Here is a 72,089-nt window from a genome sequence, read left to right on the forward strand (position 1 = left end):
GCTTATTTTACCTGCAACCCAGACTGGAGAGTGCTAACCAGGGTGCTGTGAAAGAACAGGAGCCATCCCATGCGTACCATTGCAGACTAGTTCCAAATGGTCACTAATATGCTGGTTTCAACAAGAACACTTCGTAGGGAGGCACATACACTTGGATATTATGGGCAAGCAGCCGCTCATAAACCTCTAATCGCAAAGAAAATACAATCCAGTGCTCATGATGGTGTAAAGAGCGCAGTAAAGCAATGGCGGCGAGTCTTATGGATTGACGAAACACGACTTACAATTTTCAGAGCAGGTGGATGTGTTTGGCGATTGCCAGGAAAACATCTGAAGCCAGAGCGTATAATACCTACAGTAAAGCATGGAGGTGATGATATGTAGTGCTGTGGGGCTGGTTTGGCATGCGTCCACCAGTTGTAATGTCTGGTCACATTAACTGAGAAGTACAGAGATGTTCTCGATAACTTCGTTCCCTACACTGTGGCAGTTCTACGGAAACAATGAATGTTTTTATCAAGATTAATAGCACCTGTCATGTTTCCAGTGCAAAGATGGACTGGTATACAGAAAATTTGGTAACCCATATGGACTGGCCAGCTCACAGTCCAGATATTAATCCCACTGAACCTCTGGGACAAATTGGTCAACTTGTGAGTTCTAGGCAGACCTGACCTTCAGTGTCAGTTGGTCATTGTTCTTAAGGAGGAATGGCCAAACATACCACCTTCTGTTGTCCAGGAATTTGTGGACATTTTGCCAAGAAGGGTGTCTACAGTAATCACTGCATGTGGTGGACCTACAAAGTATAGACATCAATAAAATCTTGTTGATCTATCTGCTGTCAGTGTCCAATCACTTTTGTCCACATTGTGTAGTTTACAACAAACAGAAATAAAGTACCACTTTTAAGACATGAAATTGAAATAGGACACCAAGAGTGGGAATTGGAATTTTAATTCATGTTAATATCACCTACATCTGTCACACTGTGGTATACACACTGAAGAGCAGGCGCATTTGTATCACAAATTATTATTCCAACTGGATCTGTAACAAATTCCCAAAATACTCGCTCCCAGCATTTCTGAATCAACTGCAGAATTGGTTCAACATGCTCCATTCACAATTACACTCAAATCATAAGTTAAAAATGCAATGAGCAGATGAGTTTTTAAAATAAACCCAATAGCCCAGAATAAGTGAGCAGCTGTGTTTTAATCTGGTGTTCTGTAGGACTCAGATGAGTCCAGCCTTGCTTGCCTCCATTTATCAACTTCTTTTTACAAATCCTCCTGCCCAGTCACTTACATCAAACTCTCAGCAGAGGCACATCTAATCATGGTGGTATTTAGCATAGAACATGTGATCCCAGATGTCCGCCAACAGCTGCCATTGTTATAGGAAATTGCCAATCTGGTAAAATAATTTCCTTGCCTTGAGGTTCAAAGGTAACAGAGAACCTATGCAAGCATTACTACCTAAAAGTCCTCCACGGACCATAATGCTTCACTAACCAGAGAAGTGACCGTGGTCGTGGGCTGCATTATTTTATCTAGAATCCCTATCAGCACTGGATTCCTTGAAGCGTCAAACCCTGCCTTTTAACATCCTAGATGCCAAACAGCATTACCTTTGGCTTAGCATGCACCTGTAACAGTTACTAGTAACAGCCACCTGTAACAGCACATGAGTTTGCATTTAATGGATGAGTAACGAGGCCCCCGGGCAGCCACAGATCTGCCGCTCTGCCTGTAATGAGAGCATAAAACCTGGCCTGGGAAGCCTGTGGATTATCTAAAATAAATACAAATATTGCATTTCTTCGGCCTGTTCAGGGAGTGGGTTTGGAATGTAAAGACAGTTCTTTGAATGAGTAGGTGTTAAAGGACTAAGGCTTGTAGTAGTTGTTCTTCTGGTTTCAGCATTCTCTTCGCAGCGATAACGGTGTTCTTCATCAGCATAGCGACTGTCATAGGACCCACACCTCCAGGGACCGGCGTTATGTAACTCGCCTTCTTTCTCACTTCTAGGGAAGAGAATATGGATTATATTATAACCACCACCCACATCTTCATATCCACCCCACAAACACATATTTGTTGCCTAGTCCAGTACCATGCCCCAGAGAGGATCTCTTTGTAGTATGTGTATAAAAAGAAAAATATTGGGCAGATGTATTAACCCTGGAGAAGTGATAAAGCAGTGATAATTGCAAGGTGATAATGCACCAGCCAATCAGCTCCAATGTATAAATTTACATACTGGAGCTGATTGGCTGGTGCGTTATCACCTTGCACTTACCAGTGCTTTATCACTTCTTCAGGCTCAATACATCTGCACCAATGTCCGTAATCCTCACTCACCATCAAAGTCCACATCCCCAACAAGCTTAGGCTTTCCAGTGATTGGGTCCTGTACGCGATTTATTCCGACATCAATGACAGCAGCACCTTCCTTGATCATGTCCGCGGTGATGAGATTTGGAATTCCTATGCGGAAAGAGACCGTTATTACATTTGTAAGAGTCAGAATGCAGGTACACTGGGTAACCAATAATTGGCATGACAACAAATAGGGAAATTATACCAGTTTTAAATGTAGGTGATGTCACACTGTAATAAGGAAACCCACAGGAGCTGGTCATAGATGTCAAACCTAGTTGTGTCGTAATTTACCTGCAGCCGCAACGACAATGTCAGCAATTCTAGTGTGCATCTTCAGCTGTTCCTTAGGAGTGTACCGGTGTGATATTGTAACAGTGGCATCACCTGCAAAGTAACACACGCTTATACTGTATTCTGTACAGAAAACAGACTTCAACATTAGACTACGCCATTTTATATCTACATTTAAAAGTTTTTACATTTGTAATACTACAGAAAAGCTGTGCCAGAGAACACATGAAATGCACTCACCTCCGGGGCGCTCATGTTTACCATCTGTATGAAGAAGCATTGCAATGGGCATTCCCACATTTTTGGACCTTCCAGCTACCACTACATTTTTTCCTAGAGTGGGGATTCCTGTGTAAATGGAAAAATACAGGTCACCCAGATGTCTCTACAGCACAACTCGTGCAGATACCTTATTTCACACTCATGAAACCCAAAGTGAAACACACCATAAAAATATTGAAGTGTAGACCTTCCATTCATATTCTTGTTTATGAGCTGGGTGCTTGGCCAGAGCATGTACTGGCTGCACAATATTTAAGACATTACACCCGTGTTCCTTTAAGGGGTGTTGTGGTGGTCTTACCTGTTCTTTTGATAATCTCCCACACCCCCCAGGGAGTGGCAGGCAACATGGAGTACTGGTCTAGACACATTCTGCCCACATTCACTACATGGAAACCATCTACGTCTTTATCTGGGATTACCGCGTTGCACACTTCCCTTTCATCAAGATGCTCTAGAAAAAAAGAATAAAATGAAAATCAACACTGATTCCAGAATACCTTAAAGTGAACACAGCAGACACAAGTATCCCATCCCAGCAATACATCTGTAAAAGCTGCACTACTCCAGGAATGCCCCAGGGGTCAGGTTAAGGGAGGGACTTAATCATACCCATCAATACAGCATGCTACACCTTCACCTTATACAGTACACAGTAATCTGTAACCATATTCATACTCTATGCTTACGTCACCAGTTCTCAGGTATTACGTAATGTTTTGGCAGTAATGTACTGTGGGTAATATATCCACATATTGCATAATCATGTTCATATAATCATAGCCATAGTATGTGCAGTAACTAAACATATACAGTTGCTTTGAGACAGTCAATTAAAATAGAACTAAACAGTGCAGCATGCTACAGTTATGTAAGGTGACCCGTCTCCTCACCGCACCCTGATTTGGTACTAGCCTGTTAATATTCTATACAGCCAGTTACACGCTGCTCACTGTTCTGCATTCCATGTCACTGAATCCATAAATAGCATTTCTTAGCTATTTTCATATCAATTTACACAGCAAACTATGGGGTATATTTAATTATAGTCGGAACTGCCGTCTTGTCGGAAAGGCGGCAGTTTCCGACTTTTTTAGGTTGAATCGAGATTCAACCTGTTTAATGGGACTGCCGGTTTTCTGACAGGTTGGCAATTCCGGCTTGTCGTATTCACAACCAAATCAGACAGGTTTTAGCCCCGTTACCGACAATGTCAATCCGACTTTAAAAAAAGTCGGATTGACATTGTTGAGAACGGTCCAAAACCGGTCTGATTCGGCTGCTAATTGAATACTGCATTGTCGGATACTTTCCGTCGGAAAGGATCAGACGTTCATTGAACAGACCTCCATATAGTTTGTCATAACCTTACATGAATTGTGGAAAGTTAGTTTGCAAACAAGGTTATAACAGACCAGAGTAAAGGCACAATTATGCGGTAAGGAAATATGGCGAGGATTTATTAAAGCGTGAAGAAAGTGTAAGATCAAGAACCAATCTTATAACTGTCATTTTTCAAAATGAAAAGAGCTGAAAGGTCATTTGAACCTGAGTACCAAGTAACACCTCCTGACCAATTACAGCACAGCCAGCCATTTTGTGTGGGAAAGCAAATCTAATGAACACAGAACATCCATACTATATAAATATTAGTATATCTTCACAAGTCACAGTTGCATTCTCTTAAGTATAGGTAGCCTACAAAATGGCTGTAACCAATGCCCTTAAACATCTGGTAGCTGACAATTTCCTATAAGCAAATACTGGAAAGCCAGCCAGTGCCTAAGTACACACTACTGTAGTATAAGTTAAACTTACCTGGGAGAGGAAGCTGCACCAACAAGCCGTCCACATGGCAGTCATCATTGAGCTTGCCAATCAGATCCAGTAGCTCATCCTGAGTGATGGATGAGGGTTTCAGAATGGTTTCACTGCTGATTCCTAAAGACAGAGCAGGACTTACTAAACAGCTGAAAGACAAATCCATGTAGCAATCTCCTGCAAATATACCCGTGATCACGGTCACCAATGACCGTTTACGCAGTGGAACTCCAATTTGGCTGGAAGTATATTGCCTGGAGATGAGCAATTCTGAGGTTTTAACGTATTAACATGTTATCCGCCAGCTTAGTCAGATACTGGATTGATTTCTCCTTTCAAGTTGTACCTGCCTCCAATGCTTTGTGTAGGCAAAACATTTTTCAAGACTCTGACGGAGGTAATTGATAAGTCTCTGCATGCTTACACGCAACATGCTGGCCCTCTGAAAGACAAGGCTGGCAGGGACAACAAGTCATCCAGTGTCTGCCCTCCTGTAATATTTTTAGGCCATAGGTATACAGCACATACTGTCAGTGGGAGGGAGCAGTGTTTGACACAGAAGATATGATGTGTCCCACTGGGCCTCACGGAAACCAGACCAGTCATCTTTTGAGATGAGGCATAACATTTTATAAATGCAGTTTTTCACACGTATCTTAACACTGTGCAAGTCTCCAAATATAGGCATTCAAATTAAGTACCAAAAAAATATATCATGCAATTTAAGTATTCCTTTTTTTCAGCTCTGTCTTATACCCCTTTTCGACCTGAGTACCGGGTCCGATCCAGGATGTTTAACCTGGCTACCACCCGTGTCAGCCCTGCCATTTCCACTGCACTTCGACTCGGATTATTCCCGGGTCGTATCTGTTTCCACTTAACCCGGGTAAGCTCTGTAAAAGCTATTGATGTCACTTGTTACTCGGGTCTGAAAACACGGGTAATGACCGTTTCCACTGCACAATTACCGGGTCATTACCGTGTTACCATGTTCAACCCAGGTAGCTACCCAGATAGGATTCCAGGGTCACTCGACCCATGTTGAGCCGTTTCCACTTACTAAAAACCTGTGTTGATGCGCGCCCCCGTGCAAAAATACGGGTACATTTAGCTAGTGGAAAAGGGGTATTACTGTTAATGTAGCGTACAGATTAACAAGTGATAAACAGTGCAAATTGTGACACTAATACTTGGCTAAATATAATGAAGCCTACACTTATAACAGCTGTTTCCAATGCCTTTGGCCAACAAACTGTAGATTCAGAGGGACAGCAATTTATATTAAGTGGTTACATATATTTCTACTTTTTTATTTTATTAATTTAAGGCAAGTTAAGTTTTAGGTTTACTAAGCTAAAACTATTTGATCCAGGATTCATAAACTGCATGTAGCATGCATGAGATTTAGACGGAAAATGTGGGCCTCTTGCTTTGATGCCAATGAATGGACTGACTTCCCAGTGAGGCATACATACCCACATCCGCAGCGGCCCTGGTCTTGTTCAGTACATATGAATGGCTGGCAGGATCGTCACCAACCAAGACCACGCTGAGATGAGGCCTCTTGTTGCCAGCTGCCACCCACTGCTCCACATCGTGCCGGGCCTCCTGACGGATTTGTCTAGCCAGCTTCCTCCCAGATATGATGACTGCTTCATTTCTTAAATAAAACAAAAGACAACTGGTCACCCAGACATGTAATTATACCAAGGTCATGAGACTAATGGGCCCTACACACATAGCGACCCGCCGCCGAGCTGCCCGATGGCTGATACGGCAGACGGGCGACCTGGCGGCGAGGCGAGTGAAGTTTCTTCATTCCCCCCCATCACCCGGCTCCTAGCACTGCATGCTAATATGGACGAGATTGTCCATATTGGCCTGCATGTTTCAACGAGCCGGCACCAGCGATGACCGAGTGCAGGGCGGTGCATCGTTCATTGCTGGTCCCTACACTCTGAACGATATGAACGGTATCTCATTCATATCTTTCACTGGTATCGACCAGTGTGTAGGGCCCATAAAGGCTTTGCCATGTACGAGGTTTCCTTATTATTGAAGATCACGGAAGACCAAAGAATTGTGTGTTTATGGCTAAACAGAGCTCTAGAATAAATAAATAAAAGTTTGATTGTATGACCATGTTACACAAATGCATTACTACACTGAATGTGGGAGCTCACATTCTATAGCTATCACAACTTTAACTGCAACTAATACTACAGATATGTCCTCATACAGCTTTACTGCAGCCATAACAAAAAGCCTCTTCTTGGCAAGACAGGTCCCACAAAACTGCTAGTGTAACTTAGATGAAAAGCAATGTGGCTAGGACGCACCAAAGACTGTTTATTAATTTGATACGCAACACTTAGTGTGTAGCCAATTAGCCCCAAATATGCAAAACCAAACCCCCAATAAATGCCGACTACTGGGGCTAGTTGGATGGCCCCCCCGGCAAATCTGTTATACACTGTAAATTACAGTAGATAACTGTTCATTCTATAACCCTGCACCTGACCTCTTTCCTGCATGGGGAGTCACAGTCTGCTCTGTATCTCAGCACTGAGATACAGATCAGAGTGCGCTAGAAGCACTTTAGCAGAGCGCAACAACCCAGACAGGAAAGAGGCACTGCACGGATTGTGTCACATGCAGGGTGCTAGAATTAACAATAAACACCTGTATATCTGTGTGCGACCGAGTCTTTGAATCTGCATATGAACTGCTATGACGCAGCAGCCATTGCTTTTTTCCATACAAAGTTCTTTGGACTTCATATACAGACTCCGTCGCACCCACATTGCATTTGCATCTAAAACGCATTTTCAGCAAAAGAGACAAAACACTTGCGGCGTTGCTTGGGACCTGTCAGCTCACTTGTAACAGGTATCTCCAGCTGAATGGTGTATTGAGGCTTAATGTAGGACGCATCTGTACATATGTATATTAGTGTTATCACTACTTGGTATCTTAGAATATAGATAAGACATACTAAAGGGGGGGAAACACAGGGAGATTTCTCTCGGAGATGTGTGCTGAGCGATCTATCACAGAACACTCAGCGCGATGTGTGCTGAGCAAGGGGGGGACGCTCACATCACCCAGCAGTGAAGTGAGCAATCTAACAAGATTTGGCATGTATAATAAATCTAGAGCCGGCGATAGCAACGCATGGGACCGCGCATCACTGTCGCCAGTACCCTACACACGGAGCAATGTGTGCTTAATTTCTTAGCAATCTCCTCAATTGCTTAGAAATTAAGTCAAAATCGCTACGTGGGTACCCCCCTTTAGTCTGGAAAACAATTGTGAAAGATAAAGTAAAACGAAGATGATGCTTGGAACACCACTATAAAATTATTTACTCACAACATAAAAAAACAACTGACTTTCATTTGTAACAATAACCAATGCAGAAACCTGCAACTGGACCAAGCTTACAAGCCATAGCGTAGGGATATGAGCTTGTGATTGGCCTCTTCACACCTGCCCTCCAGTTTCCAGAGAAGTCGGATGAGCCCAGAAAAAGAATGGTTGTATACATGTATATCAGACCTCTGTGTTCCCACCTGAGCGACTGGCATGATGGTAAGACATTAAATAGGAGGCATTGCAGTACTAAAGTCCTACATTTAGTATAAATGATAGCATAGAAAAAAAAAAGGATTTTAAAGTGCCATTTATAGCAAACATTTGCCATTAAGTTTGAGTTATCAAATGTCATTTCATATTACATGTTTCCCCCACACCAGCCCATTCTAGGAATCGGCCTTTACAACCAGACTAATTTTAGGAGTAGATAATGTTACTGCTGTTTGGGATATTGATCCTGACCAAGGCAGCGTGCGCTCGCTAGTAATTTTCCTGATGGAATGCAGTATCTGCCACACCAGCGCACTAATTTTATTGTATCAAGTGATTTATCTGCAATATACAATAAGAGGGACATTAAGACTCATGTTTGCGTTGCATAGAAAAAACCTACTAGAACAAGGTGACTCACTTGTATTAGTCTCAATATAGAAATAAGGCTCTGTGTAAATACTGCAATGCAACAACCAGCCAGCTCAAGCATCTCCAAGCTCAACAGTTTGTATAAACACTGAATCAGTACCAACTGGCTGCGTACTCAGAGGGCCACACATACATTCCATAGAGGAGGGTAGCTCGGGGTGTAACTAACCCAAGCCTTCCTAGACTAGGCCTCTATTCCTATTTAACCAGAATTAGCGATGGCACTATAGCAAGCCTGCCAGGTACACAAAACAGTACATCAACAGTGTCAGCGAGACAGCCACGTTCCACATGCCAATCATACCGTATAAAGCAGATAGGTGCACAACTAGCTGGGTCTAGGATGCTACTAAATATAATCTCACTATTATGAGTCTCAAACTAAATAGGTTGACAATAAAAGCATTTCAAATACCAGTTGAATACCTCATCTTAAACACAAGATATGAGCCTTCTGACAGCTGAAGCCTATTTGTCTTCAATCCCAAGGAACTAGTAGCTGAATATGAAGCAGTGATCTCCGATAATTTAAGGCATCACCTAACGGGTGCACAAACTACTGGTGATACCCCCAAGCACCTTTGCTCCACAGCACCTTACATACATCCTATATGGGGTGAAATTGTGCGTCTACAATGAGAGGACGCAAAAGACTCATGGAATAGCAATGCATAGGTTGTGCACCTCTGGTGTTAAGCTATATTTTATGTAACACCCCCTTTAAAGCTGTACAAGGGCACAACAATACATTTACCCAAGCACAGAACAATGAAACCTTGATAAAGCACATTTCTGTATTATTCCTGAAACCAGTGTACGCAGTGTCTGATACAGGTATTCTCGTAGTGGGTGAACATGTCTGAAAACAGGCAACATTTCCCTAGTAGCGGCTGATCCAGTGTCTGATGAACTGTTCATATTAGACATATAAGTCCACTGTAGCAGCCTGCATGTTGTGTGATCATTAACACTGCCGACTCCTGTTACAGCTGTCAAATACTTCTTCCCTCCATATGGACACCCTCTGGACAGTGAAGGGGTTTTCAAGCTCACATTTAGGATTTCACATCCGAGAACAAATGAGCCTTTCTTTATATGGATCCTGATAGCTTTTAAAGAACAACCATACTGTGGCCTATACATAGAGGACTGATAAGCTGGCATGGCCATCACTGGGTGTACTGGATACATGCGGATCATTCTAGTTACACCCAGCAGTTCCCTCACATTAAATGCTTTAATATCAGAGTCTCTCGTCAATGCTTTGTCATCTACAGACACTCCTGTTAACACGATTTTACTCTATAATATGAATGCATACTAATATTATGGACATAATGCAGCTTGCTGCTATACTTTTATTTGCCTTCATGGGTATGACGCTCACAAAGCAACTTGGGGGAGTATGGGGGAGGGTGTTTAGAGACACTGTATACACAGAGTGTAGAGTGTTACCTGCTCACCACACAACAGACACAAACAAATTGTTATTGTGAGTGCTTGTCTACCAGTATACAGAATGTACATCTAAAAACTTGGCCTATCAACATGTATTCACACCAAAACAAACTATAAAATAAGACGTATCTGCTAGGAATAACAAAATCCGGCAGCGTTTATAGCAGAGTACTAAATAGAAGATCTTACAGGAAGAAAAAGGTGATCTCTGAATGTGCATGTAAGAAACAGTATAAAGTGTAGGTAAGCAGTGTAATAGGGACAGAGATCGCACTCATGACACGAGGCTGAAGTTAGCTTCTTATTCGGCCAGCTTCTTATTCACTTCTTATTCAAGCTCCAGCTTCTTATTCACTTCTTATTCGAACTCCAGCTTCTTATTCAGATCATTCAGTTTCGCAAGGGTTAATGAGTCTTCTGTCACAAATTTGACACCTGAAAATCAACAGAGTAGGGTCCCTTGCATGTGACCCACTTGTATTTTGCCTGGCCCAACGCTGTTTTGGGCATGAAATACACTGGCAAAGTGGGCACACACACCATATTTTCCATTTTGAATAAGTAGCTGTAGTTTTGCAAGGGTTAACCAGTCTTGGGCCACAAATTTGACACCTGAAATCAACAGAGGGTGGTCAGTTACATATGACCCACTTGTATTTTGCTTGGCCCAATGCTGTTTTGGGCATGAAATACACTGGCAAAGTGGGCGCAAACACCATGTTTTGCTATTTTGAATAAGTAGCTGTAGTTTTGCAAGGGTTAACTAGTCTTGGGCCACAAATTTGACCCCTGAAATCAACAGAGAGTGGTCACTTACATATCACCCACTTGTATTTTGCTTGGCCCAACGCTGTTTTGGGCATGAAATACACTGGCAAAGTGGGCACACACACCATGTTTTGCTATTTTGAATAAGTAGCTGTAGTTTTGCAAGGGTTAACCAGTCTTGGGCCACAAATTTGACACCTGAAATCAACAGACGGTGGTCACTTACATATGACCCACTTGTATTTTGCTTGGCCCAACGCTGTTTTGGGCATGAAATACACTGGCAAAGTGGGCACAGACACCATATTTTCCATTTTGAATAAGTAGCTGTAGTTTTGCAAGGGTTAACCAGTCTTGGGCCACAAATTTGACACCTGAAATCAACAGAGGGTGGTCACTTACATATCACCCACTTGTATTTTGCTTGGCCCAACGCTGTTTTGGGCATGAAATACACTGGCAAAGTGGGCACACACACCATGTTTTGCTATTTTGAATAAGTAGCTGTAGTTTTGCAAGGGTTAACCAGTCTTGGGCCACAAATTTGACACCTGAAATCAACAGACGGTGGTCACTTACATATGACCCACTTGTATTTTGCTTGGCCCAACGCTGTTTTGGGCATGAAATACACTGGCAAAGTGGGCACACACACCATATTTTCCATTTTGAATAAGTAGCTGTAGTTTTGCAAGGGTTAACCAGTCTTGGGCCACAAATTTGACACCTGAAATCAACAGAGGGTGGTCAGTTACATATGACCCACTTGTATTTTGCTTGGCCCAACGCTGTTTTGGGCATGAAATACACTGGCAAAGTGGGCGCAAACACCATGTTTTGCTATTTTGAATAAGTAGCTGTAGTTTTGCAAGGGTTAACCAGTCTTGGGCCACAAATTTGCACCTGAAATCAACAGAGGGTGGTCAGTTACATATGACCCACTTGTATTTTGCTTGGCCCAACGCTGTTTTGGGCATGAAATACGCTGGCAAAGTGGGCGCAAACACCATGTTTTGCTATTTTGAATAAGTAGCTGTAGTTTTGCAAGGGTTAACTAGTCTTGGGCCACAAATTTGACCCCTGAAATCAACAGAGAGTGGTCACTTGCATGTGACCCACTTGTATTTTGCTTGGCCCAACGCTGTTTTGGGCATGAAATACACTGGCAAAGTGGGCACACACACCATGTTTTGCTATTTTGAATAAGTAGCTGTAGTTTTGCAAGGGTTAACCAGTCTTGGGCCACAAATTTGACACCTGAAATCAACAGACGGTGGTCACTTACATATGACCCACTTGTATTTTGCTTGGCCCAACGCTGTTTTGGGCATGAAATACACTGGCAAAGTGGGCACAGACACCATATTTTCCATTTTGAATAAGTAGCTGTAGTTTTGCAAGGGTTAACTAGTCTTGGGCCACAAATTTGACACCTGAAATCAACAGAGGGTGGTTACTTACATAGCACCCACTTGTATTTTGCCTGGCCCAACGCTGTTTTGGGCATGAAATACACTGGCAAAGTGGGCACACACCATATTTTGCCATTTTGAATAAGTAGCTGTAGTTTTGCAAGGGTTAAATAGTCTTGGGCCACAAATTTGACACCTGGAATCAGGAGCCTATCAATACAGTCTCTGCGTATAAAGCTTTTCTTAAATTCTGCAATGTAGTCTCTGCGGGCCTAGGGGGTAATTCAGACTGCATCACTGCAGCAGCGATCGCAGTCTGAATTACTTTGTGGAGTGCGCCCTGCGCGTGCGCAATCCGGGAGCCCAGTGAGATTCTATCAGCATCTCAGGGCTTCGATCGCCTCTGCCTGATTGACAGGCAGAGGCGGTCATGTGGTGGGAAGGGGCATGCCACCGGCTTTAGAACCACGGTCCGGACAACGGAGGCTTGTCTGGACCGTTGGGGGGTGGCCCGAGGCAGCTGAGTGGTGTTACACACAGACTCTGCGACCCGGGATGTGGCGAGTAGCGGACTGCCAGCGTGCAGGAGCTTCGTTTGCAGGGAGTTACTCATCAGGTACAAAATCATCGACACCGTGCAATGGTTTTGTACCTGTGCGAGGGGGATGGGGGGGGCTAGGGCCAGTCATGCAGGGCGGACCAGCCCTGTGCTGGGCATCCACCCGCATGTCAGAGTACATGATTGTAGATGTGCTACATTTAGCACATCTGTGATTAGATCTTGTCTGGGGACTGTTTCCTCAGACATTCAGTGAATGATGCTGCCCTGTGGCAAATTCGCGCATGCACCTACGCAGTGGCGGAACAAGACCATTGTGGGCCGAGGTGCAACAAAATGCGTTGCCCCAGCCCGCCCAAGATCCAAAACGTGTGTCAAAAAATAGGGCATGGTCTCATTGAAAAGGGGTGTGGGCACACAATAGTACCACCAATTCAAATTATGCCACACAGTAGTGCAACCTTATTACATTACACCGATTTACATTACATTACACTGAACAGTAGTACTCCTTATATACATTACGCTACACAGTACTGCTCCTGAAACACGTTATGCCACACAGTATTGCTTCTTATACGCATTACGCCACATAGTAGAGCTCCTTCTACACGTTACGCCACACAGTAGTTCTTATACACATTACAACACACAGTAGTGCCTCTTATACATGTTACGCCACACAGTAGTATCTTAATATACGTTATACCACACAGTAGTGCTCCTGATACACGTTACTCCACCCAGTACTGTTCCTTATACATGTTACGCAACACAGTAGAGCTCCTTATACACGTTACAACACACTGTAATGGTCCTTATACACTTTACGCCACACAATAGTGCTCCTTATACACGTTACGCCACACAGTGGTGCTTCTTATAGACGTTACACCACACAGTAATACCCCTTATACAGGTTACGCCATACAGTAGAGCTCCTTATACACATTACGCCACACAGTAGAGCTCCTTTTACACGTAACGCCAATATAGTAGGCACTACGGTAAAGTTTTAGGGTTAGGCTGCTGGGGGGGGGGGGGGGGGGTGAGGCACTGGGGTGGTGGCTAGGGTTAGGCTGTGGGGAGGGGTAAAGGTTAAGGTTAGCTACTAGGGAAAGGTTTAGGGATTAGGGATAATAAGATTTTACTTACCGATAAATCTATTTCTCGGAGTCCGTAGTGGATGCTGGGGTTCCTGAAAGGACCATGGGGAATAGCGGCTCCGCAGGAGACAGGGCACAAAAAGTAAAGCTTTTCCGATCAGGTGGTGTGCACTGGCTCCTCCCCCTATGACCCTCCTCCAGACTCCAGTTAGGTACTGTGCCCGGACGAGCGTACACAATAAGGGAGGATTTTGAATCCCGGGTAAGACTCATACCAGCCACACCAATCACACCGTACAACTTGTGATCTAAACCCAGTTAACAGTATGATAACAGCGGAGCCTCTGAAAGATGGCTTCCTTTAACAATAACCCGAATTAGTTAACAATAACTATGTACAACTTATGCAGATAATCCGCACTTGGGATGGGCGCCCAGCATCCACTACGGACTCCGAGAAATAGATTTATCGGTAAGTAAAATCTTATTTTCTCTATCGTCCTAGTGGATGCTGGGGTTCCTGAAAGGACCATGGGGATTATACCAAAGCTCCCAAACGGGCGGGAGAGTGCGGATGACTCTGCAGCACCGAATGAGAGAACTCCAGGTCCTCCTTAGCCAGAGTATCAAATTTGTAAAATTTTACAAACGTGTTCTCCCCTGACCACGTAGCTGCTCGGCAAAGTTGTAATGCCGAGACCCCTCGGGCAGCCGCCCAAGATGAGCCCACCTTCCTTGTGGAGTGGGCCTTTACAGATTTAGGCTGTGGCAAGCCTGCCACAGAATGTGCAAGTTGGATTGTGCTACAGATCCAACGAGCAATCGTCTGCTTAGACGCAGGAGCACCCATCTTGTTGGGTGCATACAATATAAACAACGAGTCAGATTTTCTGACTCCAGCTGTCCTTGCAATATATATTTTTAATGCTCTGACAACGTCCAGTAACTTGGAGTCCTCCAAGTCACTTGTAGCCGCAGGCACTACAATAGGCTGGTTCAGATGAAATGCTGACACCACCTTTGGGAGAAAATGCGGACGAGTTCGCAGTTCTGCCCTGTCCGAATGGAAAATCAGATATGGGCTTTTGTAAGATAAAGCTGCCAATTCTGACACTCTCCTGGCAGAAGCCAGGGCTAGAAGCATGGTCACTTTCCATGTGAGATATTTCAAATCCACCTTTTTTAGTGGTTCAAACCAATGAGATTTTAGGAAGTCCAAAACCACATTTAGATCCCACGGTGCCACTGGAGGCACCACAGGAGGCTGTATATGCAGCACTCCCTTAACAAAAGTCTGGACTTCAGGGACTGAAGCCAATTCTTTTTGAAAGAAAATCGACAGGGCCGAAATTTGAACCTTAATAGATCCCAATTTGAGACCCATTGACAATCCTGATTGCAGGAAATGTAGGAATCGACCCAGTTGAAATTCCTCCGTCGGAGCACTCCGATCTTCGCACCACGCAACATATTTTCGCCAAATTCGGTGATAATGTTGCACGGTTACTTCCTTCCTTGCTTTAATCAAAGTAGGAATGACTTCTTCCGGCATGCCTCTTTCCTTTAGGATCCGGCGTTCAACCGCCATGCCGTCAAACGCAGCCGCGGTAAGTCTTGAAACAGACAGGGACCCTGCTGAAGCAAGTCCCTCCTTAGAGGTAGAGGCCACGGATCTTCCGTGATCATCTCTTGAAGTTCCGGGTACCAAGTCCTCCTTGGCCAATCCGGAACCACTAGTATCGTTCTTACGCCTCTTTGCCGTATAATTCTCAATACTTTTGGTATGAGAGGCAGAGGAGGAAACACATACACCGACTGGTACACCCAAGGCGTTACCAGCGCGTCCACAGCTATTGCCTGCGGATCTCTTGACCTGGCGCAATACCTGTCCAGTTTTTTGTTGAGGCGAGACGCCATCATGTCCACCATTGGTCTTTCCCAACGGGTTACCAGCATGTGGAAGACTTCTGGATGAAGTCCCCACTCTCCCGGGTGAAGATCGTGTCTGCTGAGGAAGTCTGCTTCCCAGTTGTCCACTCCCGGGATGAACACTGCTGACAGTGCTATCACATGATTCTCTGCCCAGCGAAGAATCCTTGCAGCTTCTGCCATTGCCCTCCTGCTTCTTGTGCCGCCCTGTCTGTTCACATGGGCGACTGCCGTGATGTTGTCCGACTGGATCAATACCGGTTTTCCCTGAAGCAGAGGTTCTGCCTGGTTTAGAGCATTGTATATTGCTCTTAGTTCCAGAATGTTTATGTGAAGAGACGTTTCCAGGCTCGTCCATACTCCCTGGAAGTTTCTTCCTTGTGTGACTGCTCCCCAGCCTCTCAGGCTGGCGTCCGTGGTCACCAGGATCCAATCCTGTATGCCGAATCTGCGGCCCTCCAATAGATGAGCACTCTGCAACCACCACAGAAGAGACACCCTTGTCCTTGGAGACAGGGTTATCCGTAGGTGCATCTGAAGATGCGACCCTGACCATTTGTCCAACAGATCCCTTTGGAAAATTCTTGCGTGGAATCTGCCGAATGGAATCGCTTCGTAAGAAGCCACCATTTTTCCCAGGACTCTTGTGCATTGATGTACAGACACCTTTCCTGGTTTTAGGAGGTTCCTGACAAGCTCGGATAACTCCTTTGCTTTTTCCTCCGGGAGAAAAACCTTTTTCTGAACCGTGTCCAGAATCATCCCTAGGAACAGCAGACGAGTTGTCGGCATTAACTGGGATTTTGGAATATTCAGAATCCACCCGTGCTGTTTTAGCACTTCTTGAGACAGTGCTAATCCCATCTCTAGCTGTTCTCTGGACCTCGCCCTTATTAGGAGATCGTCCAAGTATGGGATAATTAATACGCCTTTTCTTCGAAGAAGAATCATCATCTCGGCCATTACCTTTGTAAAGATCCGAGGTGCCGTGGACAATCCGAACGGCAGCGTCTGAAACTGATAGTGACAGTTTTGTACAACGAACCTGAGGTACCCCTGGTGTGAGGGGTAAATTGGAACGTGGAGATACGCATCCTTGATGTCCAAGGATACCATAAAGTTCCCCTCTTCCAGGTTCGCTATCACTGCTCTGAGTGACTCCATTTTGAACTTGAACTTCTTTATGTACAGGTTCAAGGACTTCAGATTTAGAATAGGCCTTACCGAGCCATCCGGCTTCGGTACCACAAAAAGAGTGGAATAATACCCCTTCCCTTGTTGCAGAAGAGGTACCTTGACTATCACCTGCTGAGAGTACAGCTTGTGAATGGCTTCCAACACCGTCTCCCTTTCGGAGGGGGACGTTGGTAAAGCAGACCTCAGGAAACGGCGAGGTGGATCTGTCTCTAATTCCAACCTGTATCCCTGAGATATTATCTGCAGGATCCAGGGATCTACTTGCGAGTGAGCCCACTGCGCGCTGTAATTTTTGAGACGACCGCCCACCGTCCCCGAGTCCGCTTGAGAAGCCCCAGCGTCATGCTGAGGCTTTTGTAGAAGCCGGGGAGGGCTTCTGATCCTGGGAAGGAGCTGCGTGTTGCTGTCTCTTCCCTCGACCTTTGCCTCGTGGCAAATATGAATAGCCCTTTGCTCTCTTATTTTTAAAGGAACGAAAGGGCTGCGGTTGAAAAGTCGGTGCCTTTTTCTGTTGGGGAGTGACTTGAGGTAGAAAGGTGGATTTCCCGGCTGTAGCCGTGGCCACCAAATCTGATAGACCGATTCCAAATAACTCCTCCCCCTTATACGGCAAAACTTCCATATGCCGTTTTGAATCCGCATCGCCTGTCCACTGTCGCGTCCATAAAGCTCTTCTGGCCGAAATGGACATAGCACTTACCCGTGATGCCAGTGTGCATATATCCCTCTGTGCATCACGCATATAAAGAAATGCATCCTTTATTTGTTCTAACGACAGTAGAATATTGTCCCTGTCCAGGGTATCAATATTTTCAATCAGGGATTCTGACCAAACTACCCCCGCACTGCCCATCCAGGCAGTTGCTACAGCTGGTCGTAGTATAACACCTGCATGTGTGTATATACTTTTTTGGATATTTTCCATCCTCCTATCTGATGGATCTTTAAGTGCGGCCGTCTCAGGAGAGGGTAACGCCACTTGTTTAGATAAGCGTGTTAGCGCCTTGTCCACCCTAGGAGGTGTTTCCCAGCGCTCCCTAACCTCTGGCGGGAAAGGGTATAATGCCAATAATTTCTTTGAAATTATCAGCTTTTTATCAGGGGCAACCCACGCTTCATTACACACGTCATTTAGTTCTTCTGATTCAGGAAAAACTATAGGTAGTTTTTTCATACCCCACATAATACCCTGTTTAGTGGTACCTGTAGTATCAGCTAAATGTAACGCCTCCTTCATTGCCAAAATCATATAACGTGTGGCCCTACTGGAAAATACGGTTGATTCGTCACCGTCACCACTGGAGTCATCGCCTGTGTCTGGGTCTGTGTCGACCGACTGAGGCAAAGGGCGTTTCACAGCCCCTGACGGTGTTTGAGTCGCCTGGACAGGCACTAATTGATTGTCCGGCCGTCTCATGTCGTCAAACGACTGCTTTAGCGTGTTGACACTATCCCGTAGTTCCATAAATAAAGGCATCCATTCTGGTGTCGACCCCCTAGGAGGTGACATCCCCATATTTGGCAATTGCTCCGCCTCCACACCAATATCGTCCTCATACATGTCGACACACACGTACCGACACACAGCAGACACACAGGGAATGCTCCTAATGAAGACAGGACCCACTAGCCCTTTGGGGAGACAGAGGGAGAGTTTGCCAGCACACACCAAAAGCGCTATATATATATCAGGGATAGCCTTATAATAAGTGCTCCCCTATAGCTGCTTTGTTATATAAAAATATCGCCATAAATTTGCCCCCCCTCTCTGTTTTACCCTGTTTCTGTAGTGCAGTGCAGGGGAGAGACCTGGGAGCCGTCCTGACCAGCGGAGCTGTGAGAGGAAATGGCGCCGTGTGCTGAGGAGATAGGCCCCGCCCCTTTTCCGGCGGGCTCGTCTCCCGCTATTTTGAGAAATCAGGCAGGGGTTAAATATCTCCATATAGCCTCTAGGGCTATATGTGAGGTATTTTTAGCCTTTTTAGGTACTCATTTTGCCTCCCAGGGCGCCCCCCTCCCAGCGCCCTGCACCCTCAGTGACTGCCGTGTGAAGTGTGCTGAGAGGAAAATGGCGCACAGCTGCAGTGCTGTGCGCTACCTTTAGAAGACTGCAGGAGTCTTCAGCCGCCGATTCTGGACCTCTTCTGTCTTCAGCATCTGCAAGGGGGCCGGCGGCGCGGCTCCGGTGACCATCCAGGCTGTACCTGTGATCGTCCCTCTGGAGCTTGATGTCCAGTAGCCAAGAAGCCAATCCATCCTGCACGCAGGTGAGTTGACTCCTTCTCCCCTCAGTCCCTCGCTGCAGTGATCCTGTTGCCAGCAGGAATCACTGTAACATAAAAAACCTAGCTAAACTTTCTCTAAGCAGCTCTTTAGGAGAGCCACCTAGATTGCACCCTTCTCGGCCGGGCACAAAAATCTAACTGGAGTCTGGAGGAGGGTCATAGGGGGAGGAGCCAGTGCACACCACCTGATCGGAAAAGCTTTACTTTTTGTGCCCTGTCTCCTGCGGAGCCGCTATTCCCCATGGTCCTTTCAGGAACCCCAGCATCCACTAGGACGATAGAGAAAATGGGGAAAATACTCACCAGAACACTGCTGAGACATCGCCAATGCAATGTGATCCAGAAAAAGGCACTGCTGTCACCGGTATAAAGTACGAAACTGCTATATCACAAGGGACTGTTTGTTGACAGTTCTTTATGTCGACATAATGAATATCAATATGATAACTGTCGGCCAATTGTATCCAACTCCCACAAAAACTCAGAAGACTTCTCACTGTATAGAGATGGGACAATTCCTTTGTACAAGGATACACAAGGCCCATGGAGACAGATGTCCACACTATGCATCATGCAGCCAGCAGCAGCACATGCACCCTGGGTGACAACACATGACCCTGTGCCTGGCTGTCTTAGTGGGGTCACTCTATGCTGTGCTGCATGTTATATGTCACTGCACAGTCACCATTACTATTTGCAGAGAGACCAACTTACTGTAACAACCCCGCCCACCACCTCCCAATCTCCGCCCCCTCATTGTAGGCTCCGCCTCTTCGAGGTCCGCGATTCTGAGTTTGCAGGATGAAATGTACAATTAGAAAAATGTATAATAAAATAAAAATAAATAAACACACAGCTGCCTGACCGCCTTACAAGGAATGCTGCTGCACTACCTCAGAAACTCTACAGTTTAGCCGCATGGTCACGTGATGCTCCGGTAGCAAAAAGAAATAGCTGGGCTGCCCGTGAATGAGAGGGGAAGATGGCCCCTTCTCCTTCTCCAGACTCCTCCACTGCATCCTCCTCCCCCTCTGGCCAGACTGCAGCTCTGCACACCAGCTCAGCCTCATTCTGTTAAGGGGAAGCGGCGGCTTGCAGCGCGCCGGCAGGTGGCATGTAATGAGTCAGTCTCACTCATTGTAGTGCCTCCGGCTGTGGGCCCCTTCATCGTGGAGGGGCCCTGCCGGTTGCACCGCTGCAAGTTCCACCCCTGAACCTACGATAATAGCCCACCAGACCAAAGAATATCCTGAGTTGCGACATACATTTTAGCTTAGGCCATGTGAAGACTGCTTCCACCTTGCCAGGTTGAGGTTTAACTTACCCTTGGCATACAATATACCCCAGATACTTTGCCTCCACAGATATGATGGCACACTTCTCCAGGTTAGCTGTGAACCCTTGTGCCTGTAGAGACTGTAACACTGCATCCACCTTTGGAAGGTGCGACTGGAACAAACCCACTGTGGTAGAGCAGGCTGTTGTTGCTTTGGCAGCTTCCATCAGAGGAATTTGCCAGTACCCCTTCAGTAAATCTAGCGTAGTTAGATACTGGCTTATTGCTAAGTTCATCAACCCGGGGCATAGGATAGGAATCAAACCGAGGAACTTTATGTAACTTTCTGAAGTCATTACAGAATCTCAAAGCTCCAAAAAGCTTGGGCTCTAAAAAAAATGGGATTATTCCATTCACTGTTTGACTACTCTATGACCCCCAAGCGCCGCATCACTTCCAGTTCCCGTTTTACTGCTGCCTGTTGGGCCTCAGATATACAATATTGCCTTTGTTTTATCACCCCCCTGGGTGGAGTAACATTGTCATGCTGTATGATTTGAGTTTTCCCCAGGAGGGCAGAGAACACAACCTGGTACTGTGCTACTAAGTTTACCACTTCTTGTTTCTGGCTAGGACTCAAAGTTACTTCAGTAGGCACCTGACATTCTGGGGTTTTCATGGCCACTAAAGAGGGTTGACTGGCACTTTCCAAGGCTTCAACAAATTCACATGGTAGACTTTTACCTCTTTACTTCTACCTTCCTGCCGTACCTAGACACAAGTATCAGTACCTTGTTGCCCCTATTGAGAGTCCGGTTGACAGCAGTAACGCCATGACTGCGTTTTTGATCCTGTTGAGCTCTTGCCATATGCTTGGTCAGAAGTGGCGCAATTTGCCTTAGACAGCCATATAATTGGGACACAAACTGAACGATGTTAGGCTCTTGGGACGGGATCAGTACTAAATCCCGCAGGATGGGATCCCGGCGGTCGAAATACTGACGCCGGAATTTCGACCACACAATCCCGACAGGGGTGGCGAGCAGAACGCAGCCCATTGTGGGCTCGCTTTGCTCGCCACGCTGCAGGCACGGTGCTTTGCTATGCTCAGCACACTTTTATATTCTCCCTCTATGGGTGTCGTGGACACCCACGGAGGCAGAATATGTCGGGATTGTGCCGGTCGGGGTTCCGGCGTCGGTATTTCAACCGCCGGGATTCCGTCCGGCGGGATCTTAACCGCATCCCCTTGGGACAATTGCTGCTCCCACCCATCTTTTAATAGATCTAGTATCCCTCTGCGTTGTCTACCATAGAGGAGTTTGAAGGGTCTAAACCCCATACAGTCTCTATATAAAGTCTCTATATAAATAAAGAATAATAATAATAATAATAATAATAATAATAATAATAATAAAAGAGGCTTGGGGTACCTCTCAAACTGCCAACAATAGCTAAGGTAAGAGTAGGTCTTAATCTCGCTTCTCCTGTGACACTGCCCTTTTCATCATCTGCATAAGGGTTCTGTTAAAGCATTCAACCAAGCCGTCTGTCTGCGGGTGGTAAACCGAAATGGTAATTCTATCCACCTTTAACAGGCGACACAGGTATTTAATTAATTTAGACACAAAAGGGGTACCTTAGTCGGTCAGGACCTCTATTGGTATTCCTAGACGGGTATACAGCATCAAGAACTCCTGGACAATAGTGCTAGATTTCATGTTACATAGTGGTATGGCCTCCGGGTACCCGGTGGAGTAGTCCACCGTCACCAATATATACTGATGCCCATGATCCGATTTTTCTACTGGCCCTATCAGATCTATAAAAATTGGCTCAATAGGCATGGAAATTATAGTCAGGAAAACCAAGGTCGCCCTAAATTCTGTCTGGGGTGCATTCTTTTAGTACACTGGGCATTCCTGACAATATTCTTTTACTGCAGCATGAATGCCTGGCCAGGAGAAACATAGCTGGATACGCTGGAGAGTTTTCCTCTCCCCTAAATGGCCACCCCATAAATGCATGTGAGCCGCCCTCAGTACCAGCTGCTCGTGTTTTCGGGGAATCAGCAACTGGTCTACCCTTTTACCTTGCAAATAAGTTACAGGGTAAAAAAAATAGTTTTTCACATAAAGTAAGGTACACCTTCAGGTGGTAAAGCAGAGTTTACCTTACCATTTACCACTACCACATTTTAAAAAGTATTAGACAAGTTGCCATCGTTATGTTGATCTCGCCTAAAGTCCTGCAAAGACACTCTTTCGCAAATGGGGGACTAATGTGTCTCAATCTCACTGGCAAGAGAGGGGTTTACAGTCATACAACCTTGGCTTCCAGTAGATCTTGGCCCCTGCGACAGCTTAACCTTTGTCTGTCTGCCAATGTCATGCCAGGTAACAAACTCCTGCAAACAGTGGGAAGTCCTGGCCCAGGATTAGTGGATAAAGAGGTTTGGAAGCTACTGTGACTACCATTTTTACTGGTCTTACTTTAATCACCACCGGCAGGTGCACTCATGGGCATTCTTCTATGTCACCAAGTATACATAGCATCTTTACCAGAAGCACAACCTGGCCAGACCCGGGAAGAACCAGGTTAGCAGAGATGATAGACAATTCATTGCCAGTATCAACCAAGGCCCAGATATCCCAGCCTTCAATCTGTACCATCAGATGAAATGGTAGTTTCAGCTGGGGAAATAATTCCAGTCGCCATACTGAATACAGGTTGTACTGTTTTCCCTGAGCTGCAATCCACTAGCTCACCCTGCTTTAGGAAGTACCGCTGTGCATAACTGGGCTCTCTGCACTCAAAACATATGACTGGAGATGGGCTGTTTGATTTAACAATGGGAATCTGGGTATTGGGCTTAGGTACTGGCTGTAACCCTTGCTTGGCTTTATTAAAATTTCCCAGGGTCAGGTACCTCTCAATCACCACTGCTAGCTCCTCAATTGTCTGGGGTCAGCCTGCAAAGGCCCAGTGTTTTACACTACGGTCTGATACCCGTATAGCCTGGTCTAGAGCCATCACTTCCACTGCCCACTAAGAAGAATTTTTATCTGTAACCAGGTTTTACTCAGTTTGGCCAATTATGCCAGTTTGACCACTGGAGGCTCAGATGGGTTCAGCTGCAACTCATAATATTCTTGGGCTTTGCTGGGACCCGTCACCCCAATCCTGCTGAGTATAGCTTCCTTCAAGCAAGGATAAGAGCTGACTTCAGACAACTTTAACGCAACATAGGCTCTCTATGACTCCCCTGTGCGATAAGGAGCTAATCTAACCCTTGATTTCTGGTATCAAATATGTCGCCTAAGACTAGTTAACCCTTGCAAAAATACAGCTAAATATTCAAAATGGTAAATTATAATATGGTGGTTGTGCCTACTTTCCCAGCGTATTTCATTCACAAATCAATGTTGGGCCAAGCAGAATACAAGTGGGTGATATGTAAGTGACCACATTCTGTTGATTGCAGGTCTCACAATTGTGTCCCAAGACTAGTTAACTCTTGCAAAACTATAGCTACTTATTCAAAATGGTAAAATATGGTGTGTGTGCCCACTTTGCCAGTGTATTTCATGCCCAAAACAGCGTTGGGCCAGGCAAAATACAAGTGGGTCACATGCAAGTGACCACTCTCTGTTGATTTTAGGGGTCAAATTTGTGGCCCAAGACTAGTTAACCCTTGCAAAACTACAGCTACTTATTCAAAATGGCAATTTATAAAATGGTGTTTGTGCCCACTTTGCCAGTGTATTTCATGCCCAAAACAGCGTTAAGCCAAGCAAAATACAAGTGGGTCATATGTAAGTGACCACCCTCTGTTGATTTCAGGTGTCAAATTTGTGGCCCAAGACTAGTTAACCCTTGCAAAACTACAGCTACTTATTCAAAATGGCAATTTATAAAATGGTGTTTGTGCCCACTTTGCCAGTGTATTTCATGCCCAAAACAGCGATGGGCCAAGCAAAATACAAGTGGGTCATATGTAAGTGACCACCCTCTGTTGATTTCAGGTGTCAAATTTGTGGCCCAAGACTAGTTAACCCTTGCAAAACTACAGCTACTTATTCAAAATGGAAAATATGGTGTGTGTGCCCACTTTGCCAGTGTATTTCATGCCCAAAACAGCGTTGGGCCAGGCAAAATACAAGTGGGTCATATGTAACTGACCACCCTCTGTTGATTTCAGGGGTCAAATTTGTGGCCCAAGACTAGTTAACCCTTGCAAAACTACAGCTACTTATTCAAAATAGCAAAATATGGTGTGTGTGCCCACTTTGCCAGTGTATTTCATGCCCAAAACAGCGTTGGGCCAGGCAAAATACAAGTGGGTGCTATGTAAGTAACCACCCTCTGTTGATTTCAGGTGTCAAATTTGTGGCCCAAGACTAGTTAACCCTTGCAAAACTACAGCTACTTATTCAAAATGGAAAATATGGTGTCTGTGCCCACTTTGCCAGTGTATTTCATGCCCAAAACAGCGTTGGGCCAGGCAAAATACAAGTGGGTCACATGCAAGTGACCACTCTCTGTTGATTTCAGGGGTCAAATTTGTGGCCCAAGACTAGTTAACCCTTGCAAAACTACAGCTACTTATTCAAAATAGCAAAACATGGTGTTTGCGCCCACTTTGCCAGTGTATTTCATGCCCAAAACAGCGTTGGGCCAAGCAAAATACAAGTGGGTCACATGCAAGTGACCACCCTCTGTTGATTTCAGGTGTCAAATTTGTGGCCCAAGACTGGTTAACCCTTGCAAAACTACAGCTACTTATTCAAAATAGCAAAATATGGTGTGTGTGCCCACTTTGCCAGTGTATTTCATGCCCAAAACAGCGTTGGGCCAGGCAAAATACAAGTGGGTCACATGCAAGTGACCACTCTCTGTTGATTTCAGGTGTCAAATTTGTGGCCCAAGACTAGTTAACCCTTGCAAAACTACAGCTACTTATTGAAAATGGCAAAATATGGTGTGTGTGCCCACTTTGCCAGTGTATTTCATGCCCAAAACAGCGTTGGGCCAGGCAAAATACAAGTGGGTCACATGCAAGTGGCCACTCTCTGTTGATTTCAGGTGTCAATTTTGTGGCCCAAGACTGGTTAACCCTTGCAAAACTACAGCTACTTATTCAAAATGGAAAATATGGTGTGTGTGCCCACTTTGCCAGTGTATTTCATGCCCAAAACAGCGTTGGGCCAGGCAAAATACAAGTGGGTCATATGTAACTGACCACCCTCTGTTGATTTCAGGGGTCAAATTTGTGGCCCAAGACTAGTTAACCCTTGCAAAACTACAGCTACTTATTCAAAATAGCAAAATATGGTGTGTGTGCCCACTTTGCCAGTGTATTTCATGCCCAAAACAGCGTTGGGCCAAGCAAAATACAAGTGGGTCACATGCAAGTGACCACTCTCTGTTGATTTCAGGTGTCAAATTTGTGGCCCAAGACTAGTTAACCCTTGCAAAACTACAGCTACTTATTGGAAATGGCAAAATATGGTGTGTGTGCCCACTTTGCCAGTGTATTTCATGCCCAAAACAGCGTTGGGCCAGGCAAAATACAAGTGGGTCACATGCAAGTGACCACTCTCTGTTGATTTCAGGGGTCAAATTTGTGGCTCAAGACTAGTTAACCCTTGCAAAACTACAGCTACTTATTCAAAATAGCAAAACATGGTGTTTGCGCCCACTTTGCCAGTGTATTTCATGCCCAAAACAGCATTGGGCCAAGCAAAATACAAGTGGGTCATATGTAAGTGACCACCCTCTGTTGATTTCAGGTGTCAAATTTGTGGCCCAAGACTGGTTAACCCTTGCAAAACTACAGCTACTTATTCAAAATAGCAAAATATGGTGTGTGTGCCCACTTTGCCAGTGTATTTCATGCCCAAAACAGCATTGGGCCAGGCAAAATACAAGTGGGTCACATGCAAGTGACCACTCTCTGTTGATTTCAGGGGTCAAATTTGTGGCCCAAGACTAGTTAACCCTTGCAAAACTACAGCTACTTATTCAAAATGGAAAATATGGTGTGTGTGCCCACTATGCCAGTGTATTTCATGCCCAAAACAGCGTTGGGCCAGGCAAAATACAAGTGGGTCACATGCAAGTGACCACTCTCTGTTGATTTCAGGGGTCAAATTTGTGGCCCAAGACTGGTTAACCCTTGCAAAACTACAGCTACTTATTCAAAATTGAAAATATGGTGTGTGTGCCCACTTTGCCAGTGTATTTCATGCCCAAAACAGCGTTGGGCCAGGCAAAATACAAGTGGGTCATATGTAACTGACCACCCTCTGTTGATTTCAGGTGTCAAATTTGTGGCCCAAGACTAGTTAACCCTTGCAAAACTACAGCTACTTATTCAAAATGGCAATTTATAAAATGGTGTTTGTGCCCACTTTGCCAGTGTATTTCATGCCCAAAACAGCGATGGGCCAAGCAAAATACAAGTGGGTCATATGTAAGTGACCACCCTCTGTTGATTTCAGGTGTCAAATTTGTGGCCCAAGACTAGTTAACCCTTGCAAAACTACAGCTACTTATTCAAAATAGCAAAATATGGTGTGTGTGCCCACTTTGCCAGTGTATTTCATGCCCAAAACAGCGTTGGGCCAGGTAAAATACAAGTGGGTCACATGCAAGTGACCACTCTCTGTTGATTTCAGGGGTCAAATTTGTGGCCCAAGACTAGTTAACCCTTGCAAAACTACAGCTACTTATTGGAAATGGCAAAATATGGTGTGTGTGCCCACTTTGCCAGTGTATTTCATGCCCAAAACAGCGTTGGGCCAGGCAAAATACAAGTGGGTCACATGCAAGTGACCACTCTCTGTTGATTTCAGGGGTCAAATTTGTGGCCCAAGACTAGTTAACCCTTGCAAAACTACAGCTACTTATTCAAAATAGCAAAACATGGTGTTGTGCCCACTTTGCCAGTGTATTTCATGCCCAAAACAGCGTTGGGCCAGGCAAAATACAAGTGGGTCACATGCAAGTGACCACTCTCTGTTGATTTCAGGGGTCAAATTTGTGGCCCAAGACTAGTTAACCCTTGCAAAACTACAGCTACTTATTCAAAATAGCAAAACATGGTGTGTGTGCCCACTTTGCCAGTGTATTTCATGCCCAAAACAGCGTTGGGCCAGGCAAAATACAAGTGGATCACATGCAAGTGACCACCCTCTGTTGATTTCAGGGGTCAAATTTGTGGCCCAAGACTAGTTAACCCTTGCAAAACTACAGCTACTTATTCAAAATGGCAATTTATAAAATGGTGTGTGTGCCCACTTTGCCAGTGTATTTCATGCCCAAAACAGCGTTGGGCCAAGCATAATACAAGTGGGTCATATGTAAGTGACCACCCTCTGTTGATTTCAGGTGTCAAATTTGTGGCCCAAGACTGGTTAACCCTTGCAAAACTACAGCTACTTATTCAAAATAGCAAAACATGGTGTGTGTGCCCACTTTGCCAGTGTATTTCATGCCCAAAACAGCGTTGGGCCAAGCAAAATACAAGTGGGTGATATGTAAGTCACCACCCTCTGTTGATTTCAGGTGTCAAATTTGTGGCCCAAGACTGGTTAACCCTTGCAAAACTACAGCTACTTATTCAAAATGGAAAATATGGTGTGTGTGCCCGCTTTGCCAGTGTATTTCATGCCCAAAACAGTGTTGGGCCAAACAAAATACAAGTGGGTCATATGTAACTGACCACCCTCTGTTGATTTCAGGTGTCAAATTTGTGGCCCAAGACTGGTTAACCCTTGCAAAACTACAGCTACTTATTCAAAATGGAAAATATGGTGTGTGTGCCCACTATGCCAGTGTATTTCATGCCCAAAACAGCGTTGGGCCAGGCAAAATACAAGTGGGTCACATGCAAGTGACCACTCTCTGTTGATTTCAGGGGTCAAATTTGTGGCCCAAGACTGGTTAACCCTTGCAAAACTACAGCTACTTATTCAAAATTGAAAATATGGTGTGTGTGCCCACTTTGCCAGTGTATTTCATGCCCAAAACAGCGTTGGGCCAGGCAAAATACAAGTGGGTCACATGCAAGTGACCACTCTCTGTTGATTTCAGAGGTCAAATTTGTGGCCCAAGACTGGTTAACCCTTGCAAAACTACAGCTACTTATTTAAAATAGCAAAACATGGTGTGTGTGCCCACTTTGCCAGTATATTTCATGCCCAAAACAGCGTTGGGCCAGGCAAAATACAAGTGGGTCACATGCAAGTGACCACTCTCTGTTGATTTCAGGGGTCAAATTTGTGTCCCAAGACTAGTTAACCCTTGCAAAACTACAGCTACTTATTCAAAATGGCAATTTATAAAATGGTGTGTGTGCCCACTTTGCCAGTGTATTTCATGCCCAAAACAGCGTTGGGCCAAGCATAATACAAGTGGGTCATATGTAAGTGACCACCCTCTGTTGATTTCAGGTGTCAAATTTGTGGCCCAAGACTGGTTAACCCTTGCAAAACTACAGCTACTTATTCAAAATAGCAAAACATGGTGTGTGTGCCCACTTTGCCAGTGTATTTCATGCCCAAAACAGCGTTGGGCCAAGCAAAATACAAGTGGGTGATATGTAACTGACCACCCTCTGTTGATTTCAGGTGTCAAATTTGTGGCCCAAGACTAGTTAACCCTTGCAAAACTACAGCTACTTATTGGAAATGGCAAAATATGGTGTGTGTGCCCACTTTGCCAGTGTATTTCATGCCCAAAACAGCGTTAGGCCAGGCAAAATACAAGTGGGTCACATGCAAGTGACCACTCTCTGTTGATTTCAGGGGTCAAATTTGTGGCCCAAGACTAGTTAACCCTTGCAAAACTACAGCTACTTATTCAAAATAGCAAAACATGGTGTTTGCGCCAACTTTGCCAGTGTATTTCATGCCCAAAACAGCGTTGGGCCAAGCAAAATACAAATGGGTCATATGTAACTGACCACCCTCTGTTGATTTCAGGTGTCAAATTTGTGGCCCAAGACTGGTTAACCCTTGCAAAACTACAGCTACTTATTCAAAATGGAAAATATGGTGTGTGTGCCCACTTTGCCAGTGTATTTCATGCCCAAAACAGCGTTGGGCCAGGCAAAATACAAGTGGGTCACATGCAAGTGACCACTCTCTGTTGATTTCAGGGGTCAAATGTGTGGCCCAAGACTAGTTAACCCTTGCAAAACTACAGCTACTTATTCAAAATGGCAAAATATGGTGTGTGTGCCCACTTTGCCAGTGTATTTCATGCCCAAAACAGTGTTGGGCCAGGCAAAATACAAGTGGGTCACATGCACGGGACCCTACTCTGTTGATTTCAGGTGTCAAATTTGTGACAGAAGACTCATTAACCCTTGCGAAACTGAATGATCTGAATAAGAAGCTGGAGTTCGAATAAGAAGTGAATAAGAAGCTGGAGCTTGAATAAGAAGTGAATAAGAAGCTGGCCGAATAAGAAGCTAACTTCAGCCTCGTACTCATGACTGGATAAATACTGTGCAGAATTTAGGAAAAAGAAGTGTACAGATGAGAGCGCCTTTGGCAGGGTGACAGGCAGGAGGAGACTGTACACTATACACACTATGTGCAGAGGAGGAGGGGGAGGGGGGAGCTGCTAGATGCAACCAGTGAGAGAGATTTCATCAGCCACCGCCATGTACTTCCTGCAACAGCCACTGCTCCGGCACTGCATGCAGCCCGGCCTGTGCCAACACATGCCCATTCACTCACCAACGCTCCCTACTGTATATAGCACCAGCATATGCCACCAGATGATAAAACTGTAATTAATAAAGATTGGGTAATAACGTGCAGACAAGCTTACAATCTATATGTACACACACAGCCATCACTATCATGGGGGGGCAGAGAGAGAGGGGGGGGTAGAGAGAGGGGGGGGGGGGGAATAGAGAGGGGGGGGGGGTAAGCCCCCACTGTCTATGTGCGGCAGCCACATACAGCAGTGTAACAGGGAATGGGCAGCTAATCTACACAGTGTCACCTCCACTGGTCAGGTAACACACCCTCAGTGACCGCACTCACAGGGAGACCACACACCAGCCATGTGCTGACCACTGTATCACTATGGGGGAGATTTATCAAATCTGGGAGAGAGATAGTGCTGACTGGCTGGCCATTGGGCGCCCTTTATATACAGCAATGCAGGCACACACATCTCACAATAGCGGGCTCACAGGACACACAACCGGGTGAGGCGGCGGCCATACTCACAGGGAGGGCGAGCTGTGGAATGCCCGCACCTGGGCCCGGACGCTGCAGCAGATGACGGAGCGCAGGGAGCTGATGGTTGCCATGATGCCGGGAGCGCTGTGACCTCCGCGCGCTGACAGCTACTGAGCCGGGAGAGAGCCGTCCAGCTGCCGTGCTGCCCCATATATAGGCTCGCCTACGTCACGGAATGTTCGCGGCTCACCACACCTACAATCCCCAATAGCGGCGCTGCCCACCTCCCGACTCCGTGACGTCACGAGGGAGTGGCCGCCGTGCTATTGGCTGCATAGACAGTCAGTCATAGCTGTGCTGGGCGGGCAGGGGCGCTGGGACTGGGAGTAATGCTGCGGCTGAGCTGCTCTCTGTGTGTGTACATACTGTATGTACTGTACTCTATACTTGCTGCCTAGTAGTAATGATAATGCAATGACTGCCGATGGCTGTGCCCGGTGCGGGATAGCCAGTGCTGTTTGCGATAAGATGTTGCCCAGAAACGTCTGGTATCCGGATGATAAGATGGGCAATAATAGGTCGACAGGGTCAAAAGGACAACGTGACAATTGTCGACACATGTTGGCACAAGTTTTGCTGTTGTTTTTTTTTTACATATTTTTCAACTTCTGCTTGATTTACCATCCACGTAGACTAAGATGCAGGTGGCATAGGTGTCACTAGGGTTGGTGTCACCCGGAGTGGTAACTCATGGTGTCACCCCCTTCCATGGACCTCCTCCACTATCACACCACACAGAATCCTGGCCGGGGGTTGTGATTGGGCGTCGACGCAACTTTTGAGGGGTGTGGTCTGGACAACACAGACGTTTCCGGACCATTTGTGGGGCGGACCGCCGCGGCTGCATGACGGCACACGCAGCTACAGCGATCCAAAAGATGGCGGCCCGGCGACTGCATTCACAGCTAGGCTGTGGAGGTAGAGGGCTACCCTTAAAATGCAAGCGCATCTCTGTATAGCAATGTGCTCGCATCTCAGCGGGGAAGGTTGACCCGGCATGCGGACGGCCTTGTCCTGTGCTTGGAGGCCCCCCTCATGCTAGAGAAAGCAACACCCATACTACGCTCACACAGCACCCATACTATGTCACACAGCAGCACCCATACTACGTCACAAAGCACCCATACTACACTCACACAGCACCCATACTACGCTCACACAGCAGCACCCATACTACGTCACACAGCACCCATACTACACTCACACAGCACCCATACTATGCTCACACAGCAGCACCCATACTACGTCACACAGCAGCACCCATACTACACTCACACAGCACCCATACTATGCTCACACAGCAGCACCCATACTACGTCACACAGCAGCACCCATACTACACTCACACAGCACCCATACTATGTCACACAGCAGCACCCATACTACGTCACACAGCACCCATACTACACTCACACAGCACCCATACTACGTCACACTGCAGCACCCATACTACACTCACACAGCACCCATATTACACTAACACAGCACCCATACTATGCTCACACAGCAGCACCCATACTACGTCACACAGCACCCATACTACACTCACACAGCACCCATACTACGCTCACACAGCAGCACCCATACTACGTCACACAGCAGCACCCATACTACGCTCACACAGCACCCATACTATGCTTACACAGCAGCACCCATACTACACAGCACCCATACTACGTCACACAGCAGCACCCATACTACAGTCACACAGTGGCACCCATACTACACTCACACAGCCCCAACTAGCTCCCCTCCAGCACTCAGTAACCCAACAATTGGTATATCCCAATGCCCATTAACACATTCACCCCCATACAGACACACACACACACACACACACATCATAAATCGATTCTGCTCATCATGGAGCATTTATAGAAATTACCTGGCATCATGCAGCAACATCAGCTCCTTCCTCCTGTAGGATAGTGTGGGGGTGCGGAGCTTGTGAGTGTCAGGCCCCGAGTGAGAAGAGAGTGGAATCTGGAGGAGAGGGGATGGGCGGCCAGTGCACTGCCTGCACGGCTCTGTGGCTGCTGCCTGCTGATCTATCTCACTGACAGGTGAGAGTGATGAGCTTTAGGAGGCGGGGCCTAGGAGGAGGAGGTGTGGTCGCAGCCGTGGAGTGGACCAGGCTTTGTCACGTCAGGGGATGGGGGTGCCTGCGTGTGAGTGTGCGGCTCGTTTTGGTGTCACCCTATTGAAGGGTGACACCCGGGTGCGGGCCGCACCCCCCGCATCCACCTCATGACGCCACTGGCAGGTGGTATTCATGTGACCGGCGGTCGGGAGACCGGCAGTCACATGACCTCCTCCAGCATCCCGACCCTCACTATCCCGATGGTCGGCATGCCGACCAACAGGGACTATTTCCACTCGTGGGTGTCCACGACACCCATAGAGTGGGAATAGAACCCGTGGCCACCGAGCCCGCAGCGTGGCAAGAGCAGCGAGCCCGCAAGGGGCTTGCTGCACTCGCCCATCCCCGCCGGGATCCCGGCGTCGGTAAGCTGACCACCGGTCAGCCATACTACACCCCTAAGATGCGAGTGTCTACATTTGCTATAGTTGGAGTCACATATTATAAAACAGAGAAAATTTCACTTAAAAAACTTGTGTCAACCCTTTGTGTGTCAACCTTTTGAACCTGTCGACCTAATGCATGTCATCCTAATTCCTGTAGATCTTCTGTACCACACTGAAACAGCTATTAGTTTAATACAAATATAACGCGGGACAGGACATCACCCTGCTCCCCACCATGTAGTTGTTGACACATGAAGTCCAGCCCCTTTGTTGCAAACAGGACTGTCCCACCAAAGTCAGTACATTTCTAGTGTATAACATTCTTCATACAACTATTATTTTTTATGTCCTTTGAGTTAACACTAGGTGATATCTTCATCTGGTTACCAAAAATTTCTATTTGGCTGATAAAAACCCCAGTATAACGATGCTGTAGCTGGCCCTCCAAACTCCTAGGTAAGGCCATGGTCAGCTAACAAATTATGGCAAGGATGATACCATCAAAGCAAGCCTTGGCATGTAGCTGTTGCAAGGTAACCCTCTAGTGCCCAGACTCTGTTGCGGTGCTGGGTGCCGGCTACAGAGGAGAGGCCAGGGACGGAGGAGGTTGCACACGTTAATATGACCCTGGTAAGGGGGCACTGTAATGTGGCATAATTTGAACTGGAGGGCACTCTAATGTTTGCATAGAATGAACAGGGGGCACTGTAATGGGGCATAATATGAACTGGGGACACTGTATGTCATAATGTGAATTGGGGCTACTGTGTGGCATAATGTGTACTGGCAGCCCTACAATGTGCTATCATGTAAACTACTATGGTTCATAAAATAAAACTAAGGCACTACCATGGGTCATACAATTAATAATTGCTGCGGAGAGGTGTCTCTCAAGAAGCGTTGTGACACAGGCTCCTTTAATATGTTGCTATGGGGACCACAAAGCTCTGATTACACTGCTAGTGTTGCTTTAAGTGCTCCTTCATAAATGTACAATGTAATCAGAGGATAGCACTGGTAAATTATTATCATTAACAGTCTCTTATATAGCGCAGCATGTTCAATTGCGCTTTACAATTGAAAACAACAGTGATAGAACAATAACTGAGTTATACCAGATAAACATATGTAGGAATGCCCGATATAGGACCTTATTCAGAGATGTACGCAGATCGTTGTATACGCAGCCAGATCTGCGTCCATCTCCTCACATGCTGAGGGCCGCCCAGCACAGGGCAAGACTGCCCAGCATGTGTGACAGGCCGCCTTCTGATTGTGGACGCATCGAATTAAGGTTGACCCCTGGCAGTGCGTGATCCCGCTGCCATTTTTTTAATCAGAGCAGATGTCTTGCAGCCACCCTGAATACGCTCCCGGCCCACCCCTGTTCGGCCCGTCACGCCTCCCCCCCTCCAACGCTGCATCACCGCCCCGCTAAAGCCCGCTGCTGTCAATCACATTGCAGCCGCATCCTTCCAGGATGTGGCCGCCAGGCAGACTAGGCAATTACCCAAGGCATCTGCCTTCATGTCAGGCTTGCCTACCCTCCCGCATTCAGCGGGAGGCTCCCGATTTGCAGATGAGCCTACTGCTGCCCCGGAAACCCTGACACCCCTCCCGGTTTTTGTGTCGGCCACTTGGGTCGCTTAGCTTAGTCACACAGCTACCTCATTGCACCTCTTTTTTTCTTTGCATCATGTGCTGTTTGGGGACTATTTTTTAAATCTGCCATCCTGTCTGACACTGCAGTGCCACTCCTAGATGGGCCAGGTGTTTGTGTTGGCCACTTGGGTCGCTTAGCTTAGTCACACAGCTACCTCATTACACCTCTTTTTTTCTTTGCATCATGTGCTGTTTGGGGGCTATTTTTTAAATCTGCCATCCTGTCTGACACTGCAGTGCCACTCCTAGATGGGCCAGGTGTTTCTGTCGGCCACTTGTGTCGCTTAGCTTAGTCACACAGCGACCTTGGTGCGCCTCTTTTTTTCTTTGCATCATGTGCTGTTTGGGGACAATTTTTTTGAAGTGCCATCCTGTCTGACACTGCAGTGCCACTCCTAGATGGGCCAGGTGTTTGTGTCGGCCACTTGTGTCGCTTAGCTTAGTCACACAGCGACCTTGGTGTGCCTCTTTTTTTCTTTGCATCATGTGCTGTTAGGGGACTATTTTTTTGAAGTGCCATCCTGCCTGACACTGCAGTGCCACTCCTAGATGGGCCAGGTGTTTGTGTCGGCCACTTGTGTCGCTTAGCTTAGTCACACAGCCACCTTGGTGCGCCTCTTTTTTTCTTTGCATCATGTGCTGTTTGGGGACAATTTTTTTGAAGTGCCATCCTGTCTGACACTGCAGTGCCACTCCTAGATGGGCCAGGTGTTTGTGTCGGCCACTTGTGTCGCTTAGCTTAGTCATACAGCGACCTTGGTGCGCCTCTTTTTTTCTTTGCATCATGTGCTGTTTGGGGACAATTTTTTTTAAGTGCCATCCTGTCTGACACTGCAGTGCCACTCCTAGATGGGCCAGGTGTTTGTGTCGGCCACTTGTGTCGCTTAGCTTAGCTTAGCCATCCAGCGACCTCGGTGCAAATTTTAGGACTAAAAATAATATTGTGAGGTGTGAGGTGTTCAGAATAGACTGAAAATGAGTGTAAATTATGGTTATTGAGGTTAATAATACTATGGGATCAAAATGACCCCCAAATTCTATGATTTAAGCTGTTTTTGAGGGTTTTTTGTAAAAAAACACCCGAATCCAAAACACACCCGAATCCGACAAAAAATTTTCAGGGAGGTTTTGCCAAAACGCGTCCGAATCCAAAACACGGCCGCGGAACCGAATCCAAAACCAAAACACAAAACCCGAAAAATTTCCTGTGCACATCTGTATAGTGTCAGCGTTATAGGTATAGAGTCAGTGTTATAGGGATAGTGTCAGCATTATAGGGATTGGGTCAGTGTTACAGGGATAGTGAATAAATTATGAAAACGCTGTCCAATAACAAAGAGTATTAAGATCAACCATAAAATCACATTTAAAACCACATATACTCAATATTTCTTTTACATAACAGTCTCTTTCAGAGATCATACAAGACAATAAAAACACTGCATGTAACAATTTCAGCTGTATGGGGTGGATACACTTGCAATATCAGCATACTATGTTGCAATTATTTAAACTTGAATGTATCCACACCAATACAATTCTCCACTATGGGGGTAATTCCAAGTTGATCGCAGCAGGATTTTTGATAGCAATTGGGCAAAACCATGTGCACTGCAGGGGAGGCAGATATAACATGTGCAGAAAGAGTTAGATTTGGGTGGGTTATTTTATTTCTGTGCAGGGTAAATACTGGCTGCTTTATTTTTACACTGCAAATTAGATTGCAGATTGAACACACCCCACCCAAATCTAACTCTCTCTGCACATGTTATATCTGCCCCTCCTGCAGTGCACATAGTTTTGCCCAATTGCTAACAAAAACCCTGCTGCGATCAACTTGGAATTACCCCCAATATGCGTTGGGATAATTCTGCGGTCTCCTGTGACTAATGAATATTACATTTTAAATGACAGTTCCAAACATTTCCAGAGGATAGCAATATTGATATGCCCCAATCTTTGGGATAATATTCTTGATTTTAGCTCCTCCCGCTGGAAGAGTTCTTATTACAGTCACTATATGAAAGTTGAAAATTGGATACGCTTACCGAATGAATAGCTCTCCTGCTTTGGAGAGGCAGGTCCAGTTCCAATTGATGGTACGGACGGGCGTCCCAGTCGGAGGCTATCGGCTGGCGTGCCGTTCCTGGTCCTACTACTTTGTGCACTCCCCGGCTTCACTGCACTAGGGATGACTACAGGAGTAGCTAGTTCAGCAATATGTTAAGGCGGCTTTGGCTGGGCGCTCGTCCCCGTCGCACAGCGTCTATTCACTGGAGATAGGAGAGGGGCCATGCCAGCAGCTCACAGAGCGCTGGGCATGCCCCCTCAGTGACGAAAACGGGGTGTGGATCACGTCGTGGGCCCTCCCGTGAAGTCACGCCCCTTTTAATAAGCCACACGCAGATGTCACTCTTTCAGAGGGACAAAAGTTGGGAGATATGCCATATAGTCACTGGAGTGAGCGCTTAACAATGAAGGACACGCCCCATTATGGCAATAGACACACCCATAGGTGGAGTTAGACACACCCTTTGGGTCGAGCATGACATGAAGCTTCTGCTTATACCTACAATCTCCCTGAAACTAGTTTTCAAAAGTAGGCAAGTATGCTTCATGTAGGGGCCAGGTCAGATACCATTTGGTGGTCCGTGGGGCACCCGATGTTTGGCGCCGCTGCAGGGGCAGACTGGGCATTCCAGCATCGGTTGCCCGTCACAAATATGGCCGGCGCTCCAGGAGGAGTGTTTCTGCATATACACTGACACTATGCATGGTTCCATTTACACACTGACATTATACAGGGATTCACTATATAAATACTGACACTATATAGGGGTCCATACACACACTGACACTATACAGGGGTCCATACACACACTGACACTATACAAGGGTCCTTTATATGCGATTGCGGGGGGAGGGGGCAAGGGATGGGACATCTAATGTAATAAAGCAGGACTGTTGGGCTGGAGAGAAAGACTATTACTGGTATTAGCAGCAGGGCTGATCCTCCTCCTGCTCTGCCTCCATTGCTGTAATCTCGGGCTGACAGGGGATCTGCTACTTCACTACCGGCACGCTGCTACTTGGGTGTGTGTGAGGGGGTTCATGGTTGTCGTGGGTGTCGGCGGGGTGGTTAGCTCTGACCCTCTCCCAGTCACCCACTATCTCCGTCAACCCTGCCTCCCCAGTCACCCACTAACTCCCTGTCACTCACTATCTCCGTCATTCACTGTCTCCCTGTCACCTTCTCACTATGGGCCTAATTCTGAGTTGATCGCAGCAGCAAATTTGTTAGCAGTTGGGCAAAACCATGTGCACTGCAGGGGGGGCAGATATAACATTTGCAGAGAGAGTTAGATTTGGGTGGGGTATTTTGTTTCTGTGCAGGGTAAATACTGGCTGCTTTATTTTTACACTGCAATATAGATTGCAGATTGAACTCACCACATGTGCAGAGAGAGTTAGATTTGGGTGGGGTGTATTCAAACTGAAATCTAAATTGCAGTGTAAAAATAAAGCAGCCAGTATTTACCTTGCACAGAAACAAAATAACCCACCCAAATCTAACTCTCTCTGCAAATGTTATATCTGCCCCCCCCCCCTGCAGTGCACATGGTTTTGCCCAATTGCTAACAAACTTGCTGCTGCGATCAACTTAGAATTACCCGTGTCCCCGTTTCCCCTTCCTCTCCAGTTACCCACTATCTCCATGTCACCCTCTCCCATTCATCCACTATCTCCACAAGGGGGAGCATTAGTAGGGTTGCCACCACATGCATCATCGATTCCTGGAGATCCACTCCCCAAATCCCAACCCCCCCCCCCCCCCCCCCCGACACCAAGCAGTGTTCATGTAAATAAAATGATGCACCATATTTATAATGGAATTGCGGCACTCGCAGGACTTAGTATATCAGGTATCCATAAAGATGCTTAGCGTCATCCACATGTAGTCTCCCGTTAATATGTGGTCGTTCCATTTTTATTAAAAAAATATAGTCAGGACATAGATAAATAAGTGTACCTGTTGGCAGCAATAATTTTCCCACCAAAACCAGTTGCTTAATTCTGGTGAGTGCTTGTGGACAGAGCACATGCTAAATTTGTTCAAAACGGACATTTTAACAACTTCAAAGTAAGAAAAGTTTACATTAATATTGATATTTCTAAATGCCTTAAGTTATAATGCAGTGGAGAGAGTATGACTTCTTCTTATCATCATAGTTTTTCAAGTACATTTTGAAAGAGTGTTAAGGAGGAACTTATTTGTTTAGCGTAACCTAAAATGTGTAACTTGAGTTACTCAGCACCACTTTTATATATATATATATATATATATATATATACACACACAAAAAGATATCTTTGCAGAGCGCTCTTATTTAATGGATAATCCAATCTGTTTTTTGGATATGAACCGAGGATGGCCATATCAGTACCTCATATACACATACACCCAAATGTTAAAAACACATCTTTTTATTAAAATGTAAATGAAATAATCAAAAATACATTTCTGTAATCATCTTTTACAGGAAAGTGTTGATCACTAGAAAAACATATGTTCAGTTTTAGTTCATACAATAAAAATATTAAAATATTTTTGTTTCACCCAATGCGTTTAGTCTATGGTGACTTCTTCAGGAGTGTTTATTTTTTAGGCAGAAATGGTTTTCTTGTTATGATGCCAAGACTGTTTGGAATTGTTTTCCTTCTTAAATGGTAACTTAATGAATGAACCCATAAGCAAGGCAAATTATTTTACTGAAAACATATTTAGAGTAGTCTTAATTGATTTCCACAGCCTAATAACAATTTTAGCTGGATTCCCTATTTGTGAGATTCTACAGGCTTAAATTAGAGTCAAATAACTTTTAGCTGCTATCAGATTTTCTGTCTTTTCCAGCAGCAATCCTACACGTATGTGTGCTCTGGAATCCAAATGTGGAGATTCCACCATGTTTGGCCACTTGTTATAAATAGAAAATGTACTATAAACAATGCAATGGACTCTGCAATTACAGTACGTCCAACTTCCAAGGTGACAGCTATTCTTTATGAATGAATAAAATATTCTTCAAAGAAGCAAGAAACTTTCTTCATTGGTTAGAAATTGAACAGATTTCTCTTACGTCCTAGAGGATGCTGGGGTCCATTTTAGTACCATGGGGTATAGATGGTCCCGCAGGAGCCTTCGGCACTTTAAGACTTTTCAACAGTGTGAACTGGCTCCTCCTTCTATGACCCTCCTCCAGACCTCAGTTTAGAAAATGTGCCGAGGAGACTGGATGCACACTAGTGGAGCTCTACAGAGCTTTGCTGGAAAAAGACTTTCCTAGGTTTTTATTTTACAGGGAAGCTGCTGGCAACATCTTCCCTGCTTCGTGGGACTCAGGCTGCTTCGTGGGACTTAGGGGGGGAAGTAGGACCCAACTTCTCAATTAGTTAATGGTTCTGCTTTCGCTGACAGGACACCATTAGCTCCTGAAGGGTACTGAACACAGCCCAAGCCAGGCCAGCGTTCACTCCCACAGCACTGCCGCCCGCCCTCCTAACAGAGCCAGAAGTCAGAAGGCTGGTGAGTATATTACCGGAGTCCTGCAGAGAGGGGATCCTCCGGTCATCGTTGGTGGCATACAGGTACACGCGCAGCGGCGGGACGCTGCGCGCCATGTCTCTCAGCACGAGGGTGCAGAGGCAGGGGGCGCGCTCTGAGGGCATGTTTTAAAACCTTACTCTCACTAGCAAAAAGGGTACATACATGTACAGCCGCTGATGTGCCATCCCCAGCCAGTATAAATATTACATTGCTGAGGCTGAAGGACGGGGCTTCTCCTCAGACTTGCCAGAACACTCACTGGGTGCCATTTTCTCCTGCAGAAACTCCAGTGTGAAGCTCCTGAACGCTGTTTCTCCTCATGACAACACTGATACAAGTACAGGGTGTTATAGAAGGGGCAGAGAGTGTTCATTATAATTAGGTCTGTGGGCCTATTATTGGTATATGCGCTGTAAGTGGGTAATATTTCCTCATTTCACAATAAGGCGCAGTGTGTGGACTGGCGGATCCCTCTTTGTCTCTCTGACAGACTTTAGTGTGGGTCTGTCCCCAATAGCTCCCCTGTGTGATAGGGGTGTGTGTGTACAAGTGTGTAACATGTCAGATATTGGGGAGGGTTCTCCTATTTTAGATGCACAAGAGGGTAATGTGGTGGCCCTTCCCTCTCAGAAGGAGCCGGAGTGGGTGAGAATGTTGCAAAGGAATATGTCAATGCTTGCAAATAAATTCTCTGAGTCTGAACAACAGACTAAATATTGGAGGCAGTCTGTGGAGGATGCATTGTTTACTGACCCCTCCATATCATCCACTCGGGTCCCATCCAGTTCCCAGAAAAGGTCTCTGGCCCAGAAGGGGACACAGACACAGATTCCGACTCTGACATCGACACTGGGGATTTGATAGAGTTAGACCCCAAATTACCCAAAAGCATACAATGTATGATAGTTGCTATAAAGGAAGTGTTGGAGTTTCCTGAAACAACACTGGTCACAGAGGTAAAGGATTATTTTAAATTAAATAAAAAGCAGGTTGTGACTTTTCCTCCTTCAAAGGATTTGAATGTGTTCTTTGAAAAATCCTGGGCTAACCCTGAGAAGAAATGTACCCTTCCCATAAGGATACGTGTAGCGTACCCTTTCCCTGAGGAAGACAGGCACAAATGGGAGACACCCCCAATGATAGACACCTCAGTTTCTCGGCTGTCTAAGAAAATAGTTTTGCCTGCCCCTGGTTCAGCCTCTTTAAAAGATTCAGCTGACCGTAAATTAGAAACAACCCTAAAATCCATATATATGGCTAACGGAACGGTGTTCAGGCCCACCACTGCTTGTGCGTGGGTAGGTAACGCTGTGGAAAAATGGTCTGACAACTTGCTTGTTAACATAGAGACAGTTGACAGGGATGAAATAGTTCTAACTCTCGGCCATATCAAAGATGTTGCAGGTTACTTAGTTGAAGCTATGAAGGATATTGGGTTGCTGAGTTCAAGATCCTCCGCTATGGCGATTTCAGCCCCCAGGGCGCTGTGGATCTGCCAATGGAATGCTGATGCGTAATCAAAAAAGAATATTGAGGCGCTTCCTTACAATGGAGAAGCCCTCATTGGAGACAAGCTGGATGCCATGATTTCAACAACTACATCAGGCTCGCAGGACCAGAAGTCAACAGCTACTTCTGCTAAAACCTCAGCATGACGCTGGGGCTCCCCTGCGGGAGTACGATCAGGTGGGGGCACGCCTACTGTCTTTCAGCCAGGTCTGGGTTCACTCAGATCTGGATCCTTGGGTATTGCAGATAGTATCCCAAGGGTACAAATTGGAATTTCAGAACCTTTTCCTATGCCGATTTTTCAAATCAGCCTTACCAGCTTCTGTTCAGGACAGAGCAAAAGTGCTAAACGCAATACAGAAATTATGTCAAGACAACGTAATTTCCTTAGTTCCTGTGTCACAACAGGAAAAAGGTTTTTTTTCAAGCCTGTTTGTAGTGCTGAAACCGGATGGCTCGGTCAGACCGATTTTAAACCTAAAGACTCTGAACCTTTATTTGAAAAGGTTCAAATTCAAGATGGAATCCCTGAGAGCGGTGATCTCCAGCTTGGAGGAAAGGGATTTCTGGTATCGATGGACATCAAAGATGCTTTTTTACATGTTCCCATCTACCCGCCGCATCAGGCATACCTGAGGTTTGCGGTGCAGAACTGCCACTACCAGTTCGAAACATTGCCTTTCAGGCTCTCCATGGCTCCGAGAATATTCACCAAGGTGATGGCGGAGATGATGGTTCTTCTTCGCAAGAAAGGAGTCAAAGTCATCCCATACTTGGACAATCTCCTCATAAAAGCGAGATCCAGGGAGAAACTAGTGCAGAACATTGCACTTTCCCTGACGGTGCTTCAACAGCACGGTTGGATCATGAACCTTCCAAAATCACAATTGGAACCCACAATGAGGTTATCATTTCTGGGAATGATATTGGACACGGAAGCACAGAAAGTATTCCTACCGGTGGAAAAGGCTCTGGAGATCCAGAGGATGGTCAAACAAGTTTTAAAACCAGCATGTGTATCGATTCATCAGTGCATCCGCCTGCTGGGGAAGATGGTAGCGGCCTACGAGGCTCTACAATTTGGCCGATTCCATGCCAGGGTGTTCCAATGGGACCTACTGGACAAGTGGTCCGGATCGCACCTACACATGCACTGGAGGATAATCCTGTCAACAAAAGCCAGAATTTCACTCTTGTGGTGGCTTCAAAGTTCTCACCTCCTGAAGGGACGCAGGTTTGGGATTCAGATTTGGATCCTGGTGACCACAGATACAAGCCGCCGAGGTTGCGGAGCAGTCACACAAGGGGAAAGCTTCCAATGACGATGGTCAAGTCAAGAAGTACTCCTTCAAATAAACATTCTGAAATTGAGAGCTGTGTACAACAGCCTTCATCAAGCGGCACACCTTCTTCAAGGTCGTCCCATACAGATCCAGTCAGACAGTGTAACGGCAGTAGCTTACATAAACCGCCAGGGTGGAACAAAAAGCAGAGCGGCAATGGCAAAGGTGACAAAGATACTCCTCTGGGCAGAAAGACATGCAAAAGCTCTGTCGGCAATTTTCATTCCGGGAGTGGACAACTGGGAAGCAGACTTCCTCAGCAGACACGATCTCCATCCAGGAGAATGGGGCCTCCACCCAGAAGTCTTTGCAGAGGTAGCAGATCGTTGGGGCGTTCCTCAAGTAGATATGATGGCATCACGTCTCAACAAGAAGCTTCAGAAATATTGTTCCAGGTCGAGAGACCCACAAGCAATAGCAGTGGATGCACTGGTGACCCAGTGGGTGTTTCATTTGGTGTATCTGTTCCCTCCACTTCCACTAATACCAAAAGTTCTCAAGATCATCATTGCTCCAGACTGGCCAAGGAGGGCTTGGTATCCAGATCTTCAGGAGTTATTACTGGAAGATCCTCAGCCTCTTCCTCTTCGCGAGGACCTGCTTCAGCAGGGGCCGTTTGTTTATCAAGACTTACCGCGGCTGCGTTTGACGGCATGGCTGTTGAGCGCCAGATCCTAGCCCGTAAGGGTATTCCCAATGAAGTAATTCCCACACTTATTCTGGCCAGGAAAGGGGTAACGTCCAAACATTACCATCGTATTTGGAGAAAATATGTATCTTGGTGTGAATCCAAGAAGTCTCCTGCAGTGGAGTTTAAATTAGGACGTCTTCTCCTATTTCTACAGGCGGGTGTGGATGCTGGCTTGAGATTAGGGTCTATCAAGGTCCAAATTTCGGCCTTGTCCATTTTCTTTCAGAAATAGGTGGCTTCCCTTCCTGAGGGCCAGACGTTCGTGAAGGGGATCCTGCGCATCCAACCTCCCTTTGTGCCTCCTGGGGTGCCATGGGATCTTAATGTGGTGTTGCAGTTCCTTAAATTGGACTGGTTTGAGCCTCTACAAGAGGTAGAGTTGAAGTTTCTCACTTGGAAAGTGGTCTTGCTGTTGGCCTTGGCCTCAGGCAGACGAGTGTCTGAATTAGGGGCTATGTCACACAAGAGTCCTTATTTGATTTTTCATGAAGATAGAGCTGAACTGCGGACGCGTCAGCATTTTCTTCCAAAGGTTGTGTCTTATTTCCATATCAACCAACCTGTGGTGGTGCCAGTGGCTTCTGACACCTCAGCCGTTTCAAAGTCCTTGGATGTCGTCAGAGCGTTGAGTACTTATGTTGCAAGAACGGCTCGGATAAGGAAAACAGAATATTTGTTTGTCCTCTATGACCCCAACAAGGGGTACTGCTATTAAGCAGACTATTGCACGCTGGATCAGAGGTACCATTCAGTACGCTTATTCCACGGCAGGATTGCCGCTACCGAGTTCGGTAAAGGCTCACTCTACAAGGAAAGTGGGTTCTTCCTGGGCGGCTGCCCGGGGTGTTTCGGCGTTGCAAATTTGCCGAACAGCTACTTGGTCAGGGACAAACACGTTTGCTAAGTTTTACAGGTTTGACACCTTGGCTGCTGACGACCTTCAGTTTGGTCAGTCAGTTCTGCAGGAACATTAGCACTTTCCCGCCCGTACTGGGAGCTTTGGTACATCCCCATGGTACTAAAATGGACCCCAGCATCCTCTAGGGCATATGAGAAAATAGGATTTTAATTACCTACCGGTAAATCCTTTTCTCGTAGTCCGCAGAGGATGCTGGGCGCCCGCCCAGTGCTAATTTTTCCTGCAAATTACGCTTTGTCTTTTTACACAGGTTCTCATGTGTTAAGATGTTTTACAGCAGTTGCTGTTTCGTTATGCATGCACGTTTGCATGGGTTATGTTAAAGGCCATGTTAGGCAACATATTTTTAGCATGGTGTGAGCTGGTGTGAATCTCGCCACTAGTTTAATGTAAATTCTTCTCTCGAAGTTGTCCGTCTCTTCGGGCACAGCTCCTATACTGAGGTCTGGAGGAGGGGCATAGAGGGAGGAGCCAGTTCACACTGTTGAAAAGTCTTAAAGTGCCGAAGGCTCCTGCGGAACCGTCTATACCCCATGGTACTAAAATGGACCCCAGCATCCTCTACGGACTACGAGAAAAGTATTTACCGGTAGGTAATTAAATTCCTATTTTTTACACCGTCAACAAAGTTTATCACTTGGAACTCCTTAATGGTGAAGTAATTGGGCATACGACAACATCAGAAGCAAAAAGAGCAAAGGAGGGAGTAGAAAAACAGAGAAATTAGCTTGAGGTGGATAACTGGGTGCTGTAACATATGCCAGTGAGCTTTATCCAGGGATTATAACCAGTATTTTAAATGGTGAGTATAAGGTTTATGTTATTGAGAAAGATGGAAAGGTATGGAAGTGGCCTACAAATAAAGCTGAAATATTTTAGCTCATATTCTATATTAGTGGTTCCCAAACTTTTTGAGTCAAGGTGCCCTAGAGTATCAGAATTTTTTTCACAGCACCCCTAGGCCAAAAATTTATAATTGAGAAATTCAGAAGACAATCTTAAATTATGTAAATTGTGTTTATATGTCTTCCTTAAGTTGCATACATACACACGGTGAGATATTGACTATACCCGATTTTGACTATGCGATTTCCCTTGAACTCCCCCAGAGCCCAGAAGCACCGATTTTGACTATATGTACTTTAGATTTTGACTATGTACGATTTTGACTAAGTGCCAATTTTAACTATATTTGTACTAGGTAGTACACTATATAGTCAAGATTGACTTGCCTGCACAGTCTATCTAGCTTTGCTGACCCCACGGTGTTGCGCATCAGGATCGCATCAGTAAAGGTGGCTAACGCCTTGCGATTTGCACAAACTTTCCTTGCGAATTTGACTATGTAGTCAAAATCGAAAGGAGAAATCTCACCGTGTGTACACACCTTTAGGTTCAGTTATGTGGTGAGGGTCAGGATTCACTTCTGTTTGTCCACATATTTTATGATTGGAAGCCACAAGCACTGGTTTTGCCTATTACATTGACCATAAATAATTTGAATTAGTAATGGACCACCAACCCGGGGCACCCCTGCAAGTGTCCTGAGGCACCCCAGGGTTCCTCAGCACATAGTTTGAGAACCACTGTTCTATATCAAAGACAAGATAATAAAAAAAATGAATCCTCTAATTGTAGTGAATTCCTGATGTTACTTGAGTTTGATAGTGAAATGTGATGAGGTAATATGAGTTACCACATACTGTAATGTGAGTTACCAAGTGTTTCTTTTTTAAAAAGTTACTTTCTATAACCACAAACTTATACCCCTTTCACATTGCAAAAATAACCCGGTATCGACCCGGCAATCCTCTAATTGTAGTGAATTCCTGATGTTACTTGAGTTTGATAGTGAAATGTGATGAGGTAATATGAGTTACCACATACTGTTACCACATACTGTAATGTGAGTTACCAAGTGTTTCTTTTTTAAAAAGTTATTTTCTATAACCACAAACTTATACCCCTTTCACATTGCAAAAATAACCCGGTATCGACCCGGCATATTGCCGGGTCGACACGGGTCACTTGGCGATGTGAAAGGGGCCATGGAGAATTCCTGGGTCTTCTGACCTGGTAATTCAACCCGGGTTATTCCGGGTTAAATACCGGGTCAGTGGCAGCGTAAACGGGTTGCCCGGTCAATGCGACCCATGACCTGTTCACTGCATAGGGAGAGGTGGTGCGGAGATGAGCTCATCTCCCAGTGCCACCTCCACCCCTGCTGCCGCCTCTGCCCCCCACCGCTATGGCAACCGACCCAGCAAATTGCCAGGTTGGGAAGCCTGCCGTTAGAGTCCAATGCCGGATCCCACCCGAGAAGGACCCATTTCCAATTCCCGGGTGGGATCCGGCATTGGAGATGTGAAAGGGGCTTAGGTCACACAATAAAATGCCTTGTAGACCTTTATAAGTCATGAGTAAAACTTTAGGAGCACCTGGACTTATAGCCCCTACACACTGGCCGATTGCCGGCCGAGGCGCCCGATTGCCGATATGGCCAACGGACGCCCCGCTGAAGGGGGGGTGATGGGGGGAGTGAAGTTTCTTCACTCCCCCCGTCACCCGGCCCCATAGCCCTGCATGCTAATATGGACGAGATTGTCCATAATGGCCTAAATGTTTAACGAGCCGGCACCAACGGTGAACGAGCGCGGGGGCTGCGTATTGTTCATCGTTAGTGCCTACACACTGAAATATATGAACGATATCTCATTCATTAATGAACGAGATCGTTCATATCTTTCAGTGTAATCGGCCAGTGTGTAGGGCCCATTAGACAGAGCAGAATTTCATGTTTCCTAAATGTCATAAAAAACAACTTGGCTCTTTAAAATATAATGTGAGTTACCAGGAATAAATGTAAGTTTTTTGTGTGTTTTTGGTTAGCTAATAAAAAAATTAGCAATTCCTGTATACAGGTTTTTAAACCATGACCTTTCTTATTTTCTCAGTAAATAAAATGAATTTCACATAAAGTCCTTTTGCTGTTGATGGCTATGCTTATACTTGCTATGTTACTTAGTAACACAAGTTACCATGGAATGACCCCTCAGCACCTTTGACTGACACCCACAGCAGCAGCAATGCTTTTTGTCATGCTACTGTGGCTGTCAAGTTACACAGCAGTGAGCAAGTCCTGGCAAGTAATGTTGGTTTTCCTGGAAGCAGGGAGTGCCATAACCTACTTGCAAGTTTGGGATATTAACTAGCAGAAACCTGAGACTCCTCTGAGATTTGATGCTTATGTAATTATTATATGAATATGGCTCATGGCAATCCATTTTTATATAACATACTTGATGTTTGTTTAGATTATATATACTCTTTATATGTTTAAGTCCTTGTTTTACCTAAATTATTGTTGTGATAATACACAGTGTGACTTCATTAGCATACCTCCCAACTTAGTGTTTCCCCAAAGAGGGACACACACGCGTCGAAGCCGCGCGTGCCCCCGAAAAGGGGGCGTGGCCTAAGAAAAGGGAGTGTGGCTTCGCGGGAGGACCCGCGATCGCGAGCCACGCCCCTGTTTTCGTCACTGAGGGGGCATGCCCAGCGCTCTGTGAGCCGCTGGCATGCCCCCTCTCCCTCTGACTCCCCTGAATAGACGCTGTGCGCATGCGCACAGCGTCTATTCAACGCTGCTCTGCTAAGCAGGGCAGCGACAGACAGAGCCTCCCAACTGCCCCCCACCGCGGGACACTGCGGCCCGCGGGTGGGACAGCGGGACAGTCCCCAAAAAACGGGACTGTCCCGCGAAAATCGTGACAGTTGGGAGGTATGCATTAGCCATGTGTGCTGCATTCCTTTGATTGGCCATCAGATACATTTAAGCAGAGATGGGATATCATTACATTGACTACTTTGTGTCAGATCTTTTTATGTGTCTTTTCTGTAGTTGCAGAACACTTTGTTTCTCCCTCTATGGTAGGGTATTGTTGTGTGATCTCTATATTAGTGGCAGATGTACAGGTCTATTTATCTTTTGTGGCAAAAGTACAAATTAGTATCCATTTATTGCCACTATTTACCATTGAAATATCGCCAGGGCAGCTGAACAGTCCTGATGTGGTGATAGGGATAGGAGAGTAGCTAGCTATGGGTCTAATTCAGACCTGACCGCAGCAGCAAACTTTTTCTTTACTGGGCAAAACCATGTGCAGTGCAGGTGGGGCAGATGTAACATGTGCAGAGAGAGTTAGATTTGGGTGGGGTTTGTTCAAATTGAAATCTAAATTGCAGTGTAAAAATAAAGCAGCCAGTATTTACCCTGCACAGAAATAACATAACCATACTTGCCTACCTGACCCTCTCCATGAGAGAGAAAATGCTCTGTTCCTGGACTTTCCTGGTAATGTATGATTGCCATCACCTGTGGTGAAACACCTTTCTTACCAATTAACTAGCTCACCACAGGTGATGGCAATCATACATTACCAGGAAAGTCCAGGAACAGAGCATTTTCTCCCTCATGGAGAGGGTCAGGTAGGCAAGTATGAAAATAACCCACCCAAATCTAAAGGGCCCCATACACTACAGCGACATGTCTGACCCTCATGTCGCATAAGATTTCCCTTGAACCGCCCGGCAGCCTCACGGGCGGCAGGATCGCATAAGATACATCGTATGCTGTCATTTTGCATACGATGTATCTTATGCATACTTGCCTACCTGACCCTCTCCATGAGGGAGAAAATGCTCTGTTCCTGGACTTTCCTGGTAATGTATGACTGCCATCACCTGTGGTGAAACACCTTTCTTATCAAATAACTAGCTCACCACAGGTGATGGCAATCATACATTACCAGGAAAGTCCAGGAACAGAGCATTTTCTCCCTCATGGAGATGGTCAGGTATACAAGTATGATCTTATGCAATCCCAGCCATGCCTGTGGGATACAAGATATCATGAGTGCAGCACTAATGATCTTGGGCAGAGGTTCTCAAACTCGGTCCTCAGGACCCCACACAGTGCATGTTTTGCAAGTAACCCAATAAGTGCACAGGTGTATTCATTACTCACTGACACATTTTTAAAGGTCCACATGTGGAGCTCATTATTTAAATTGTGATTCTGTGAGGAGACCTGCAAAACATGCACTGTGTGGGGTCATGAGGACCGAGTTTGAGAACCTGTGATCTAGGGCATAGGTTCTCAAACTCGGTCCTCAGGACCCCACACAGTGCATGTTTTGCAGGTAACCCAGCAGGTGCACAGGTGTATTAATTACTCACACATTTTAAAAGGTCCACAGGTGGGGTAATTATTTCACGTGTGATTCTTTGAGGTGACCTGCAAAACATGCACTGTGTGGGGTCCTGAGGACCGAGTTTGAGAACCTGTGATCTAGGGCAGTGGTTCTCAAACTCGGTCTCAGGACCCCACACAGTGCATGTTTAGCAGGTAACCCAGCAAGTGCGCAGGTGTATTACTCACTGACACATTTTAAAAGGTCCACAGGTGGAGCTAATTATTTCACTTGTGATTCTGTTAGGAGACCTGCAAAACATGCACTGTGTGGGGTAATGAGGACCGAGTTTGAGAACCTGTGATCTAGGGGCTCTGATCCAATGCTCACGGGACCGCGCATCAGATCAAATGTAAAACACATCTGATTTGCCATTTTTCATCCAATTTATCAGCCCGAAAGGTTGAAATCGGATGAAATGGGGCATTATCGTTGTAGTGTATGGGGCCCTTTACTCTCTCTGCAAATGTTATATCTGCGCCACCTGCAGTGCACATGGTTTTGCCCATTAGAGAAAGATTTTGCTGCTGCGATCAGGTCTGAATTAGGCCCTATAGTTTACCACCATTGCCTGTGGCGGGACCCCGGGGGGCATGTGCTTCTCTGGCCAAACTCTTTATTAATGTATTTGGGGCCAGTACCCAGCCTTCCTATAAAGACTTGATTTGCAGCTGTGAGCCTGCTATGTATTGCCTGGCATTCAAGCCATTTTAACGCTTCAGAAAATAACCTATTTTTAATCTGGTTCTTGTACCAGCAGGGCTACCCACCAGGGCCCATTGGATCTACTGGGCACATGTGCTCCAACTTTCTTTGTTGTTCTGTGGGCTGTACCACCAGGTAGAGAGGAATATAACATTCATAACATACCAGTAACAAAGAGACTAAACGATTCATAGGCATTGGGTACGGGACAACATGTTGATAGTGTAGAATAAGCAATACCTTGAGAGGTGGCACCCACAGGGGTAAAGGTAATTACAGGTTGAGTATCCGTTATCCAAAATGCTTGGGACCAGAGGTATTTTGGATATGGGATTTTTCCGTATTTTGGAATAATTGCATACCATAATGAGATATTATGGTGATGGGACCTAAATCTAAGCACAGAATGCATTTATGTTACATATACACCTTATACACACAGCCTGAAGGTCATTTTAGCCAATATTTTTTATAACTTTGTGCATTAAACAAAGTGTGTGTACATTCATACAATTCATTTGTTTCATATACACCTTATACACACAGCCTGAAGGTCATTTAATACAATATTTTTAATAACTTTGTGTATTAAACAAAGTTTTTGTACATTGAGCCATCAAAAAACAAAGGTTTCACTATCTCACTCTCACTCAGAAAAAGTCCGTATTTCGGAATATTCCGTATTTCGGAATATTTGGATATGGGATACTCAATCTGTACAATACACTGCTCCTTTCACCACAGCAGTACTTTAGACATGTTTATAATCTGTCATTTATCTATTATCGCTATTATCGCTCCAGGCTACTATCTCTGGGGTCAGCTGGACTAATTTCCCCAGTGATATTTCCTTTGTAGAGTGTGGTAATAAGTGATTCATTTTATCACTGCAGTCAACATCCATACAAAAATAAATGTTATTTCTGCTTATTTCTTATATGTCAGAATAAATAAATAAGTAAATAAATAAAAAGTGGTCATGTCAACATATGTCAAGAGGGTTGGCGCTGGAAACTGAAAATTGTGATTAAAAAAATTATATTTGCAGTTTAATCAGAAATTTTCCTGTGCACTTTGCCTTGTGAGTCCTGTGCAGGAATGTGCAAACTAATTTAGGGGCCACCTATTCTATCCATTAATTCATGTTATGAAAGTCAGCATTTCCACATTTATAGGGGATACTGGATTGCACTTCTTTTTTTTTTTATAATTCACAGGCAGCATGGAATCACCAATCACACAATACACAAGAACATGGACAGGAAAGAGTTTCCATAGTAAATTTTACGGTCAAACCTCTTGTGCTAATATTCCAGCAGAACACAATCAGATGTAAGGCGTTTTGGCGACATCTGAATTATATATATAATTATATAATTCTGTTATTATGGCACGATCATTACTGCTGACATGAGGTTATCCTGAAAACTCTCGTAATCACAAAGCCCTCACTCAATCCTCTCCCATTTACATCTCTGAGCTTATCTCCCTTCACACTCCTGCCCGCCCTCTTCACTCCACAAATGATTGCCGCCTCTCCTCCCAACTGATTACTTCCTCCCAATCTGGCCTCCAAATGTTTGCCTGTGCTGATACCAGGTGTGGATTGGACAATATCTAGGTCGGCATTAGGTTAGCATGGTCAAAAGGTTGACAGATGAATGGTCGACGGTGCTTAAAGTCGACAGGTATAAAAAGTAAAAAGGTCAACATGGAAATAATCAGGCCAAAAAACTGGTTGCTTTTTGTATTTTAGCACAAATCTAACCCTAACCCTTCCTCTAGTGCCCAACCCTAACCATCCCCCTGGTGCCTAACCATATCCATTCCCTCGCAAACCCTTAGTCTAACCCTAACTGTCCCTCTTGGTGCCTATCCCTAACCGTACCCTCCAGCATCCTAATCTTTCCCCCTTCCCCCTAGTGCCCTGACACTAAAAAAATTTAAAAACAAATGTATGGGTCATTTGTTTTTGTGTTGACCTTTTGAACTTGGTGACCTTTAGTACCTGTTGACATTAAGCACTGTCCACCATTCATCTGTCAAACTTTTGTAGCTGTAGACCTAATGTATGTCGATAATGTGGTGTCGATCTTTTGAGTGTTGACCTAGACATTCTCGATCTTTTATCCATTTACCACTGCTCCCTACCTCTGGCATTCTCTCCCTGTGAGACTATCCACCTCTCTACAACACTTGAAACGGGCTCTCAAGTCCCACTTCTTCATCAAACCCAGCCACTTCTCATAGTAACCCACTGCTCCATGCTCACTGTCTACCCCATCTGTGTCACCCCTGTCTGTCTGCCCCTGCCCTTAAGGATGTAAGCTCTCATGAGCAGGGTCCTCTCCCCTCATGTGCTTTTTGTTCTTTTACTTAGACTATCATCTACTTCATGTTCACTGCTACGGCACCCAGGCCCGATGCTACCTGTTCAGCAAAGGGATGCAGAGTAGGTAGGCACCAGGGTGGAGAGGCGCTCTCCCTGCTCTGCATGCCCGCTGCTGTGCGGGTCTCTGCATGTCTGATGCTGCCGGCTGCCGCTACGCCTGTATGACAGGCAATGGTGCCGGCAGCTGTGTGGATAAAAAGTGCGTCTCCAGTCGTCTCCGGAACTACAGTGGAGCGGCCCAGGCTTCAGCAAGCCCACTCCCCTCTTCTCCCTCCAGAGAGTGCGGTACGCTGGCAGCTCTGTGGATACAAAGTTGCAGCTACTCTCCGGCATTTACAGTGGAGCAGCCCAGGACAGTTTCAGCAAGCCCCTTCATCTCCTCTCCGTCTCCTCTCCTCCTGGAGAGTGCGATATGGCGGTAAGCTCCACCCCCTTATGCCCCACAGCGCCTAATACTGCTGCTGTGGCCACCCACACCATGCACCTCAATGGCTGCCATGAAGCCCCTAAAGTCCCTCATCAGCAGCGCATAAGAAGAAGCACGCTCTCCTGGGCCACACTGAGTCAGGCAGCACCGGAGCCAGTAAGTCAAGCATCCCAAGTGGGTGAACGCAGCATTGAGCTTCAGGTCACTGGGCTGGGGAGCCAGGGGGAGGGCATGGGGGCGCAATGGTTAGCGTAACCACTGAGACTGTGTCATCAGTAGTTTCTGTGTTCTGTCACTGTTTCAAACACCCTCCCCCCGTGTTCTGTCTCCAGCTATTGTATCAACCCCACCCCATGTTCTTTCACTATTCCACCCCCCGTGTTCTTTCCCTATTCCACCCCCCAGTGTTCTGTCACTATTTCACTCCGCTCTCTGTGTTCTGTCACTATTCCACTCCCCTATGTTTTGTCACTACTTCACCTCCCCCCCTGTGTTCTGTTACTATTCCACCTCACTCCGTGTTCTGTCCCTATTCCACCGCCCCCCACCATGTTCTGTCGCTATTTCACCCCATGTTCTGTCACTATTTCACCTCCCCCCTGTGTTCTGTTACTATTCCACCACACCCCATGTCCTGTCCCTATTCCACCCCCCTCCCCCGTGTTCTGTCACTAATTACACCCTATGTTTTGTCACTATTTCACCTCCCCCCTCTGTGTTCTGTCACTATTTCACCCCCCCGTGTTCTGTCACTATTTCACCCCCCCCCCCTTATGTTCTGACCTAGCCATTGTCACCCCCCCATGTTCTGTCACTATTCCATACCCTTCTCAGTGTTCTGTTCTGACCTAGCCATTGTGCCACCCCCCAACTGTGTTCTGCCACTATTTCATCCCTCCCCCCGATGTGTTCTGTCACTATTTCACCCCCCCCCCCTTGTGTTCTGTCCCAGCCATTGTCACCCCCCCATGTTCTGTCACTATTCCATACCCTTCTCAGTGTTCTGTTCTGACCCAGCCATTGTGCCACCCTCCAACTGTGTTCTGCCACTATTTCATCCCTCCCCCCGATGTGTTCTGTCACTGAGTCTCCCCCACCCCCGGTGTTCTGTCCCAGCCATTGTGTCCTGCCCCCTCTTTGTGAAGTATAGTAAGGCGCAAATTTACAGTTTGCAGGGGGGGGCGCTGTTCACCCTAGCACTGGCCCTGACGGCACCTAACGCTTCGCTGCTGCCACCCTGATACCTATTTGAGTGGTATGACCACTGATGCAGCAACCTCTATAAACCATGTCCTAGTCCTTCAATGTCTTATACTATAAGTCACTATTTTCTTGTTTTGCTCATTTGTTTATGTACTTTTTTAGGTGCTGCTGAACCCTTGTGGTGCCATATAAATAAAGGATGATAATAATAATAATAATAATAATAATAAAAATAACAATAAACACTGATGTATTTTGTTATCTGAGATTTATTGTTGTCGCTATTTCAAGTAGTATTGATAGTTTGGGGAAGCGTTTCTTGGCAATGCACATGCATGTATTCGTTTTCTTTCTCTACTCCTATGGGTCCAACAGGATTGCAAATAATTGTCTCTTATTTTGATACTTTTAACATGCTTGTCAAATCAATACAAGTTATCATATTTTTTATTGTTTGCTTAATTATCACCACTTAAAACATCATCTACTGTGCTTCATTGATCAGTAATTGCCTCCCATTATTTACGTCTGACCCAAAACCACCATCATCATCAATTACATGTGCTTTGAAGAAAAATGCATAGTGGAGATGTTGCCCAATCAGATTCTAGCTATTATCTTATAGAAGGCAGACAGCTAGATAAATTATAAATTGAATTTGATTGGTTGCTGTGGGCAAGTAAATATACCCCTCAGTCTCTTGTGGTTCAGTCTGTGTGGGCAAAGGGAATGTGATGTTCTTACTGCAGGGGTAGTCAGAGGGGGGTGGCGTTAACAGGAGAACACACAATTGACACACTGTGGGCCCTCCTCCTCCTCTAGGGATCAGATTCCAGACTTTATCCAGGTGCACTTGAATTATACATTATACATGTTACATTATACTTCACAAGAATATCGTTTATTATATATTTACCTTTGGGCACAGAAAATGTACTCTTTAATGGTTAGCCAAACATCAGTGGTGGCTGGCCACGCCCTCACTTGAGCCTGGCCACACCCTTAAGCATGGGCCTCTACAACAGCATCCCCCGGTAGGCCCTTCATGCCCAGGTCCGACACTACATACATATATATATATATATATATATATATATATATACAGTATATATTCATATATGCTAATAAATATAATTTAATAATGTACTTTACAAGCACCTTAGAGTGAAATACCAAAGAATACATTTACACACTCATAGCAGTGGCGGAACCAGCGAGCGGTGGGCCCAGGTGCGACAAAATGCTTTGCCCCCCCCCCCCCCATCCCAGCCAAGTCCACTCCCTCACCCCTGGAGAGGATCTGGTGAGGGGGACCTGCTCAGGACCAGAGAAATGGATACCTAGCAACAGTGCCGTAATTAGACATTTTAGCATTGTGTGCAAGAAACAGCATCGGAGCCCCACCCCTGCATGCAAAACAGGGACAGTGCGCGCCATAGGCGCGTGCAAAAATACATAGGGGCATGGCTTCGTGAGGAAGGGGTGTGGCCACAAAATAATACCAAGTCATAAAACGGTGCACAGTAGTCTCCATTATTCAAATTACGCCGCACAGTAGCACCACTACACCAGGCAGAGCCCCTTTTTACACATAACGGCAGACAGCATGCCCTTGTTACACATAGCGGCAGACGGCGTACATTTTTTACACATAACGGCAGACAGCGTCCCCTTTTTACACATAACGGCAGACAGCGTGCCCTTTTTACACATAACTGCAGACAGCGTGCCCTTGTTACACATTACGGCAGACAGCGTGCCCTTTTTACACATTACGGCAGACAGCGTGCCCTTTTTACACATTACGGCAGACAGCGTGCCCTTTTTACACATTACGGCAGACAGCGTGCCCTTTTTACATATTAAGGCAGACAGCGTGCCCTTGTTACACATTACGGCAGACAGCGTCCCCCTTTTTACACTTTACGGCAGGCAGATTCCCCCTTTTTACACATTACAGCAGACAGCGTCCCCTTTTTACACATAACCGCAGACAGTGTGCCCTTGTTACACATAGCGGCAGACAGCGTACACTTTTTACACATAACGGCAGACAGCGTCCCCTTTTTACACATAACGGCAGACAGCGTGCCCTTTTTACACATTACGGCAGACAGCGTGCCCTTTTTACACATTACGGCAGACAGCGTGCCCTTGTTACACATTACGGCAGACAGCGTCCCCCTTTTTACACATTACGGCAGGCAGATTCCCCCTTTTTACACCTTGTGGCAGACAGCGTCCCCTTTTTACACATCACGGCAAGCAGATTCCCGCTTTTTACACATTACGTCAGGCAGATTCCCCCTTTTTTACACATTACGGAAGACAATCCCCCTTTTTGCACATGAAGAAAGAAAGAAAGAAAGAAAGAAAGAAAGAAAGAAAGAAAGAAAGAATTATACTTACCCTCTCCGCTGGCTCGGGCTCCTCGGTGCAGCTTCTGGCAGAGATCCCGGGCAGGAGAGAAGGAGGAGGAGGGAGGTGGAGGAGGGAGCCGCAGCAGCGCTGTGTTATTGGTGGAGGCGCTGCTGCTGCTGTCCCTCTGCTTCACTATATGCTGTTCTCCGCCGCTGTGAATGCTGGGATGCGCTTCACAGCGGCGGAAGACAGCCTATAGTGAAGCAGAGGGACAGCAGCAGCAGCAGCGCCTCAACCAATGAAACAGCACTGCTGCGGCTCCCTCCTCCACCTCCCTCCTCCTCCTTCCCCCCGTACCGCTGCGCTCCTTTCCTCTCTCTCCGGGCGGCTGTGTGCTGTGGGCAGCGGTTGCCCGCAGCACACAGCGGCATGTAATGAGTCAGTTTGACTCATTACATGCTTTGGGCCCCTGGACAGAGGCGAGCCCCAGTGCAACGCACTGGTTGCACTGGTGGTAGTTCCGCCTCTGACTCATAGAGAACATGTTTCTGTGAATATGAGTCCCAGGGCTCTTCTGGCATATGGGAGACATATGGTCAAGTAGGAACATACCTGTCTACTCTCCCGAATGGTGGTCAAGTCTCCTGGCCGGGCGCTGTCAGCCTGCACCCGCCTGCATTGCCCAGCAACCCACCATGCTGCAGTCCGAAGGTGGCAGTGCGGGTGTGTAAGATGATGTGAATTTGCGCAGAATTGAGTCATAGTTGCCACACCCCCTGCCTCTCAATGCCAGTATTCTCAGCATTGAGTTGCAGGGGGCGGTGCCATAATGATGCAATCATGTTGCACGCCCCCTGTTCTACAACTATACTGCGTCATTGACCCCGCCACGCCCCCTGATGCTGCGCCACACCTCTTCCTGTGCTGACCTGGCTGCCCCCTCTCGCATGGTGCAGCCAGAATATAGGCAAGCAGATGTAGGAGACAGGGGTGGTCAGGAGATGCTGGGCTTCAAAAAGGGGGGGGCTACAAGTGAAAGTAATTAAAACAGGTAATTGACAAGTGCCTCCAAAAGTGCTCCCTACCCTGCAGCGCTATGTGCGGTAACACACTCCGCAGATACCTCGTTACAGCCCTGCTGTGGAGAGACATTTAAAGCCATAGTATAGATAATACATATTGAGGCCTTAAAAACCTTGTTCCTGGCTTTCTGAGCATGTATTTTATATCAATGAGTCTACATGTACAATGTCATTGAAAAAGAATTGGAGCGTTCTTCTCAGATAGTAAAAAATTCGGATAGATGCAATGTGAATTTATTTAGAATTTTAGTCGGTTTATTTTATTTTTTATGCACATTTCTTTCTATGGACACATGGGGAACTCTCATAGGCACTAGGATTGGATAATAAAAAAGGCGAGAGGGGCTTTTTGCTTAACTCTAGAAGACATTTTTTGAAGATCATTATATTTGGAATGTCCCTTTCAATGCAAATCTGTGGGTCTATGTAAGGTATATAGAGGAATAGTTGTTCATGGAAGGATAATATTTCTATTTCTTAAGCTGGGTACCCTCCGGCGCAATGTTGGGCACATATGTTGGTTCTGGTCAATTCGGACCGATATATCAGCCTGATCGCTCAGTGTGTATGGGCAATTTGCAGGTGCCCGCGGTTGCTAGCGACATACTGTAGCTAGGTTGATGTGCTGCACATCAACCTAGCAGTATATGTAATGAAGGAAGGAGCGATATGTCACTCCGACCTTCATTGCCTCACTCAGTGCGTTCCCAAGTAACAATATGTGGGCCCTTCGGGACAACATATCTCATGGGCATCGTTGTGTACCCAAATTAAAGGCCAGCACTTCAGAATTCACTGAATTTATTCAACAGACAATGCTTTTTACAAAGAAGGTGCAGGTGTCTGAGATGCTCTAGTGATCAGGATTATCTTGAAAATCTTTTGAGATCTGTTTACACCAAAATTATAAATTGAATATCAATTCCTTGGTATGCTAAAACTAAGCTCAATGATTCTATAAATGATCATAGAGCTTTGGTTTTTGTTTCTCAGCATCACTTTGCTTTTAGTGTTAAAAAGATTTTCAAAAAACAAAAAATAACTTTTGCAGTTAGATGATACCCTAGAATTCCTGGTAACAGATCGTATAAAGGTTGTGTTTAGGAGATCTAATACTTAGTATAAGCTTGCCCCAAGGTTTTTAGAAAAAAAATAGCATATATGATAACAGTCAATTAGGTTGTAGCAGACTTTTATGATTAGTTGAAAACTCTAAATGTTTTTTTTTTTATTATTTGGGGTTAGATTGACAGTCAAGTATCGAACTAAAAATGTTATGAATAGTCAATCCTTATACTTTGTTGGGTGGAGTGCGGTTGTGGTATACATTGTCAAAGTCGAAAAATATTACAGAACACACATCACGTACAAACTGCACACACATGCCCACTGCGCGTGCACTTGTACTGCTGTGAGTGCACATATCCGCAATTTGCGTATGGTCGCTCCCGCGTGACCTGCGCATCGGCGTGTGGTATGGGTATTTACGGCAGAGTTTGTGTACGCATGGAGAGCCATCAAAACACATTACATATTTAATCCAAGTAGTGCACAATGTACACATAGTCTCCTTGCACCACATCAGAAAGTTATAGCTGTTTAAATGGTTGCAGAACAAAGGGATTCACCTTTACAGGATAAGAGGGGACAGACTAAGGTTATAAGGTGGTATTTGGTATCCAGCTGTAGGGTATTTTAAGGGAAACATTCCGGTGTTGGTCTGCGGAAGATCGCATGTTCCTGCGGATAGTTATGTGCAGAAGCAGAATATAGATATAAACTGTATTTACTGTATATTATGTATGCGGCGGGAATCCAGAGGAGATCACCCACAAGAACAGTTGAGAAAGACATCGCCTACCTTTTCAAATCAACCTATGACCTCTCCTGTACTGTAAAGGTGCATCCCTGTGTCCAATGGACAAAGGGATTACTGTATCCATTGTATTGCTTTTGGAAGACTTGTATAAATAAAGCCTGCAAGACTCACAACGTTATCTATTTGATTACGGAGGACTGGACCAGGAAGCGCACGTGAATATTCTCACGTATGTACATTGACTGTAGCCATTATTCTGTTATATATATTGTTTGTATTGTAGTGTATAATTTGTATTGTAAACCCCCTTTCAGAAATAATCCACTGTGGTGTCGGAACCCAGCGGTTAATCACAATTGGTGTTGTGTCCTCATTGCCCTGCTAAGGTTTAAAATTTACTATTATTGCATAGCATTGCTGTAGAAGGTTTAAAGTGTATCTCTGGGTGTGTACGCGCTGAGAGTACTTTGTACCGTCAGCGCGGCGTGTGTACGCAAAGTCCGTACACTGTACGGGACTCTGACTGCAAATAGCGTAAAAGGTGCGTAGAGTGTGAACTAAGTATAGCGGCCGCAGCGGCTAAAGGTTTAAAGTGTATTGACGGTGTGTTTAAGGTATAGCTTTTATTCCTGTAAAGATAATCGACATTATCAATTGGGGGCATCGTCCGATTTTCCACATTTTTATTGCTTAACAGGTCACAAGCAGACATAATCTATCGGCATAAGGGTGGACGGGGGATCCTACGTATCCTTTTCTTGGTCGGTGGATATACTGAAAGCCCTACTTAATTGCTGATTAGATGGTGTCTGCTCTGTATGGTTTGTAGAGATGCTGGTAAGAACTCGTAAGGTAAGCAGGTAAAAAGTTATTTAAAATCTGTGAATTTATTTTTGGCGCCAAATGCGTACACAACAAAAGCGTACACCCATACCCTGTGCTTACTCTCCCACATTGTTGCCATAACATTCAGATTACTAGATTCGTAATATAAACAAAGGAAGTAAGTGTAAAACACAAACGCAGTCTGGCCTAGTTATAAAGGTTTATACAGAAAAGAAACTGTGTGGCGTGTTAAGTGAGCAATTATAGTTAATATTGCTCACATTTATAGAAATTGTATGATTTGTGCTATTGCGGACGTACGGTTTTGTACACGTGTCTCGGACAAGGTACGGAACTGCACATGCGGCGTAAGCACGGTCGCGTGTTTACGCAAATTGCGTAAGAATATGGTCGCTAAGTACAAATTACACAATAGTTCGTTTAGTTTAAAGGTGAGACAGTAGCCACGCTACAATAACACAAGATTGCCCAGCTTCCAAAGTTTAGTATAAAACCCTTATTTACTGTATTGCTTCTGGGAGTAAAGCTGCTTGTCTGAATGATAATTTTCTGTACAGAAAAAAAATAAAGTACATTTGAGTGAGCGAGTGCAGGAGTGAGTGGATACTGAACCCAAGAACTAAGTGAACAAGGTGGACTAAAGTGGTCTAAGTGTGCACACTGGGTTAGTAGAGATCCGGAGGCGTAGGGTTCGCAACCCTGCGTTATTAAGAGTGGACTAAAGTGGCCTTAGTGGACTGAGTGGTATCCCATACAACTCTGAGGTGGTCTACTAAGTGGTACTAAGGGGTCTACAACAATCGTAGGGCATATAGATAACTAGTATCTATAGGCTGTGCTATTGCATCACACGTCCGTTTGTTCTGCACAGAGCAACGTGATATTATTGTATCATCTGTGGAAGAGCATACGCAGACGTGATTGTATAGACAAAGGGGTTTTTCTTTGATAACTTCGGGAAATCTCCCTGGTGGGCTTCACTGGAAAGGGTGAAAAATAGTTATCTAATTTCTCTGTTTTTCACCCTCCAAACAATTCCAGTGAAAGAAACCGAAAAGGAAATTTTCACTGCCTCTCTCAGGAAAATATTCCAAACAGAACTTCCACTGAAAGAAATTACGGTGTAAGGTCTGATAGGAGCCCTAAGCTGGGTACATTGCCTTCGCTATCAACAGTGTATGGTAGTACTGGCCAGCGTGGGCGCGAGCGAGTGGAAGGCGCTCAGGTATACCTCCACCGTCTACTTATATTGAGTATTTTGGTGTTTGTGGGAATTTTTTAAAAGGTATTAGAAGAGACCCACAAATATGGGAGCCAGTTGCTCAAGCAAGAGACGTTTAGACAGGGTTCAGGCAGAATCGTGGCCAAAAGGCTCCGCAAGGTTAATCATGTGTGAAAAATATGGTTCACACACAGAAGGTTTATGCAATGAGTGGATATGTATGACTAACAATGATAGGGAACCATTCCCTAGGGTGGGCAGCTTTGAACCAGAGGTACTGCAGAATGTAAGCAGTAGAATATGTCTTCTTAAATCCAGAAAACAAAGGATTAGACAAAATGATTGTTTAAAATCATGGCAACAGGAGGGGGATATGCAAAGAGAACAAATTCGCAAAACAGGTTCAAGACCTAGCGGGAATGAGAACACAAACACACCAGTGTCGACACAGGTCGAAGGGGAAGAGATGGCTACAGTCAATGGTATATCCATAAATGATAGTAGTATGCAAAAACAATGTTTTAACCCTAATTTTTGCAAGATGTATCCTGTTTTGAAGTCTTTTCAAGGTTATAGGTCACAAGAAGATGAAGGATCCAGCCAAATTCCAGCTCTCCTCCAAGCAGTCATTTTGCAGGAAACTCAGGTGGGACCTGTCCAATCAGGTAGAGCAGTAACAGTATTCCCCAATGAAAGAACTGGTGAGGTCACAGCTACCGGTAAGTATGAGACAGTTCATTGCACAGAAACAACAACACCACACAGTAAACAGATTATGAACGGAACGGTAGGATTACACCCTGTCTTGGAAATAGTAACTCCCAATGGGGGAACCGATAGTCAGGAAGTAGTCCTCACCAGGAATAATGCAATGTATTGCCCGTGGCCCAGAGATGAACTGCGATTAATCATTTCAGAATTCCCAGACCCTCGGAAGCATTTAGCCAGATGTCAGAAATTTATCAGAGATCTGGGTAATGCGTATGAACCGACAAAAACACACTGGCGGATAGTTTTGAAAGCGTGCCTACCCCCTAATATTGACACCCAAAAATTTACCACTGATTGTAGGCTAGAGTCGGATAGTCCTATGACTGACAGAAACAATCAGGAAAATATAGAACGAATTAATAGGCAAATAGAGATGTGTTTCCCCACTTTTCTCCATAAAACAGAGGGAAAATGAAATGACATCTGAATATTTCCGTCGGGCCCTGCAAATAATGGATAGATACATGGGGGTATCAGATACAGGGAACGATACGAATTACAGGAAGGTAGCTGTCTCTGTGCTAATGGACGGACTCAATAAGACAGTGAGGGACAGAGTACAAACATCTTTGCCTAGTTGGAAAAAGGTCACAGTAGCTTGTCTTAGAGAATGTGCGATTGAACACCATAAGAATATTGCTAGGCGTAGAGAACTGCAGGATGAGAGGCTGAGGATTGAAAGAATACAGGCCTTTACACCAAAGTCTCATCAACCTAAACCCCAAAACACGGATAGTAAGAAAGGACCTAGGATATGCTACACTTGTAGGAAGGAAGGGCATTTTGCCAGGGATTGTAGGAGTAGTAGAACACATAGCCAATATAGACCCCTAGACAGAGAAAACAAGCCACGTTATTAAACACATAGAGGGGATCAAGGGACATATAGTAAGGAATCACGATACAGTATAGAAAAACACAGATTCAGTTAATAGGAAGAACAGAATAAATGCAACTTTACCCTTTTGACAGAACTTACTGGGGTTAGGAGTAGAGATGAGCGGGTTCGGTTTCTCTGAAACCGAACCCGCACGAACTTCATGTTTTTTTCACGGGTCCGAGCAGACTCGGATCTTCCCGCCTTGCTCGGTTAACCCGAGCGCGCCCGAACGTCATCATGACGCTGTCGGATTCTCGCGAGACTCGGATTCTATATAAGGAGCCGCGCGTCGCCGCCATTTTCACACGTGCATTGAGATTGATAGGGAGAGGACGTGGCTGGCGTCCTCTCCATTAGAAATTAGATTAGAAGAGAGAGAGAGATTGTGCAGAGTCAGACAGAGTTTACCACAGTGACCAGTGCAGTTGTTGTTAGTTAACTTTTATTTATTTTAATATAATATATCCGTTCTCTGCTATATCCGTTCTCTGCCTGAAAAAAAACGATACACAGCAGCAGCCAGTCACACAGTGTGACTCAGTCTGTGTGCACTCAGCTCAGCCCAGTGTGCTGCACATCAATGTATAAAAGGCAAAGCTTATAATAATTGTGGGGGAGACTGGGGAGCACTGCAGGTTGTTATAGCAGGAGCCCCCAGGAGTACATAATATTATATTAATTTAAAATTAAACAGTGCACACTTTTGCTGCAGGAGTGCCACTGCCAGTGTGACTAGTGGTGACCAGTGCCTGACCACCAGTATAGTAGTATATTGTTGTATGTATTGTATACTATCTCTTTATCAACCAGTCTATATTAGCAGCAGACACAGTACAGTGCGGTAGTTCACGGCTGTGGCTACCTCTGTGTCGGCAGTCGGAACTCGGCAGGCAGTCCGTCCATCCATAATTGTATTACAATATATACCACCTAACCGTGGTATTTTTTTTTCTTTCTTTATACCGTCGTCATAGTGTCATACTAGTTGTTACGAGTATACTACTATCTCTTTATCAACCAGTGTACAGTGCGGTAGTTCACGGCTGTGGCTACCTCTGTGTCGGCAGTCGGCAGGCAGTCCGTCCATCCATAATTGTATTATTATTATAATATATACCACCTAACCGTGGTTTTTTTTTCATTCTTTATACCGTCATAGTGTCATACTAGTTGTTACGAGTATACTACTATCTCTTTATCAACCAGTGTACAGTGCGGTAGTTCACGGCTGTGGCTACCTCTGTGTCGGCAGTCGGCAGGCAGTCCGTCCATCCATAATTGTATTATTATTATAATATATACCACCTAACCGTGGTATTTTTTTTTCTTTCTTTATACCGTCGTCATAGTGTCATACTAGTTGTTACGAGTATACTACTATCTCTTTATCAACCAGTGTACAGTGCGGTAGTTCACGGCTGTGGCTACCTCTGTGTCGGCAGTCGGCAGGCAGTCCGTCCATCCATAATTGTATTATTATTATAATATATACCACCTAACCGTGGTTTTTTTTTCATTCTTTATACCGTCGTCATAGTGTCATACTAGTTGTTACGAGTATACTACTATCTCTTTATCAACCAGTGTACAGTGCGGTAGTTCACGGCTGTGGCTACCTCTGTGTCGGCAGTCGGCAGGCAGTCCGTCCATCCATAATTGTATTATTATTATAATATATACCACCTAACCGTGGTTTTTTTTTCATTCTTTATACCGTCGTCATAGTGTCATACTAGTTGTTACGAGTATACTACTATCTCTTTATCAACCAGTGTACAGTGCGGTAGTTCACGGCTGTGGCTACCTCTGTGTCGGCAGTCGGCAGGCAGTCCGTCCATCCATAATTGTATTATTATTATAATATATACCACCTAACCGTGGTTTTTTTTTCATTCTTTATACCGTCGTCATAGTGTCATACTAGTTGTTACGAGTATACTACTATCTCTTTATCAACCAGTGTACAGTGCGGTAGTTCACGGCTGTGGCTACCTCTGTGTCGGCAGTCGGCAGGCAGTCCGTCCATCCATAATTGTATTATTATTATAATATATACCACCTAACCGTGGTTTTTTTTTCATTCTTTATACCGTCGTCATAGTGTCATACTAGTTGTTACGAGTATACTACTATCTCTTTATCAACCAGTGTACAGTGCGGTAGTTCACGGCTGTGGCTACCTCTGTGTCGGAACTCGGCAGGCAGTCCGTCCATCCATAATTGTATTATATACCACCTAACCGTGGTTTTTTTATACCACCTAACCGTGGCAGTCCGTCCATAATTGTATACTAGTATCCAATCCATCCATCTCCATTGTTTACCTGAGGTGCCTTTTAGTTCTGCCTATAAAATATGGAGAACAAAAAAGTTGAGGTTCCAAAATTAGGGAAAGATCAAGATCCACTTCCACCTCGTGCTGAAGCTGCTGCCACTAGTCATGGCCGAGACGATGAAATGCCAGCAACGTCGTCTGCCAAGGCCGATGCCCAATGTCATAGTACAGAGCATGTCAAATCCAAAACACCAAATATCAGAAAAAAAAGGACTCCAAAACCTAAAATAAAATTGTCGGAGGAGAAGCGTAAACTTGCCAATATGCCATTTACCACACGGAGTGGCAAGGAACGGCTGAGGCCCTGGCCTATGTTCATGGCTAGTGGTTCAGCTTCACATGAGGATGGAAGCACTCAGCCTCTCGCTAGAAAAATGAAAAGACTCAAGCTGGCAAAAGCAGCACAGCAAAGAACTGTGCATTCTTCGAAATCCCAAATCCGAATTCCGAGCCCACCCGCTGGCGGTGATGCAGGGCAGTCTGGAGCGACTGCTGATGCTGACATCTGGTCCGGACTGAAGGACCTGACAACCATTACGGACATGTCGTCTACTGTCACTGCATATGATTCTCTCACCATTGATAGAATGGTGGAGGATTATATGAGTGACCGCATCCAAGTAGGCACGTCACACAGTCCGTACTTATACTGGCAGGAAAAAGAGGCAATTTGGAGGCCCTTGCACAAACTGGCTTTATTCTACCTAAGTTGCCCTCCCACAAGTGTGTACTCCGAAAGAGTGTTTAGTGCCGCCGCTCACCTTGTCAGCAATCGGCGTACGAGGTTACATCCAGAAAATGTGGAGAAGATGATGTTCATTAAAATGAATTATAATCAATTCCTCCGCGGAGACATTGACCAGCAGCAATTGCCTCCACAAAGTACACAGGGAGCTGACATGGTGGATTCCAGTGGGGACGAATTGATAATCTGTGAGGAGGGGGATGTACACGGTGATATATCGGAGGATGATGATGAGGTGGACATCTTGCCTCTGTAGAGCCAGTTTGTGCAAGGAGAGATTAATTGCTTCTTTTTTGGTGGGGGTCCAAACCAACCCGTCATTTCAGTCACAGTCGTGTGGCAGACCCTGTCACTGAAATGATGGGTTGGTTAAAGTGTGCATGTCCTGTTTTGTTTATACAACATAAGGGTGGGTGGGAAGGGCCCAAGGACAATTCCATCTTGCACCTCTTTTTTCTTTTATTTTTCTTTGCGTCATGTGCTGTTTGGGGAGGGTTTTTTGGAAGGGACATCCTGCGTGACACTGCAGTGCCACTCCTAGATGGGCCAGGTGTTTGTGTCGGCCACTAGGGTCGCTAATCTTACTCACACAGCTACCTCATTGCGCCTCTTTTTTTCTTTGCGTCATGTGCTGTTTGGGGAGGGTTTTTTGGAAGGGACATCCTGCGTGACACTGCAGTGCCACTCCTAGATGGGCCCGGTGTTTGTGTCGGCCACTAGGGTCGCTTATCTTTCTCACACAGTCAGCTACCTCATTGCGCCTCTTTTTTTCTTTGCGTCATGTGCTGTTTGGGGAGGGTTTTTTGGAAGGGACATCCTGCGTGACACTGCAGTGCCACTCCTAGATGGGCCAGGTGTTTGTGTCGGCCACTAGGGTCGCTAATCTTACTCACACAGCTACCTCATTGCGCCTCTTTTTTTCTTTGCGTCATGTGCTGTTTGGGGAGGGTTTTTTGGAAGGGACATCCTGCGTGACACTGCAGTGCCACTCCTAGATGGGCCCGGTGTTTGTGTCGGCCACTAGGGTCGCTTATCTTTCTCACACAGTCAGCTACCTCATTGCGCCTCTTTTTTTCTTTGCGTCATGTGCTGTTTGGGGAGGGTTTTTTGGAAGGGACATCCTGCGTGACACTGCAGTGCCACTCCTAGATGGGCCCGGTGTTTGTGTCGGCCACTAGGGTCGCTAATCTTACTCACACAGCTACCTCATTGCGCCTCTTTTTTTCTTTGCGTCATGTGCTGTTTGGGGAGGGTTTTTTGGAAGGGACATCCTGCGTGACACTGCAGTGCCACTCCTAGATGGGCCCGGTGTTTGTGTCGGCCACTAGGGTCGCTGAGCTTAGTCATCCAGCGACCTCGGTGCAAATTTTAGGACTAAAAATAATATTGTGAGGTGTAAGGTGTTCAGAATAGACTGAAAATGAGTGTTAATTATGGTTATTGAGGTTAATAATACTATGGGATCAAAATGACCCCCAAATTCAATGTTTTAAGATGTTTTTTAGGGTTTTTTGAAAAAACCACCCGAATCCAAAACACACCCGAATCCGACAAAAAAAATTCGGTGAGGTTTTGCCAAAACGCGGTCGAACCCAAAACACGGCCGCGGAACCGAACCCAAAACCAAAACACAAAACCCGAAAAATTTCAGGCGCTCATCTCTAGTTAGGAGGAGGCCTCTAAACTTCTGCTTCTCTCTCTAGCAGAAGTGACCACTAAATAACTTAACAGGAGTTTTGTTAGAGATGGTAAACATATTGAGCGCTCCCACCCAGGAAGCACAAAATATGTTAGATACCCACGAAGACTAATGTTACATTTTCACTGTTTTAGATGCATGTCCATCACAGGTAGAGGAAATTATCTCAAAGATACCGGGTTCCCTATGAACTTAGAATGGACAAGACACTGGATTGATGGCTGGGATAGTCCCAGTAGAGATATAACACACATAGAATTTTTTTTAAGGGGAACAGACCGATTAGGGAATCATTCTCCGTAGTGCCCAATCCAGATGTCAAACTTTGTAAAATCTTCTTTGCCTTTACAAACTTACCTGTTACTAAACCCTGTGATTTGTCTTCAAAGTTTCCTCTTCATTTCTTACGTTCACTGACAGGATTACAGTTCAAACGTCACATGCCTACTCGGTCTTTTCAGAGTTCTGCCCAAATCCAGTATATCTCACCAGCATAGGGACACCAGTATCAGTGTGCCTGGCCATGCACAAAGGGTGGAGAATGGGAATACTGGTGAAGGGAGACTATGCATAGATACCGATATACATGATGGTGTGACAGCCTGATGGTGAACGCAAATCTGACAAATTTTCTTTTTGTTATTTCCCCTCTCTTTTCACTTTCCAAAGATGGTTCACTTCACACAACAGATAAACACATTGAAATGCAAGATTTATGTTCCCTACAGAAAGGTCGCTGACCCGGAAAGAACCCGTGACAAAGAGCAGAGTGTAGAGAACATCGTATCACTGGAGTGTCTGTTCCGGGAAGGTTGAGAGGCAGTACTGTTGAGACGGCACCTGAGCGCGGAGAACAACAAGACCAGAGGCGGTTGTCGCACCAGTTTTTTTATTTTCTCCATCCCCCACTACCCTCCTTCTCTCCTTCTCTTTCTCCCCCTTCTTGTTTCCCTTCTCTTCCCTTAACAAGATGGACTTACCCCAAGAGACTGCGTTCCGGGTTTTTCTGTTAATCCTGATGTTGACCAGGACAGTCTGTTTCGGTGAGGGTCCCAGAGAGGTCAAGAAAGGATCTGGAATGGGTTCTGATGGCGGGGATGGATTTGTAGAATCTCAAGAGCAACACATCACTCGAGCAAAGGCGAGTATCAGAAAGCGATCTGGTAGTCAGGGAGCTCGGAGGCACTGTGAAGGGTTATTGGCTGACGAAAATTGCATTTGTAAGAATTGTGAGAACATAGTCGAGGATGGGTGCATCCAGAGATGTCAGTCCAGCCTTAATATCAACATGGACCATCATCAATTGAGTGATTACCACTCACTAGTAGGTAAGGTCTTAAACCAGACAGAATGCTGGGTGTGCTCACAAGTACCTCAAGGTCAGAGCAAGTCAGGATTAGTACCGTACCCTTTAGCAATAGATGAGGTACTCGAATTATGGGGTGGTAGACCGGTGGACAAGAAATTCAATATTTCTAGGCCCCCTAGTTTGAAGCTCCACCAGTATCATGTAGATAGATCCTTATTATGTTTCAATATTTCCAATTCCCGAAAACCGGGAAATTGGGAAGTGACGTGGAATAACCAGACAATGGCCTTTTTGCACAGAGCTGATAGGATACCCATAGACTCTGAACTTGTACGCCAAATAGCCAACAGTGGAAGGTATTTTCGGTATAGGTATACTCGAGGAAGCAAGACCATGTGGGTTGGAGAAGTATCACCAGGGCACTGTGCTCATATCATCCAGCCTGAAACTTGTACTGAGCAGATGGGAGAACTAGGGATTGGGTTTTTCACTTGGAAAGTTTGTAATATGGTAATGTCATATTCTGTCCCCTATGTTCTCCCCGATGATGCCTATTTCATATGTGGGAGGAAGGCGTATAAGTGGCTTGCCCCGAACTCAGAGGGATTGTGTTATGTTGGAAGAGTGTTGCCAGAGGTCATGACCATAACCCATGATAAGATGAAAGATGTTCACCGCAGTGCTCAGGCTCCTTATACTCATACTCACTATGAACACATCGTCAAGAGACACCTCATAGAGAGGACAGAGCACGTAGCCTCTGATTTGATCCACGAATCCACCGGGATTCAATTCCTTCTTGCATTAGACATCACCCGTACTGCCAGAGGAATTATAAATTATAGGTATATCCATGCGCTAGCGAACTTGATAGATAATATCACTGAGATGTATGACGACACCTTCAGGTATACTGGAAGGGAGTTACAAGCTTACAAGACGGAACTGATCCAGCACAGGATGGTCCTTAATTATATCACAGCCGTGATGGGTGGGTACTGTGTCACTTTGGCAACTCAGTATGGTGTGAAGTGCTGTACGTATATTACAAACAGCACTGACGACCCCACAGAGATTATCGATCAAAAGATGGATGATATATTGCAGTTGAAGTGGGAGTTCCGGAGGAGACACAACCTTACCCTGTCCGCTGTGGGTAATGAGCTGACCGGCTGGGTCTCATGGTTGAACCCACAAAATTGGTTCTCAGGATTAGGAGAGTGGGCTCAAAATGTTATTATGAGTGTAGGAAAGTTTCTCCTTTGTATCCTGGGAGTCGTCATAATTATTGGCTTGATATTTAGGTGTGATCGAATTCTGACGCGGCGCAAGCACGGCACAAATTTGATGAGTTTAAGGAGCGAAGGCATTGTTATAGCAGCAGATTTAATTTACGACCCATCCATAGAGACAGTGTTATGATAAGGATTGCAAATGAATTCCATGACCTGTTTCTTTCACCCGTTTTTCCTTTGTCTCCCCCTCTGCCCAGATACACCCATCCGGAAAAGACATCAGCCCTACCCAAGAATGTTTATGAAAATGTTATGTGAATGTATTTTAGATATGTGTCTTATCTTCATCTCTAAAACCTCCAGTTAATGACACACATAGTCGACAGGTGATATCCACATATACTAGCACTCACATATGTTCCCCCTCCATGTATCATCAACTAAATGTGCACCCCATTTGTTGGAACAAGAAGCCGAAAGGAGCTCGGTAGAGTTTGTTGG

The 72,089-nt window shown here is 45.5% G+C and overlaps 1 protein-coding gene across 1 annotated transcript; it reads right to left on the reverse strand.

Annotated features, from left to right (window-relative positions):
• Positions 1-941: 941 nt before the first annotated feature.
• On the reverse strand, positions 942-31,195 carry MTHFD2 (methylenetetrahydrofolate dehydrogenase (NADP+ dependent) 2, methenyltetrahydrofolate cyclohydrolase). The gene is made up of 8 exons (XM_063932113.1): positions 31,039-31,195; positions 6,257-6,441; positions 4,779-4,901; positions 3,262-3,414; positions 2,919-3,026; positions 2,679-2,771; positions 2,367-2,492; positions 942-2,029 (listed from the first exon to the last, which is right to left on the reverse strand). The coding sequence occupies exons 1-8, from the start codon at positions 31,119-31,121 to the stop codon at positions 1,884-1,886; spliced, it is 1,017 nt and encodes a 338-aa protein (XP_063788183.1). The 5' UTR covers positions 31,122-31,195; the 3' UTR covers positions 942-1,883.
• Between the last annotated feature and the right edge of the window lie 40,894 nt (positions 31,196-72,089).

This window comes from Pseudophryne corroboree, chromosome 6 (genome assembly GCF_028390025.1).
Source record: "Pseudophryne corroboree isolate aPseCor3 chromosome 6, aPseCor3.hap2, whole genome shotgun sequence".
NCBI classification, from domain to species: domain Eukaryota; kingdom Metazoa; phylum Chordata; class Amphibia; order Anura; family Myobatrachidae; genus Pseudophryne; species Pseudophryne corroboree.

Excerpts from the sequence above, each read along its gene's own strand:
- MTHFD2 (XM_063932113.1), bottom strand. The coding sequence starts at position 31,121 with ATGGCAACCATCAGCTCCCTGCGCTCCGTCATCTGCTGCAGCGTCCGG. Across the intron at positions 6,442-31,038 it reads TTCCACAGCTCGCCCTCCCT|AAATGAAGCAGTCATCATAT; the intron begins GTGAGTATGGCC and ends GTTTTATTTAAG. Across the intron at positions 4,902-6,256 it reads CAGGGCCGCTGCGGATGTGG|GAATCAGCAGTGAAACCATT; the intron begins GTATGTATGCCT and ends CTCTGTCTTTAG.